At 35.4% G+C, this 72,089-nt stretch overlaps 3 protein-coding genes across 4 annotated transcripts; 2 read left to right on the top strand and 1 right to left on the bottom strand.

The window, feature by feature from the left end:
* The first annotated feature begins 25,143 nt into the window (after positions 1–25,143).
* LOC126732786 (nicotinate phosphoribosyltransferase 1-like) lies at positions 25,144–35,717 on the top strand. 2 transcript variants are annotated; one of them, XM_050435804.1, is made up of 15 exons: positions 25,144–25,607; positions 26,274–26,421; positions 27,223–27,342; positions 27,530–27,664; positions 27,746–27,807; positions 28,428–28,503; positions 28,735–28,836; positions 29,424–29,540; positions 30,775–30,833; positions 31,955–32,129; positions 33,023–33,157; positions 33,232–33,330; positions 34,718–34,826; positions 35,236–35,348; positions 35,453–35,717. In XM_050435804.1, the coding sequence occupies exons 1-15, from the start codon at positions 25,456–25,458 to the stop codon at positions 35,531–35,533; spliced, it is 1,683 nt and encodes a 560-aa protein (XP_050291761.1). In that variant the 5' UTR covers positions 25,144–25,455; the 3' UTR covers positions 35,534–35,717. The 2 variants fall into 2 exon arrangements, with proteins under 2 accessions (XP_050291761.1, XP_050291762.1); XM_050435805.1 differs by having other exon boundaries at positions 25,146–25,607; positions 35,456–35,717.
* A 1,317-nt stretch (positions 35,718–37,034) lies between these two features.
* LOC126732785 (DNA polymerase alpha catalytic subunit) lies at positions 37,035–52,096 on the bottom strand. Its single transcript, XM_050435803.1, has 31 exons — positions 50,653–52,096; positions 49,651–49,821; positions 49,423–49,506; positions 49,218–49,292; positions 48,939–49,003; positions 46,626–46,716; positions 46,293–46,472; positions 45,291–45,454; positions 45,048–45,162; positions 44,371–44,550; positions 44,179–44,292; positions 43,764–43,883; positions 43,363–43,686; positions 43,133–43,225; positions 41,641–41,759; positions 41,456–41,528; positions 41,279–41,335; positions 41,068–41,160; positions 40,618–40,743; positions 40,443–40,540; positions 40,286–40,331; positions 39,657–39,770; positions 39,499–39,582; positions 39,265–39,378; positions 39,079–39,168; positions 38,913–38,989; positions 38,312–38,531; positions 38,004–38,057; positions 37,775–37,894; positions 37,477–37,551; positions 37,035–37,390 (listed from the first exon to the last, which is right to left on the bottom strand). Exons 1-31 carry the CDS (start codon positions 51,859–51,861, stop codon positions 37,244–37,246), a joined length of 4,692 nt encoding a protein of 1,563 aa, XP_050291760.1. The 5' UTR covers positions 51,862–52,096; the 3' UTR covers positions 37,035–37,243.
* A 12,265-nt stretch (positions 52,097–64,361) lies between these two features.
* On the top strand, positions 64,362–67,765 carry LOC126732784 (probable serine/threonine-protein kinase At1g01540). Its single transcript, XM_050435802.1, has 7 exons — positions 64,362–65,202; positions 65,370–65,474; positions 65,669–65,791; positions 65,927–66,097; positions 66,187–66,316; positions 66,449–66,658; positions 67,352–67,765. The coding sequence occupies exons 1-7, from the start codon at positions 64,529–64,531 to the stop codon at positions 67,508–67,510; spliced, it is 1,572 nt and encodes a 523-aa protein (XP_050291759.1). The 5' UTR covers positions 64,362–64,528; the 3' UTR covers positions 67,511–67,765.
* Positions 67,766–72,089: the final 4,324 nt, after the last annotated feature.

Genomic DNA, 72,089 nt, shown 5'->3' with positions numbered 1-72,089 from the left:
TGTAACTGTTTTCCCTTACACTTTCAAGATCAATTGTTTTAGAGGTCATATAACCAGTGTAGGAGCTAGAAATTTAATTTCCTTATAAAGGGCCCAGCTAAAATATAACAAAAATCTTTGAGTGAAAAAAAAAATTATTAAATTGTGTGTAAGTATGCCTTTTAACACAATTCAACGTGTTAATTATGAATAATTTTCTGGTATCTTTATGATTTGTTTTAGAGATAATGACACTTGACAATAATTTATAATTTGTTATAGGGCCTGGAACTTTGGCTTATCTCCAGTATTTTTTTTAACTGAAATCTTATTTTGTTTTAATGAGAAACTATCACATCACCTACTAACTAAATAAAAGGTAGAGATTAAAATTCACAATCACTTGCTAATGTATATTTAAAACAACAGGAGATGTCAAATTAAAAAAGTATTGGAAGTAAATCAAATCCATTGTTATATATGTTAGTAAGTTATGTTACACTGAGCAGTAATCTCATGGTTTTGTTTCATTATTATTTCACGTCAAATTCAATGAGTTTTTGAATTTTCATTTGTTTTTTGTCAGGCAGTACTAGGCTCACGGATATTTTGTTATATTCATTCATAACTTCATGTCACATTAAACAGTAACTCCATGATTCAATCAATCTTTTAATTATATTTTTTTTTTCATGTGGATTTCGCATGTTGCATGAACACGCATTTTTTGTTTTTTTATTTCCATTTATTGTCATTTTGGACAACTAGTAACATGGTTATATATGATTGTAACTTTTTCACATCTGTTGATAACTAATCTATATATATATATATATATATATATAAAACCGAAGCTTTCGGAGCTCCTACAATTTTCTACGTCATCACTATTTTCTTTTCTTTTTCTTTTTATTTTAGATTCTTTTTTTTTTTTGTTTTATATCTTATCAAGTATTATAATAGTTTAGTTTAAATAAAACTCTATTAAATATATGTTTCAAAAGCTTGAAAATTCTATTTCAATTAAAATTCTATAACAAAAATTTTCACAAATATAAACTTCTGCCAAGGTCGAAACCCTTCATACTTACTCAAATTTTCACAAAGAAAACACACAAATCAAATTGAAGCCATAGTAGGAAGCAAGTTGATTCTTCAACGAGAACAAATCATGTAGTACAAAGGCCACCTAATCGCTTTTAGTTTTGAACTGGACTGTCTTATTAACAACAAAGTCTATGAATTGCAGTGATGGACAGCCATCCACAAATAACATCCATGCAAGGGTTTGATGTTCTTCTTAATTATCTTATATAATTCTAGGAATTATTTTATTTAATATTTTTTGGAATTAATATATTTAGATGGTTGGCATAGCAAACAACGTAAAAACAATTTTCTGTCATTTATGTTGCCTTCTGCATAACCCTAAATCAATGTTGAAAGGTTGTGTTTTACAACTATCTGATCTTGGTAACCAAACCCTACACCTTTGATTGTTTATGATTATTTTTGTTCATTGTTTGTAGTTTAAACCCATTAAAACTTATTGCTTGATGGTATTTCATGGTTTTTTTTCCCTTTACTTTTTCTTTCAGGGTTGATAGGAACACAACCTAACATGTGATTTTTTTTCATTGTTTAAAGTTTAGACCCATTAAAATTTAAAACTTATTACTTTATAGGTTCATGTACTTTTTTCTTCTTCTTATTTTTCTCTTTTGAACAGTCATATATTTTTGGCATTTTGGAAGTTTTCACATATGAATTTTTGTGTTAGTTTTTGCAATATTTGAACATGTTTAGCAGGTTTCAACAACTATACCATGTATTATTCTTTTGAAGGTAATCAATTTTTCTTTTATATTTCTCTATTATAAAATCATATATATATATATATATATAGTTTTGTTTCAATAATTTATAGGATGTAAATCTTATGATTCCTTAATATTTTTTGACTTTTTGGAAGTTTTAACATCTGACTTTTTGAGTTATATTTTTGTAATATCTAAAACTATCTGAAAATTTCAATGATTATAACCATGAATCATTATTTTGAGTGTAACAAATTTTTCTCTTATATTTCTCTGTTGTGTAGTCACACACACATATATATTTTTATAATTTTTAAGCTCTTAATCTTTTGATTCTTTTCAATAGTTATAGGTTTATAGTCATGAACTATTCTTTAATATTTTTTGTAAGTCATTGCACGTTCAAACAATGACTTCTTTATCAAATTGTAACACAAATTGAAGTTATACAAGAGCAATTCATGCAATAATGTAGTTTCTTAATCAATTTAAAATTTTATAAAATCATTTTAGTTTACCACACAAATAGGTAGTTTCCCGTGCATAGCACGGGTTAGCGACTAGTGTCATATAAAACAATAATTCCATGTATCATACCCTTAAAAACATTAGAGGCTACCATGAAAGAACCCATGTTAATATTTCATATATATAGTAAAATTTATATCAAAATAATCTTTTTATGACTTTTACGATAGATATAATCGTTTATAAATTAACTTTATAGCACAAGTGTGCCATGTTAGGCAACAAACAAACAAACTAGCACATGTATTATCTCAATATGTCAAGGGTGTTGCTAATTTTGTAACTTGGATAGAGGAAAATCTTAACATGATCCAGCCCTTTGCTCAAGATGTATTGAATTTCCCTTCTTCTTAATGAAAGTTAAATATTAAAAAAAAATTAAAAAAAAAAAAAGAAAAAAAAAAAGAAAGAAGAAGAAGAAGAAAAGAAGAGGAAGTAAGCACACACCTAAAAAGGAAAGTGGCGGCTTTTGCTTTTATAAGAGTTTTTAGAAGGGATAGGCTAATATATTTGTAGGGGCACATGTTTTTTCATGCACCTTCTTGGAGTGATGTGCATATGGCGCAACAGAATATTAAAAATGCAACTAAGGGGCGGTTTGGATCCCATGTTTTTGCATTGCGTTTTTTGCTATGCGTTTTTTTTTTTTTTTTTTCTCTTCAGCCCCACCTTTTGACTAAGTCAGCAGTGAACAGTGCACTCGTGCACTATTTACAGATCCCACAAATTACATTTTTAGTAATTTTTTCATTAAAAATGGGTCCCACAATATTATTCATACATTTAAAAATTATTTTGCTACAGTATTTTCAGTTTTCAGTTTCAGCAAAATAAGTTCTATCCAAACAGACCCTAAGGCCTTTTTTTTTTTTTTTTTTTTTTTTTGAGAAACAACCCTAAGGCCTATTATAAGACCCAAAAATGTATGAGTATACTTTTTTGCGGAATTTGGTAGTCTCATAAACAGTGATGTGGGACAAAAAACGCCAAAAGCAGCACGTAGTTCAGTGCTATCCAAACTTTTGCGGAATATGCTTGTGATTCTTGTCACATTGGATTTATAAATCATTGACTTAGAAGTTGACCCTTGACTGGGTAGCTTTGCCAAATTTAATGTTGAGAATGGCATGGCAAGCAGGTCTTGTAGTGTTTCACTTTTCAATTTCATGGAGTTTAAAAAAGACACAATTATTGGTGCTTGAAAATGAAGTCAGTGAGGCACAAATGGAAGAATCTGTATCAGTTTTTTTTTAGAATCCTTAAAAGATAGCCAAGTACAATTATAATACATAGAAGACAGCATGAGCATTTTATAGTGCATGAGCCACTAAAACAAGAATAAAGCTGAAAAAGAATATGGTTTTTGTCTTAAATGTTAGTGGTTGCTGCTATGCTATGTGGCGAATATATCCATTATTTTCAGCTAAGCACAGCTCTGAGCAAGAGGGTATATACCCTTTGTTCAATGCAAGATCAGTAAATTCCTTGACAATAAATTGAAAGATTGCTTCTGAGATATTGACCATTTTTTGTGTTTCAACTTTCATCCCAAGAGACAACCATTACTTCCAACTCGTCTATCTCTATCAGACCAGAGGATAAATAAAATAATTTAAAAAAAAAAATTGAAAAACAATCAACTTCTCTAAAATTTAGTCTCTTCGTCACGATGAAAGGTTACCGATTCATTGGTTTCGTTTTGTTCAATTTTAGCATAATGATGTAGCGGAATAAATTGTGAAACAAGAGTCAGCGATACAGCTCTATTCTGATCTATGGGTTATCAAGCCACGATCAAGACGAAGAGAATGGAATAAAAGAGTACTACAACAATTCCTAATGAAAACTTACAAGTTTCATTATAATAATCAAAGGGATAATACAAAACTCAATGTCTTCCCAAGGTCCCCTTACACACTTCTATGGTAAAAGCCCATTTACTGTAGACTTGGAGAAAAAGGCTAATAATAATGATGAAAATAAACATGGAAAGTGATGATGTCAAAAATCGTCAATGAGCCGCACGGTCCTTACGTACTCTAGACAAAACCTGCGAAATAAAAACAAAGAAGACCGGTCAAATACCCTCTGAAAGTTAAGTTAGAAAACTTTCACAATTCTAGGGTGCTAGAACTGGGATAAATTATGTGTACCTTGATTTGTGAGGGTTTTGGAGGTTTTTATAGTGATGTAGAGTTGATCTTCATTTCTTGGTAGAGAAGATCTTTCCTTATAGGGAAAATCCTCATTAATGCACGTACTTTGCGGGATCCTTTCCTTGTAGGGATTCCTTCGATTTGGGTTAACTATGGGATACAAGAAATTTCCTTACATAGATATCCGTGGGGGTTAGGTTAAGCTAGGCTGGACCCGTCGACCTCTTTAATCCCGTCAGCCTCTCCACATCTGTCAACCATCTGCTCCGTCCTGGCATTCCCGTCGGCCTATGGAGACACCTGTTGAGTCTCCTTTGTGGGGTCGTCTCGTATGGTGTCGTCGGCCTAACTCTTCCGTTAGTTTTCATGAAGCTGACGAGTATGTGGGTGCCGACGACCTTCTTGCGCGATGTTTTAGGGGTATTAAATTTATGGCTAAAATATCCCTATCAGCTGCCCCTTACTTCGTGGTACTGTCAGCTTTGGCTGACGAGCCACGGAGTATTAGAGTATTTATGACCATTAATTAGGTGTTTTATCTATGAGTGTGTCATTAAATGGTGTAGGCATCCTTAAACTTAAATGCTAGGAGACTCGTGGAACTCGCTGGTTGGCCTTGTTTCCAATCATAAGCTTCGCTTCGTTTGTCGTGCCTCTTTGCTCTATAAATAGTTAATCACCTCTTTTCATTTTCCTTATTTCATCTTTGCAAATCTTGAGAGAGAGAGCTGTCATTTCGTCATTTTTGCTGAAGTCTATTTGCTGATCCCATCACCTCTACAAACTCGTCTATTAACCTTGTAAGTCCTCTTCTCTTTTTCATTCCTTTTTTATTTCCCGTTTTTCTAGTTGGTCGTTATTTCTGTAGAAAGACCCATCAACTAGGTTCTTAGAATACCTCTGTCGCTTGTAGGCAAATAGATATCAGGAGATAATGAAGCGATGAGTGAGTAGTTGTCATCAGTCCGTGAGAGAGCGGGCTACGACGAAGTCTTCCTGTTAGGTCATGGGCCCAAGGAAGGCTTGTTGTGGTCGTCAGAGAGGGAATCGTCTGCCCATTCTCCTGTTAACGAGAAGGAAGACTTTGACGGAGAAGAAGTAGAGGAAAAAGAGGGAGATGAGGATGAGTACGATGAGGGTAAAGGAGAGAATGAAAGGGAGTTCAAGGGAGAAGATGATGAAGATGAGAATGAGAACGACGGGGGAGCTTCTATGGGGGAAAGTTCAGGAAGCCCAAGGGATGGTCATAACCGTCCCTTCATCTTTCCCGCAATATGGACCGTCAATGATTTTAAGCCAACGATGACGATCAAAATTTTTAATAACTTAAGGGATCGTTACCAAATCCCTGATAACATTCCAATCCGTCTGCCTGGGAAGTATGAAAAGTGCTACTCTGGGAAGACCGCGGACGTCGACATGTATGACGCCATGTTTGGGACAGGATTGAGATTGCCTTTGACAGCGCTACATCGTCAGTTGGCCATTTTCCTTGGTCTATCCGTCAGTCAAATTTCCACAAATGCTTGAAGGATATTCATAGGGGCTGAAATCCTCTAGGGTCGTCTTAGTGGGGGGAACCATCAGCTTACTCTGGACAAGTTCTTTTGGTGCTACAAACCCCAACATATCTCTTCGTCTCAGGGGATATATCATTTTGCAACGAAGAAGAAGACACTTAGACTAGTTTCGGACATGCCAAACTCCAATAGAAATTAGAAGGGTAGATACTTTTTTGTTCAATGGATGGACTGGGTATGTTGTCAGGAAAAGTGGGTGATGATGCCTCATGGTTTTGACAATACTTGGGGTATTGTCAAGGATTCAGGTCTAGCATCGTCCATCTTTCACTTTTTCTTTATTTATTTGTCTAAGTTTTTAACGTCGTCTGCCTTTTCTCTTTTCAGTTAGCATTTGTCCACGTATACTCGATGAGCAGGAGGCTTTCTTCCATCAGGTTCTTGAGATACCCTTTGACGAGAGGAAGTACAGGGACCTGATCACCCTGATACACCACACGCCTATTACGATGGTCCTGTGCCGACGCCTGCAGCTCTTAAATTAAACACATACTCGTGACGGCATAAGTTCCTATTCCCTAGCTTCTTTCTTTCCTTTTTTCTTATTTTCGTCTACTAATCTATCGTCCGTCTCTTACCCTTGGTAGAAATGGAGGCAGCGAGGCAAAAAGCCATGGTAAGGGCGTCAGTTGCAGCGCACAAGAAAGAGGGGCCTCCTTGTTAGATCCTAAGGGCGTCGGCAAAGGAACGTCCAAGTGGAAGAGCAACGAGAAGGATGACCGTTCGCTCAAGAAAGGACCGGGCGTTCCTACTGTTGAAAAACAGCCAAAGCAGTGGTCACCCCCCAAGTCTAGCCATGGAGCTGGTAAAGGTCTAATGATTTTGGCTAGTCCCGTCACCTAGGGAAGTGAACGTCATCTTCTCACGCATAAGGAACATGTCGTTGAGATGATTGAGTCAATCATCAAGGAGACGAACTTGGACCTTTGTGTTGAGTAGTTGACGGAGGACTTAGGGGCGTCAGGTCTCTTCAACCTAACCAAGGAATGTTTTTCTCATACTTTGTTCTATTTCGTATTTTCTTCTCTTGCTGACGGTTGTTTTTGCTTCTAGGCGTCGATGCGCATGAAGGCGCTCCAAGACAGGTGTGTCACCGGTGAGGGAATGATCCGTCGGCTCTGAAAGCGTCAAGATATCCAAAATAAGGAAATGGATCAATACAAGGAGGCCATCCACACCCTTAACAAGGAGCTGACGGTCATTACTAAAAAACTGAAGCAAGAATCCATTCTTCGAGAGAAAGCGTAGAAGGCCAAGGCGAATCTAAAGGCGGAGCTGACGGCCATTTACGGGTAGGTCGAGACGGCTAAGGCTGATGCCATAGAAGAGTTCAAGGCTTCCCAACCTTTTATCGATGCATGTGCAGTGTACTATGGTGACAGGTTTGAAGATTGCCTAAAGCAGGTGGGGTCCATCTACCCAAACTTGGACTTATCTAAGGTCACCATGGATGACTCGATGCCGACGACTCCGGCATTTGGCGATGACAATTCCAGTTATACAGAGCAGGACCCGAAAGACGACGGCGTGGTCCTTGCTCAACTTGCCTTTGAGAAGCTCGTCACTCCTTTGGTCTCGTTTGCTAAGGATCCTTCTGCTCATGACACCTTGAATTTCGCTACACAGGACGCCCTGAACTCCTCTGCTCAAGACACCCAGAACCCAACTGCCCAGGATGCCTCAAACATTTAGCTTTAATTCTTAGTTTTTTATGTGTCCACTCTTATTTCCAAACAATAGTAATGCCCTTGTTTTTGGACTTTGTTGTAAACACTTTTTATTTATGGTGTCTATTTAACATTTTACATCCGTCACTTTTAGTATTTTTTACTATGTGTTGATCTTTACTTTGAGATATGCGTATGTCCGTTCATCTTTTACGATGTACTTGTCCCCTAAAGGACTTGGTGAATAATTAGGATGAACCAGTCCACTTTGGCGTACTCGTCCACCTATAGACTTAACGATGAACTCGTCCACTTGTAGACCTAATGATAAACTCATCCACTTGGGCATCTAATGATGGACTTGTCCACTTGGGGACTTGATGATAAATTCATCCTTTAGTGGACTTAATAATAAACACGTCCAATTGTGGACTTAATAATGAATTCATCCTTTGGTGGACTTTATAATAAACTCGTTCACTTGTGGACTTAATAATTTCAAGGCATCCCCATAGGATGAACTGATAACGCCTTAAAATGTATACTTGTTATATATTTATATGGGCGTTATCTCCTTATTACTATGCTTAATTTGTATAATTAAGCCATGATTTGCATTAGTCCCTATTATTTATCTTTACATAATTTCTTGAATAAGATGCTATTCATTGTGTGTAATTTTCTACATTCAGGAAATCATGTGAGAAAGATGAGTTTACAGGAATATGTGAGAGAATGGAGGCCAAACTAGACTTAAAGTGGAGCTAAAGGACCATGCTTAAATGTCTAAGGAGGTGCAGCTGGAGTGCTTAGATCGTCTACCATGATTGGAAGCTTCAAATAAGGAAAGAAATCAAAGAGGCAGAATCTGAAAAGGAAAAATCTGATTTGAGCACTAATCAGTATTTCGGGCATATCTCTCTCCTCAAAAATCCAATTGACACAAGGCCAGATGGGTTGGAACCATAACTTAAATATCTACAACTTTCCAGTTTTGAGTTTTCTGAAATTCTCAATTTTTGACGGCTGAAATTAACTCACAAGTTACCGCTGTAAACCTGGACGGAAATTAAAATAGTAAATGTTTTATTTTCTTTGGACACTTAGACATTAGGTTTTTGAAGGGAGGCTGGTAGAACGAATTTTGGCAGAGCAAACCTTGTATTTTTCTTTCTCTAATGGCAGCCTAAATTCTTTGCTAGAGCTAGGGGTTATGTTTCTTCTATACGGTATGAATATTCAATGTGATTCTTTTTAGAATTTTATCTACAACATATTTGATTGTTCAATTAGATTTCTTTTGATGTATTAGTTCTTCCATGCTTTCAATAAGTTCAATCATGTTTTTCTTATTGTTTAGATGAATTTCTAATAGTTTCAAATAGAAATTAAGATTTAAAGTGAATGGGTTTTTCTAAAAACTTTTTTAACCGCATTATCAATCGAGGTTATCATGCGTTCTTGAATTGTCTCAGTTCAACCGAATCATAAGTTTTTAATTGTATGAGAACAATCAATTATGAAATAGATATTTTCTTAGATCACAAAGAATTTCATATCGATATAGGGAAACTCCCCGATGCCCTAGTATTTACATTATTGATTTAAATCAGTTTTTATTATTATTCTTGTTAACAATCACCAAGCAAAAATATTTTTCTTCTTCATCCAAATTGTTATTTAATTATATTGTCTTTGAATTTACCCTGCTCCTTGTGGTTCGACCTCGGTACTCCGAGAATTATATTGCTACGATCTCCTGCACTTGGGAGTGAGCAAGCATGAACTCGTCCCCTTGTGGACTTAATAATGAACTCGTCCACTTGTGAACTTGATAATTTCAAGGTATCCCTATGGGATGAATTTGTCCACTTGTGGACTTAATAATAAACTCATCCACTTGTAGACTTAATAATTCAAGGTATCCCTATAGGACGAACTCGTCCACTAGTGGACTTAATCATAAACTCGTCCACTTGTGGATTTAATAATTTCAAGGTAACCCTATGGGATGAACTCGTCCACTTGTGGACTTAATAATAAACTTGTCCATTTGTGGACTTACTAATTTCAAGGTATCCCTATGGGATGAACTCGTCCATTTGTGGACTTAATAATAAACTCGTCCACTTGTGGACTTAATAATTTCAAGGCATCCCCATGGGATGAACTCGTCTACTTGTGGACTTAATAATGAATTCGTCCATTTGTGGACTAGATAATTTCAAGGTATCCCTATGGGATGAGCTCGTCCATTTGTGGACTCTAGTCACAGATGTAGTTTCATATACACATACACATAGGTCATATCTGAATAACTCCTCCTATTATGATAGATGTGTGCATAAGTGAAAAATTGTTCTTGAAAAAATAAAAAGTTGCCTTTTGGGCTTAGAAAGTACTATAGATAGTAAAAATTAACTAAAATGAAGTAAACTGGAAATGAGGAGTGTTATTCTTTGTGTCGTTGTCTACTAGTAGTATTTCTTCAAGTGCTCTGTGTTCCACGGATGGTACAACTTTTGTCCGTCTAGGGTTTTCAGGTGGTAGGTTCCCTTCCTTTACCATGAAGCGATTCTGTAAGGTCCTTCCCAATTAGGTCCTACCTTTCCCTAGGAGGGATCTCTTGTAGTGTCTATCACTTTTCTCAAGACAAGATTTCCAACCTGAAAGTCTATGTGCCTGACTCTTGAGTTGTAGTGCTTGGCCATAAGGTTCTGGTACCACGCTAATCTTTATTCAGCCGCTGCTCTAACCTCATCCACCCAGTCAAGTTGCAAATGCATAGCTTCATCATTCTTGCTCTCATCATGGTTTCCCACTCTGTAGCTTGTGAGTTCGACCTCAGTTGGGATGGCAGCCTCGCTTCTGTATGCTAGTCAAAACGGTGTCTCTCCTATAGGCGTCCTCGCCATCATCCTGTACGCCCATAGAACGCTTGGCAATTCTTCCGGCCATATACCCTTTGCCCCCTCAAACTGAGTCTTTATGATTTTGAGTAAGGATCAGTTCTTTACCTCAACCTGTCCGTTGGTTTAAGGGTGGGCGGGTGAAGAATAGTGATTCTTGACCCCCAATTGCGAGCAAAAATCTCTAAACTAGTCGTTGTCAAATTGCTTCCCGTTGTCTGAGATCAGTACTCTAGGTATGCCGTACCTGCAAATAATGTTCCTCCATACAAAGCTTCGTATGTTCTTCTTTGTGATAACGGCCAGGGCTTTAGTTTCCACCCATTTGGTAAAGTAATCTATGCTAACCATTAGGAACTTCAGTTGTCTCATCGCTATTGGGAATGGTCCCATGATGTCCAAATCCCATTAAGCAAAAGGCCACGGGGCCGTCATTGGAGTGAGCTCTTCTAAGGGCTGTCTGATGACGTGGTTGAACCTTTAACATTTATCGCATGCTTTGACATTGGCTTGGGCATCCTTTTGCATGGTAAGCCAATAATATCCAGCCTGAAACAACTTGTGCACTAATGACTGTGACCTGAAATGGTTCTCACAAATCCCCTCATGAACTTCTTTCATGACATAGTCTGCTTCTTCGGGGCCTAAGCACCTTAGGTACAGGTGAGAGAAGTCTCTTTTGTACAAGACATCCTTTATCAGGATGAAACGTGTTGCTTGGACCTTCAACTTTCTTGCGGCCTCCTTACCGTCAGGTAGTGTGCCGTCTTTTAAATAAGAAACTATCAGTGTGGTCCAATTGCTTCTTGAGTCTATTTCCTGCACTCCGACGCCATCTATCAAACGTAAGAGCTAAACAAAAGAAAGTACTTTACTAGGGATGATCATGTGTTCTGCTGATGCGGCTTTCACAAGACGGTCGGCCTGCTCGTTCTATTCCCTGGGGATTTGAACAAATTTGGCTTGAAACTTGCCTATCTGTTTCCTTACTTGCTCCAAGTATTTCTTCATTCTTTTCCCTTTGCATTCATAGTCACCATTCACCTGGCTTGTGACCACCTAAGAATCGCAGTATACAACCACACTCGTGGCCCCTGCTGCTTTGGTGAGATCCAGTCCTGCCACTAGGGCCTCGTATTCCGCTTCATTATTGATCGCAGGGAAGTCGAGACGAACCATACACTCGATCTCGTTGCCTTCTGGAGAACGAAGCACTATACCTACTCCATCAACCTACCTGTTAGACGATCCATCCGTGTGAATACTTCATTGGGATGTTCTCCTGCCCCCTGGCCTTCCATGTTGGTGAATTCCATAATGAAGTCAATGACCACCTGTACCTTTATGGCAATATGCGGGCGGTACTGCACGTCGAATTTGCTCAACTCTATTGCCCATAGTGTCATCCGTCCAGCCACTTCAGGGTTACTCATTGCCCACCATAAAGGCTTGTCTGTCAAAACGACCACAATATGGGCCTGGAATTATGGTTTGAGCTTACAGGCTGCTATAACTAAAGCAAAGGCGAGCTTTTCCATTGAAGGGTACCTCTCCTCTGTGCCACGGAGTGCCCAGCTAGTGTAGTACACGGGCTCCTGCACCTTGTCTTCTTCACTGACTAAGACCGCACTGACAGCAACTGGGGATACAGCCAAGTAGAGGAATAGTTCTTCCCCTAATTTAGAGGGACGTAGCAACGGCGGGGAAGAGAGGTAGGCCTTTAGATCTTTAAATGCTTGTTGACACTCAGCTGTCTATTCAAAAGACCTCTTTAGCGTACGGAAGAAAGGTAGGCACTTGTCTATTGCCCTTGATATGAACCTATTCAGCGCGGCCACCTTGCCGTTGAGGTTTTGTACTTCTTTCATGTTCCTTGGTGGTGCCATCTCCATTATGGCCCGGATCTTGTTTGGGTTGACTTTGATACCTCTCTGAGACACCATGAACCCCAGGAACTTTCCAGCCATCACCCCAAATGCACACTTGTTTAGGTTGAGCTTCATTTTGTAAAAGCAGAGGGTGTCGAAGGTCTCCTTGAAGTCATCCAAATGGTCGTCCTCCCTTCGGCTTTTTACCAGCATATCGTCTACGTAAACTTGGACGTTTCTTTCAATTTGATGCGCAAACATTTTTTTCATGAGCCTCTGATACGTCGTGCCCGCGTTCTTGAGACTGAACGGCATCACCTTATAGCAAAAGAGGCCTTAACTGGTGACGAACGAAGTTTTCTCCTAATTAGCTTCGTCCAATTTAATCTGATTGTAATCGAAAAATGCGTACATGAAGCTCAATAACTGGTGTCTTGCCATCGAGTCTACTAGGATGTCAATCCGCGGGAGGGGGTAGCTATCCTTGGGGCATGCCTTGTTCAAGTCCGTGAAATCTACACACATCCTCCAATTCCTATTGGCTTTCTTAACCATTACTACATTGGCCAGTCTGTCGAGGTAGTACACCTCCCTGATGAACTCTGCATCTTGTAATTTGCAGACTTCTTTCGCTATAGCCTTGTCTTGCTCTTAGGCGAACATTAGTTTCTTTTAACGGATAGGTGGAAAAGAGTGTGACACATTCAACCTATGCATCATGACTGAAGGGTCGATCCCTGGCATGTGTTCATGACTCCAAGCAAAGACATTCTGGTTTTCTCTTAGGAATGCTGTGAGCGCCTGATGGACTAGTGGATTGGCAAAGGTGCTAATCCTAGTTGTTCGCTCGGGCCTAGAGTTATCGAGAAGTATCTCCTCCAATCCTTCAACAGGCTCAGCGACCGCCCTCTGTTCTTCAATGTTCATGGTTTGCAAATGGTCGTCCATCTCCATCATTGCTATATAGCACTTTTGTGCTACCACTTGATCCCCACGTACCTTTCCTACTCCATACTCGATGGGGAATTTGATCATCAAGTGATAGTTTGAAGTCACAGTTTTCCATGAGTTGAGAGTAGGTCAGCCCAGTATGGCATTGTAAACAGACAAGTAGTCGACAACAAGGAATGTAACGTCCTTAGTAATTTGTTGAAGGTAGTCACCAATCGTTACGGGCAATGTGACTGCACCGAGGGGGTATACCCTTGTTCCTCTGAACCCAACGAGTGGTGCGTTGGCTGGTATGAGTCGCTCTCTCTCGATCCTTATCTGCTAGAATGCCGGGTAGTAGAGGATATCAACAGAGCTTCCATTATTAACCAAGACCCGATGAGTGTTGTAGTCCCTTACCCGAATACTAACAACGAGTGCATCATCGTGTGAGTGGTGGAGGCGTCGAGCGTCTTCTTCCGACAATACAATTATAGGGTTGTTGACCCGCACCATTTTCGGGATGAAGCCTATTAGCTGGACGTTCTGAACCATCCTAAGGTAAGTCTTACGAAGTACCCCCTATAATCATCCTTATGTCCCCTATGGGTGGCCTAGGGCGCTCGTTATCCCTTCTAGCAACCTGCTTCTGTAGTGGATCTGTCATTTCTTTGTTGACGAATCACTGTAGTTTTCCTTGTCTAATAAGGGCTTCAATCTGTTGCTTCAAGTCATGACATTCAGATGTGTCGTGACCGTGGTCCCGATAAAAACGACAATATTTGTCCCTAGACCTCTTGCTGGGATATCCCTTTTACTTGCCAGGCCATGTCAAGGCCGTGTCGTCCTTGATTTGCATTAACACCTGATCAATCGGGGCAGTCAACGGGGTGAAGTTAGTGAACCTTCCAGTGGGGGTTAAAGTGTTTGTCCTCCCATCGGTCTTCAGTTCTAGTCATCTTCCGTCCTCTCTCTTGCTAGGTATCTTTTTGCCTTTCCCTCTTCTTAGTTTTCTCCTCTCGGGCTAGTAGCTCGTCCTCTGCGTTCATGTATTTAGTAGCTCGATAAAGCACATCTGTCATAGTTTTTGGGTCGTTCTTGTATAAAGAGAACTGAAACTTCCCCTTCTGTAGACCATTGGTAAATGCAACAACTAGTATCTTGTCATAAGCTTCGTCTATCGAGAGAGCTTTCTTGTTGAAATGGGTTATGTAAGACCTTAGTGTCTCATCCTCTCTTTGCTTGATGCTCATCAAGCATGCAATGGACTTCTTATACCTATGTCCCCCGATAAAGTGCGAGGCAAACTGCGCGCTCAGCTCCTTAAAGGTACCAATGGAGTTGGGCATCAATCTGCTAAACCACATCCTCACAGGACCCTTCAGAAGTTGGGAAGGCTCAGCACATGATCTCATTTGCCACACCTTGTAAATGCATGAGGGTTATAAATGACTCCAGGTGATCCAAGGGATCCTTTAACCCGTCATAGGCTTCTATCTACGGCATATAGAACTTTGCAGGAAGGGGGAACGAAGTGACAGGTGTTGTGAAAGGCGAATCTATTTGATGGACCAACTCGTCAAGGTCATTTGACACTCGCCCCTTGAGGGCATTCATCATGAAGTTCATCATTTCCTTCATCATCTGCATCTCCACAACCATATGTGGTGGTGCCGTATCTGTGACCGACGGATGGCTGGTATCTTGTCGCTCCTGCCTACTTGGGGTATGGCTGCCCTCCAGTCCTTCTTAGTCACTCCTTTCAGCGCTGGTGCCCTCTTGCTCCTCGTGACTGTTGGGCCTAGCATCCCTTTGGTGCAGCTATTCTTCCAGGTTGTGGTTCTGCTTGGTAAAGTGTTCCACCGCCGTGGCTAGGGTTTGTACTTGTCTTTCGAGAGCAACAGTGCGTGGTTCTTCTTCGGTATGGTTATTGGTTGCCATTGAGCGAGTGAGTACCATACAACTCTTTGTTTAAGAAGTGGTAATATGGCTATTACTGTTTTACTCTCTACGTTTCCCACAGACAGCGCCAACTGATGATGTCAAAAATCATCAGTGATCCGCACAGTCCTCACGTGCTCTAGACAGAACTTGCGAAACAGAAACAAAGAAGACCTTGCAGAGAGTACTAGTATGGTACCGTCTAAATACCCTTCGAAGGTTAAGTTAGAAAACTTTCACAACTCTAAAGTGTCAAAACTGGGGTAAATTATGCATACCTTGATTTGTGAGGGATTTGGGGTTTTTATAGTGGTGTAGAGCTGACCTTCGTTTCTTGGTGGAGAAGATCGTTCTTTCTAGGGAAGATCCTCATTAATACACGTACTTTGCGGGATCCTTTCCTTGTAGGGATTCCTTCGATTAAGGTTAACTGTGAGATACAAGAAATTTCCTTACATAGATATCCGTGCGGGTCAAGTTAAGCCAGGTTGGACTCGTCGGCCTCTTTAACCCCATTAACCTCTCCACATCCGTCAGCCATCCGCTCCGTCCTAGCATTCCCGTCGACCTATGGAGACGCATGTCAAGTCTCCTTTGTGGGGTCGTCTTGTATGGTGTCGTCGGCCTGACTCTTTCGTTAGTTTCCGTGAAGCTAACAAGTATGTGGGTGCCAACAACCTTCTTGCGCGATGTTTAGGGGGTATTAAATTTATGGCTAAAATATCCTTATCAGAAAGGAAATCAATCTAAACATCCTAATTTGAATTCAACTTCAACTAAGACTCTTAATCAACACAAATACTAGTGTTTGAAGTGCAAACCAATTTTAAGGATGTTGTTCTTGTTTGGAAATTGCTCAAGAACAATTATAATTTGATCAAAATGGTTGGGTTCAGTAGTTGTTGTCTAATTTAATAGGATTTTGTTAGGACATATGTAAATCATGTTAGAAATATATGTCATTATGGAATTGACTAATCATTTGATAAAACACACTTTACTTGTATTTAGGTAGATCTAGGATGGGTTTAATACTTCAAGGAACAAGAGTTCAAGTTTAGTATTGAAGTCATACAAATCTGTCTAAGAAACAAGTGAAAAAGTGATGATTCAAGAAGTGTTGATTCATTAAAGCTCGATAGCTCGCAAGTGAAGAAATGCTGATTCATTAAAGCTCGATAGCTCGCAATAAATACGAAAATCAGTTTTTCAGATCTAATTTTCGGTCCATGTTTATGTATTTGTGTAGGGTTTCTTTTCTCACAATCCTAGACATATATATATATATATATATATATATATAAGGCTTATTTTAAAGGTTATCACATAAGAGAATACAAGGAAAACACATGAAAAATGTGACCGATGCCTTATTCTCTCTAAAGGAAGCTACTGCGTCTTTTACGCCTTAGGGTTTTGTAACCAAGTGCTTCTTGATCTTCATTGTTGATGAAGTGAAGAACTTTGCAGCCAACATCCTCTTCAAGTTGGTGTGTTAGTCACGTACTGGGAGTCATGCATCTTTGGTTACTCACGTACTAAGATCCGTGTAAGAAAAAGGTAGCGTTTATATATTAAAGAGTTCAAAGGTTCTGAAGCGGTAGAAGGTTTCTACAGTAAGTTCATCTACAAGGATTGTAGAGTCTAAGGACAAAAGTTTTGTACTAGATCTGAAACTTCTCTTTACTATAGTGGATTGCCTTTCAGGAAGGTTTCCCCCCAGGTTTTTTACTGTGAAACTAGTTTGTTTCATTGATTTTCCTAGGTCATCATATCTTGTCTTATTTACTTTTCCGCTGCATGATTTTGACATGATATTGATGTTAGTTTGTTTTAACAAAATTCATTCATAATGAATCTAATTAACAACTTGGGTTTAAAACTTGTTAATTCTATCAACCGGAGTCTAAATTTCTCAATAAGTGGTATTAGAGTGAGTACACTCTGATTGGATTAATTTCTTGAGTGTAATCCTTGACCCCCGTTGTCATGGATCGTGGATAATCTCTTTTGATTATTCCTTTATTTGATAGCACTAATTATGCTTACTGGAAAGTTCGTATGAAAGTTTTTTTGCAGGCGTTAGGTGAACAAGTATGGCAAGTTGTTGAAGTTAGTTGGATTAAGCCAAAGGAAGCGCTAATGGATTGGGATGAAGCAACAATCATAGTGGCAAATTTCAACAGTAGGGCTTTGAGTGCTTTGTTTTGTGGGGTGACCAATGAGGAATTCAAGAAAATATCATCCACGGAAGTTGCCAAGGAAGCATGGACCATTCTTGAGACCACCTATGAAGGTACCAAGGCAGTAAAGACTGTGAAGTTTCAAAGACTCACTAGTAGTTTTGAAGAAATAAGGATGGAGGAGGATGAGACCTTTGATGAGTTCTATGCTAAACTCAAGGATATTGTGAATTCTGCCTTCAATCTTTGAGAATCTATAGCAGAATCCAAAATTGTGAGGAAAATCCTTAGGTCCTTACCTGAAAGATTCCATGCCAAGATCACTGCCATTGAAAAAGTGAAGGACATTGATCAAATTCCTTTAACTGAGCTTGTAGGGAATCTTCAAATCTATGAGATGAAATTAGGTTTAATGGGAAAAGGTGGAAAGAGTAGAAACTTGGCTCTTAAGGGTATAGAGGAAGAGATTGAGGACTCTGAAGATGAAGATGAAAGTGAAGATGAAGATGAAGATGATGATGGGGATGAGGATCTAACCTTCATAACTGATGAGATTATCAAGCTTCTTCAATTTAGGAAAAAGGATAAGGGTAAACCTCCTAGGAAATCTAAATCCTCTAGGAAGGGCAAGAATGAGAAACCCCTCATCCAATGCCATGAGTGCAAAGGTTTTGGTCATATGAGGATAGAGTACCCAAACAACCTTATGAAAGAAAAGGCCAAGAAGTTAAAAGATAAAGGGTTGGTTGCTACTTGGAGTGATACTAAGAATGACTCTTCTGATGAGTATGTGGATGAATATAGTCATTTTATGGATTTTGCTGCCACAACCAATAAGGTGACTGTGGAGAGTGCTAGTGATAGTGAGGATTCTTCTGATGATGAAGTACCCAAGAAGTTTACCCTTCAAGAAGTCTATGATAAGCTATACACTGAATTCATAAAATCTGAAAAGACTTTTCATCACTGTAGAAAAGAGTTTAATGAGGCAAAAATTGAAAAAGCTGATCTATTGGTCAAATTAGATGAGACTACAAGGTTGGTTGAGACTCTTGTTGTGAAGAACATCTTATTAGAAAAGAAGGTCAAGAATCTTCAAGTTGAGCTTAGTCAAGCTAGAACTCAAATAAAGAGGATGTCTAGTGCAAAGCTTGATGAGGTATTGAGTACTCAAAAGCCTAGTTCTGACAAGACTGGCTTAGGATATGCGGTCTCCTTCAACCCCTCCTCTTCCATGGCTTTTGGATCAAGGACTGTCTTTGTGTCCCAATCTGAGAAAAGTGATAAAGGTATGAAATCCAAAACTGATTTGGCTAAATTTAAATCCTTTGTTAGACCCCATGTTTGTCACCATTGTGGTATTTCTGGACACATTCGTCCTAATTGCTTTAAGTTGTATCCTCAAAGCAAATGTCCAAACGGTCACAAGTTTCCTCTCAAGGACCTACACCTTTGTTTGGAGAGTTATTAAAAGTCTTGAGCTTTTTAACTCAATTTCAGGAGAATTATAATTCTTCTATGTCCTTTAGTAGACATACTAGGACACACGCCTTTTCATCTTTACAGCTAACAACTCGTGTTGTGTGGGTGAGAAAGGAGCCTAAGACTTATTTATCTTTTCTGTTTGCCCTCTGCTTTAATTCTTTCTATCTAAAGTAGGACTCTTTTTGCTTGATTTCTTATCTGCTTTTGGAATCATGTTTTCATACATCTACACCTTTCTATCATGCCTTTACGCATTTGCATTTTTCTTTCATGCTGTCATGTTGTTTGTCTGTTTTTGTTTGGTTGTTTAGTTTTTATTTTGTTTTGTTTTCAAAAAAAAAAAAATCAGAAAAATACAAAACAGTGTGTATTTTGTGTACATTGGTACTTGTGTACCTTGGATGGTCATTGAAACAAAGTTTTATAAACTTTGTATCTTTTGTAGTTTAGACGAGCATCTCTATGCACAACAAAGCAAGTGAGCTTTGTATCTCGTGTTTGTGATGAGTAAGATTAAGTAATCTCTTATACTTAACACTCATATCACTCTTTTTAATAGGAAAGACTAGAAAATTCTAAAAGAAATGCATAAATAACCATCTCACCACTGTTGCTCGCCAATCATAAAATGACATTTGTATGCTTTGGCATAACAAAAGTGGAATGTCAAATGCTTAACATCATTGGGTATTTCTTTTCTCTCTCTTATATACCCATGCATGGTTTGCTTAAAAAAAATATGCAAAGAAAAATAAAAAGAAAAAGAATCAAATGTTTTATATATGATTGCAAGCGTGTATTCTAGGAGATGTGAGAGTTATAGGATGTACCTCGAAAGTGATAGTCTCCATCAAATAGTTACGATTGTGTGTGAGTTAAAATGATTTCTCATATCTCAAATCGTCATAACATGAAGACACTTATGCAATCTGGCGATGTTTTTCACACACAACACGCAATATTCTTTACTACTTTTGATACATGTGCAAGTACAATGTGATTTGGCCATCACAAGAAATACATGTGTTACTGTATGCTCACTAAACTGTCTTGACTTGTTTTTGAAATATAAAATTGATTAGACTTGTTTAGTGTATGTGTATGTGTGTGTGTTTTGGATCTAAATGCTTGACATTTTTCTTGTTGAGAGATGTTTTTGAAAGCTTAAAATGTTATTTGGATCTTTGGTTGAATAGCTTGCTTGATTGCAATCTTTTTTTGTGTGTTTTGTTCTCTTTGAAAAACTTTTTTTTTTAATCAAGCTCGACAGCTTCTCGATCCATCGAGAAACTTTCTGTCTGCTCGATAGATGCTCGATAACTGTTCAATCCATCAAAGTTGGCTTCTGCTCGACAGTTTCTCGATCTGTCAAGATCCTTTTGCATGCATTGTTTTTCACATGTTTTGCATCTTTCTGTTGTCTTGTCATCCATAGCATCTTGTTTCATTACATTCATGCATTTATATGGATTCTTTGTACCCCCTTGATCATCTTTATGTTTCTCAGGTGAAACTTTCTAGTTTCTTGTACCCTTTGTCAATCATGACAAAAAGGGGGAGAAATTGTGAAGAATATGTGGTTTCTTTTTAAGATTCTACATGTTAGGGGAAGAAATACATGTCCTTGTAAGGAGGAGATGTGTTTTATCTTGTTAGGGGAAGTGCTTACTTCCTTCTTCTTGTACACCAATCTTGTGACCATGTTTACATACATTGTGCTTATCTTTGATATATCTATATATATATATATATATATATGTGTGATGTATGTCTTCTTCACCTATCTTTACATGTGTTGTTTCTTTTCTTTTTTTATGCACATGTTTCTTATTTACTATATGCAATCTATTATTTCTGTTTCACACTAAGATGCCGTGATGAGTTTTGTTTAAAGTGTTTTAGAAATACAGGTTGTCAAAGTCTTCTTGCCATAAACTCTCTTCTTGTAAAATTTTTCAAGAGTTTGTGTTAGAATAGATTTTATTATATTCAACAAGTGAGTATGAGTTGAGTAATTTATGACTTCTCTCATATATTCATTTGTTTGTTATGGTTTTTTCACGGATTGCCAATGGGGGAGATTGTTAGGACATATGTAAATCATGTTAGGAACATATGTCATTATAGAATTGGCTAATCCTTTAACAAAATGCACTTTACATGTATTTGGGTAATCTAGGGGTGGTTTAGTACTTCAAGGAACAAGACTTCAAGTTTAGTATTGAAGCCATGCAAATCTGTCCAAGAAACAAGTGAAGAAGTGTTGATTTAAGAAGTGCTAATTCATTAAAGCTCGATAGCTCTCGATAGCTCGCAAGTGAAGAAGTGCTGATTCATTAAATCTTAATAGCTCTCGATAGCTCGCAACAGATACAAAAATCAGTTTTTCACATCTGATTTTCGGCCCATGCTTATGTATTTGTGTAAGGTTTATTTTCTTACAACCCTAGACATATATAAAGCTTATTTTAAAGGCCGTCACATAAGAGAATACAAGGAAAACACATGAAAAAGGTGACCGATGCCTTATTCTCTCTGAAGGAAGCTACTGCATCTTTTGCGCCTTAGGGTTTTGTAACCAAGTGCTTCTTGATTTTCATTGTTGTGAAGTAAAGAACTTTGCAACCAACATCCTCTTCAAGTTGGTGTTTTAATCACGTACTGGGATCCGTGTAAGAAAAATGTGGTGTTCATATATTGAAGAGTTCAGAGGTTCTGAAGTGGTAGAAGGTTTCTGCTGTAAGTTCATTTACGGGGATTATAGAGTCGAGGGACAAAGGTTTTATACTAGATCTAAAACCTCTCTTTACTTTAGTAGATTGCCTTTCGGGAAGGTTTCCCCTCAAGTTTTTACTGTGAAACTAGTTTGTTTCATTGGTTTTCCTAGGTCATCATATTTAGTCTTATTTACTTTTCCATTGCATGATTTTGACATGATATTGATGTTGGTTTGTTTTAACAAAATTTATTCATAATAAATCTAATTAACAACTTGCGTTTAAAATTTATTAATTCAATCAACCGGGGTCTAAATTTCCCAACGGATTTAAACATGCACAAAAGCTATCAAAGGGAGTGAGAGAATTAAATGAAAGACCTTAATTGAATGAAAGACCTTAATTGAATAAATTTGAAACTTAGAGAGAACTCAATTAAATGAAAGTAAAGTTAGAGGACTTAAATGAATTTTAGTCAAACATAAAGAATGCAATATGCATTTTAGTCTATTAATACAACTCACTTGATATTATAATAACATAAGTACAATGTCACTTTTTTTTTAGAGAGTTTCAACTTATGGCCTCCGCTCCTGATAGTAGCTCTTTATTATCAGTCCAAGACACCAATCAATTTTTAGTGTAAGCAAAGATTGAACTCCAAATCTCTTATACAACCATCAGAGACTTTACCAGTTGAGCTAACTGGAACCCACAAGTACAATGTCACTTGATTATAATAGAACACAAAACGATATGACACAAGTACAAATTGAATTTGACAAAGATTAGAGTACAAGGCCTACTCCTAATTGATAAGCCTACTAAATTAAGTTACAAGAACCTACTCCTAGATAGTAAGGGTTCCCTATGAACATGGATTGATCTCCCTTAATTAGAGGATTACACTGTTGAAAGATTTGTTGGAAAGAATTTGTTTGTAGACTTTAATCTTTCATTAGTAGACAATAGGTGGTAGTTATTTTCCTTCAATAACTACCCACAAATCAAGGAGGGTGGTTTATGTGTAGGAAATAACTACTACTTAGAAGTATTATCTTAAAATATACCCTCATATGTTTTGTCTTCGGCTGAAGATAGATACGATCTTCTTAATTGTTGTTTTGACTTTTGCTGAAGATAGATATGATCTTCTCTCTTTTTTATTTTGACTTGAGAGGATACGATCTTCTTAATTGTTGTTTTAATTTCAGCTGAAGATGGATACGATATTCTTAATTGTCACTTATCCAAATCTCTTTAAAAAAAGGAATGTTATCTTTTTGATGTGCTGGCTTCCTAATATTTCTCACTAATTTCTATTGTGGATTGCCATAATCTCCTCGATTCTTGCCAATTTCCAAATCTTTAGGATTACTGTCTTAGAACTCGTCTTTCTACCCCAAGGTGGGATAGATACATGACTTTTTGGAAAAGCTTGTTTGATTCGTCTAACCTGTTTTTGTTTATTTGTAATAAAATAAAAAAATAAAAAATAAAAACGAGGTCTTTGCTTTTAAGAGAGAAAAAACTAAAATTATAAAGTCCATTATGGAGTAAAGGTACACCAAAATGTTGTTGAAATTCAATGTTTCGAAATCTTTGAAGTCATAAGCTTAGTCAAATTCAATTGAGTTGTCGACCAAAGAAAGAAGAAAGAAATTCCGAATCAAAAGCAAATTAGTCTGATTCAAAACTGTAGAATCTAAGGTAATTGTCCAGGAAGATGTACCAAGGGAGTCAAAACGTGTCTAACGGGCTTAAATTTTCAAAATGCGTATCAAACGGATACAAAGAACAAAAATGCCAATGGTACCTGGCCAGGATTTGACACACCAAAATATCAAAAATAAAATAAAATAAATGCTGAAACACATTTACCAATTCTTTGCTTCCACTCAAAAAAAAAAAAAAATGATAAGTTAATTCTGTAATCCTGATATGAAAGCCTCTTCCGAAATTTATAGTTGTATTGTGCACATTCAAATATCATCCCAAAAAATAATGATTAGAAATATGATTTGAGAAAATTAGAGACATGACAAAATTTTCACAACAACATTGTTTTTGAGCTGCTGTGGATTTTGGTATAAATTTTCTCTTCTTTTTTAATTATTTTTTTATATATAAAATGTGATAATTATGATAGCTATTATTTATTAATAGTCTTTTATTTATTTTCTAAATATGAAAGTTAATTATCATTGTAGTTATTAATAGGTAATTAAGGTAGTTATTAATAGTTTTTATTTTAATTATGACAAAAATAATATTAGAGACTTTAAATATAAAATAAAAATTTAAGTGGAATTATATTATTAGGGTTTCAAGAAATTTAAAATTCCACACCAACTAAAATTATATTACAACAAATTTCAAGAATTTTAAAAAATTAATTATTTTAATGAGTTTATTTATCAATTTTTTTTTTTAATAGTATAAAACTTCCTATAGTCTTATGTGTTAAGTGTCCCATGTGAGGAGGGAAGAAAATAAACCCGTGCATATTTTAGGTTAATAGGCCAAATGATTAGATAGTAAGGTAGCTTGAGTAAACCCAGTGGGGTTGGCCAAGTGGTTGGGCACTCAGTCTTAAAGTGGTTGTCTTGGGTTTGACTAGGAGTTTCTTAGTTCAAGTCTAGACACCAACATTTTGAAAAAACTCCATGAGCCGGCGATTTACCCTACTATGGGCCCACCCATCGCAAACAGTGATTAGTCTCAGGTTGAAATTTTGAAGAAACAATGTGGGAAACCAAAAAGTAGCTTGAATAGAGGAGGATCCAATTATTATTGAATCAGCATTGATTTGTGGTATATTAAATTTATCTTCATCTTAATAAAGTTATGAGCCTTTCAAAAGAATTTGCAAAAAAAAAAAAAAATTCTTTATATTAAAATCTTTAATTAATTTGTACCTCGCATTGTCTCGCTACTAGTTGGTAAGCTAAGAACATTCAAGAGTGATATTATAAATTATAAATTATCATCATTGGTTAAGGAAGTTGGTTTAAAGGCAAGTTCATGTACATTGAACTTATGGCTAAAAAAATATACTTTTGTACTTTTCAAAAAAAGAAAAAAGAAAACAAGTAAAGGCAATAAATGATTATATAAGATAGGCACATGCGTCTAATGTCTCACTAACATATGTTTCGACCCAAATGTCAGACATGGGGCACATGCGCCCCCTCTCACAAGAGAGTTATTCTATGCAATGTATGGTCCACGAGAGATACATGGCAGGCTGTGCATCACACGCAGAAGATGACGTGAGCGACTAGGATCACTCGGATCACTCTCAGCCACATCAGACCTTGTACTACCTTTTTTTGTTCTTACCAAGCAAAATTTAAGGAAAAAAAAAAAACTTTTTTATTTTTAAATTTATGTTTTTGGTTCTTAACTGTCTCTCCCAACAACTCGCACCGTGAACATCAAGTTACAAACCCATGTTTTTCTTTTCGTCTATTCTATGGTTCGTGTCTCCGTGATTTTCACGTTCGCGTTTCACAGTCTAAGTCGTTCACAAGGTCACATGTATATAAATACATAGATAAATCGCATAAACCTTAAAGCCCACAAAAAAAAAAAACCAAGACCAGGGAGCAAGAAACAACAACAACAACTACTACGAAGAAGGAGAAGAACAAGCCCTAGGAATCGTTGAGAGAGAGAGAGAGAGAGAGAGAGAAATGGAGAGAGCGACAGCGAACGGTCCGAACGGAGCGCACTCGGGTCGGGTTGGACCCACCAACCCGATGGTCACGCCTCTCCTCACAGATCAATACCAGTTCACCATGTTCTACGCTTATTGGAAAGCCGGGAAACACAACGAGCGAGCCGTGTAAGTTCTTTCTTTCCTTATGCTCTGTTTGGTTCCTAGGAAAAAAGAAGAAGACATATTTATTAAGTTTAGGTTCCAAGATTTGAAATTTTGAATTCTCGAACTGCTTAAGCCGCCAAACGGAGAGAAAGTTGTTAATGTGTTTGTTTGAGTGGATTAATTCTATTCAGTATTGTACAAACTCATTTATAAATTTGAAATTCGCCGTTAGTTAATCCATCATTTTTAAACCTTGTTGTTGTTGTTGTTTTTTTTTTTTTTTTTTTAAGATAGAGATTTTATTAATTGATTATTTAAATTTAAGTTGCGGGTTGACTATTTAGAATGAGAGACACTGAGCATTTCCACTGCTATGTTGAAAAGTCTTATAATTTAACTATGTACATAGTAACTTATTTTTTTGGTTTTTGGGTGTGGAAAATTTGTCGATTATTGAATAACACATTTCTAATTTCTTGCTAAAATCAATGGTTTGTATTTACCCCACTTGACTGGATTCCGGATTGATTTTCAAAGAAGGGTTTTTTCAATTGAAAATTTGATTTTTAATCAGTTAGTTATTGGGAGCTTTCAAGAAGCCCCACTTTACTATTAGCATCTCATATTCTTTGTCCCTAAGCCGATAATTCTGTTGTTGCTTCCATCTGGTGTGGCTATTGCCTTCAGGTTTGACTTATATTTTCGGAGAAACCCCTTTGGCGGTGAATATACGATCTTTGCTGGTTTAGAAGAATGCATAAGATTCATTTCTACTTTCAAATTCACAGAGGAGGAGATTGCTTTTGTCCGGGAATCCTTACCTCCTTCATGTGAGGTAAACTACATTATATAACTCCTTGGTGGTAAAATATTCTGATTTTAATTCAGTAGAGGTAACTATATGGGTCTTTCAATAATATACCAATCTATTATTAGTATTATAGACTATACATATAAGACTGGCATTTTTTACCTTTACAGTACATATGAAGTGAGCCGAGTTAATCTTTTCTCTTTTTCATGTTATTGACATACTAAGAACAACAGGTGGGTTTTACATATATTTATGCGTAGATAAAGGAGAAATGCCAAAAGTTATGCATAATTATAATTGTGTAGAACAACATAATTGTTAGTTAATGTTTCTCTCAGAATCATTGCAAGAAAGAACAACAGTGTCTTCCTGGTAGTGCTAAAAGTTTTGAAAGCATGCAAAGCAGTGCATCATTCAACATAAATGTTATTGGATTGTGCTACTAGGCTATCATAGTTTGTGAAGTGCGTTAATTGCATAATACCTAATAGGTGCCACTATCTGGAGATTCTAAGTGCTTTGGATGTGAACAATGGTTGGGAGGAGCTTTACCTTTCATTATCTTAGTTTTCCAATTGTTTTTGTTCTTCACCTTTGCACATCATTTTATTACATTTTTTGTTCCCCTCAGTAGTAATATAAAATCAGGTGAATCTCCAGATTGATAAGAAAGAACTCAAAATGAAGATTTGAAACTCATGATCTCTTTTTGGCGGTAGTCTCAAAATGCAATTTTGAGATATTTTGGTGCTGTGTTTAGTCCATGAATCCTAGCAACAACATAAGTGGCTGACTAATCCATTTCTATTTTATAAACTATAGGATGGATTCTTCGACTATCTTAGAGAAATTGACTGTTCTGATGTTGAAGTATATGCTGTTTCAGAGGGATCAGTTGTTTTCCCAAAAGTACCGTTGCTAAGAGTTGAAGGGCCTGTTGCTGTAAGTACCATGAAACTGGTTTTCTCCACATTTTTACATTTTTCATAAAATTCATGTCATGTTTCAATGCAAATTTCACAAGGATAGAATAGGAATTTAATTACAAGATGTTTTACTAATTAAAAAATGTTCCAATGCTAATTTCTTCTCAAGACAACATATGTCTTACATAATACTGCTTTTTCAGGTGGTTCAATTGCTGGAAACTCCATTTTTAAATCTTATTAATTATGCGTCATTAGTTGCTACCAATGCTGCAAGGCATCGATTTGTCGCTGGAAAATCAAAAATACTTCTTGAGTTTGGGCTTCGACGTGCTCAGGTTGCTGATTTGTTTTTATTTGTTTTGAAGTGCTTATCTGTGTTTATGTTAATCAGAAGGATGTCAAAATTTTGTATGTAGGGACCTGATGGTGGAATAGGGGCATCAAAATATTGCTACCTTGGAGGGTTTGATGCAACAAGGTAGTATCAGATGAAATTATCACTACTTGCATTTTTAACTGCAACATTTTTCATCAATATATGTTTCCTATTGGAGTTCGGCAGAATTTACATACTTTCTATGGTATATGTCAAATGATACACTGTTTTAGTGTTGCTTGTCTATGCTAAGTTTCACACCTCTGTATTCCAAATCAACTCCTAAATTTTTGGATGATAAATTTGGTTAAACAATGCATGTCTCAAACATCATAATTTTTGTGTTTATTTTAACAGTGTTTGCATTTCTTCAAATGATGAAGTGCATTTGTATAATTAAATTTAATTGATCCCAAAATTAATGCATCCATGTAAACTCACAAGTAAAATGTGTTGTTGTAAATTGTTCACTGAAATTCATAGAGTTGAATAAGGGATAACAGTAATCTCTTTTGAATCGTCGTGTTTTTTGACTTAGCTCACTAAATGTTTTTATTTGACCATTAAATCTCATCTGGCTAGATTGACTCGCTCGAGGAAAAGAAAAGATATAAATGTCCCCCTTTTTGCTCCTCATTCTCTTTATTTTCTTCAGTGCTTTTGCTGTTGACCTGAGTTAATGTTTGATACAGCTTCACTGTTTCTGTATTGTTTATTGACAGCAATGTTGCAGCTGGGAAGTTATTTGGAATACCACTTCGTGGAACACATTCCCATGCCTTTGTTAGCTCATTTATGGTTTGTATTTCTTGCAGTGGATTTCATTACATCTTTTTATGCCATTTGCAAAGAGTAAACTTTGATGTGATGTACATAAACTTGATTATACTAAGTTTGTGCTTTGAGAAATATGTTTACTTTGCGGTTGATTTTTTTTCCCCAATTAAAAATGATATTACTTTGCTGTAGATTTATGTCTACCTTCACACATGAAGCCATTCTTTTTCTGATTAATTCAGTGATTTGCAGAGCCCTGATGAGATCATAGATAAATCACTTCATAGCAGTGATGGGTCAAGTATCTGTGAGGATTTTGTAAGTCTAGTCCAGAAATGGTTAAGCAAAATTCAGGTATAGTTTTTGGCCATTAAATTTCATTGTTGTGTATTATATGGTTTATCAATATGTGTCCATGTTATTCTTGCTTAGTTAGGAAGAGCTCAGTTTATATACTACTATTTTGAACTACCACCTAAGCTATTACTTGTAGGAGCATTAAACTTACTTTTCAATACATACCAATTGCGTCTAATAGATTTAGGTTAAGATGCAATTTTGTAGACTAGTTGGGGGGGGCATTGGTTGAGCCCTTGAGGTGATGAGAAAACGCTGATGAATTATGGTTGAGTAAAGGATGTGAACTTGAAAGAGTTGTGTGGCAAAAATAGGATTAGTGCAGCTGGGATGTAATGCTTTGTTGAGTTTAGAGCATATAAACTTTGGTTTTATGATTCTTTTCTTTTTATTTCTCTTTACTTATTAGAAAAGTATATGCTATGGTTTTTCTTTTAGATGATGTCCCATATTTGCACATGCATGCATGTATAGTTTGTAATGCATGAATTTTATACCACCTTATATTGCTAGTAATATTTTTGTTTTGCCCTTATGAATTCATTAAAATCATGATAACACTAAAATCTGTGCTTGCTTTGCAGTGGTCAGGTTCATCACATGGTGCATTTGGTGAGACAAATCAAAGCGAGCTAGCAGCTTTCACATCATATGCCTTGGCATTCCCTAATAACTTTTTAGCTCTTGTAGACACATATGATGTAAGTGAAAATTTTGCCAATTACCTTCAGATGTTTAAATAATGTGGATGAGATCTACCTGTCTTGCCTTGTTTCCTCATCATGTTTTAGCATCTGCTTTCAAAGTTTTATGTGTTGTAGATGATGCTCGACCTAGAATCTTAACCTTCCTCATTCCATCTCTCTCTCTCTCTTTCTCTCATTATCAAATTTGGCTGGACTGGGTGCTCAGGCTGGTCGTTTTTTGTTTAAAGATACGGACTATGTTGCATTTTTCTGTAAGAGCTAAATCAACACCCCCCCCCCCCCCCCCCCCCCACACCTTCTTCTTCTTAAAAAAAAAAAACAAAGGCAGCTCTATAACTTGGTCCCAATCTTTTGAAGGAGATCTTGAACTTTTTGTGTCCCACACACTAGTCTGATGACTATGGTGTGTGAAATCTTAAGGTCATGTTTGTTAGGGAGGATTGGAAACTAGAAGGATCGAAAAGAAGGAAAGTAGAGATTATTGTTTTCCTTCATGAGTGTTGGGTAGAGGGGATAGAAAAGCTGTAGGAGAGAAAATGCATGTAACTTTCCCTTGTTTGGTTGGTTGGGGTGGGGTTGGGAGGGGAATGAATGAAAGAAATAATAATTGAGTTGATTACCATAATACCTCTATTATGTAAGAAACTATTTTTTATATTATTTTCATAGTATTTAAAATTTATTACAATAATATATTGTATTCACATGGGGGGAAAACTGTAATTCTCCCTATTTTCCTTCCTCTTTTCTCTCCATTTTTGGGGGATTAAATTTTTTGGGCCCACATGGAAAATGCCTCCCATCCCTTTTCCAATCTCCAAGTTTTCCTTCATACATAACCTACAAAAGTTTTAATCTCTTTCCCATTTTCCATCCTCTAAAATCCCCCAACTAAATGGACTCTAATGGTTCAGCAAGTTTTGCTTGGACAACTATATATTTGTTAATATTTAAGTTTTTTTTTTTTCTAACTTATTTTTCAAAAAAGTCACTACATTGAATCTTTGAATTTTACAATGGTATAAAGTGCTACTTCTCGGTTCTTGGTTGTACTATTGTTTGTGGATAGTAATACTGGTCAATATGTGCTATATGTTCTTTTGTTTTTCATGTCAAAAGACTACGATTTCCACTCTTTTATCAGCTATACTTCATTTAGTTGCAATCTGTACATACTTGTTTAAAATTCCATTATTTAATATCATGTCATTGACATTCATTGTGCCAGGTTATCAGGAGTGGGATCCCAAACTTTTGTGCAGTTGCTTTAGCACTTAGTGATCTGGGGTATGTCTGAAAGGTTTTAATGCGCATTCACATATTAAATCTCTTGATGTGAGCATGATCAATGACGATATCTTTCATTTTTCAGTTGTTACTCCATCCATCCCCTTTTAGTTGAGGAGTAATGTTTTTGTTGCTTTAAAAATTGAACAAATCAATTGGTGAACTGGAACCATCTGTACAATAACAAATGAGATCAAATAGTAGTAACAGCAATGAGAACAATAACAAAAGATGATGATGACTACAACAATAATTGTTTCAAAGATTATGGTCAGACTTCCATAGTTCAAATGTAAAATTTGGCCAGTGAGATCTAGCACAAATGAAACCTCCTCCTCTTATATGAGTAAGGTGGAGGGTAAGGTTGTGGGTTCAAGACCCTCTGGGTGGGTGGGTAATTACAAAGAAATAAATGTTGAATTTTTTGTGTAATGTTGTTTCAAAGAAAAATGAGAAAGGAAACAAGAAAATGGCTTAATCTTAGAAGACAATGTGGTAGTGCATATCCTTCCAAGGGGTTAAAGACAAATTGTAGTGCTGAAAACATTAAGCATGTAAAAACTGTTCATTCCTTTTATCTCAAGGTGAGTTAACTGTCTAGTTTACAACTTTATTTTCAAACATGCCTTGGGTGTGATTCAGAAGTATCCTGGAGGCCGCCAAACCATGGCACCCTTCCCCTCAAAAAAATCTAGACTCCCCCAGGAAAAGACTACTTTGTTGTGGGTGTACTTTATTGGCAGCACCATTAAACAAATGGTTACTGGTTCACCATTTGTCATTCTTAACCATTGTGAAGGCTTTAATTAACAATTTTTTTGGGATGAAAGTAATGCACTTTTGCTTGTCCATTGCAAATTACAGTTTTCCTTCAAGCAAGCTGCCTATACTTCTGCTTCTGATGAGCCAATTTATTTTCATATCATGTGTTTTTTTTCCATATTGCTATTATCTCTTTCTTTTTCTTTTTTTTTTCTTTTTTTCCAGACATTGTATTGTTTTGCAGTTTTAAAGACTTCATATTCTTAAAATCTTGAAGACTCCTTGCTTCAGTGATTTAATCCTTGTGAATAGTAAAATATTTCTATTTCCAGTATGAATTTGGATGATGTGCTGTGCAGGTACAAAGCAACAGGGATTAGGTTGGACTCTGGTGACCTAGCATATTTGTCTTGCGAGGCCCGGAAGTTTTTTGTTGCCATTGAGAACGACTTTGGAGTGCCTGGTTTTGGAAAGACAGCTATAACAGCTAGTAATGACCTCAATGAGGAAACTTTAGATGCTTTAAACAAACAGGTATTGATTTTAAAACAATTTGGTTTAAGTAATTATATTCACTTATTGTCTCAGATCTGTACCAAATGCATGCAAAACCCTGAGAGAGTTTGTATAATAGAAGTCTTCAACTGTTTAGAATTTTCTGTATTTCATCTTTGCTCCAAGTAGGATGACCAAATTAGATTATGATATGCTACTAAGCAACAGAGATCTCTCCATTGACAAGAATGTTGCAAGGCAGTTATCTCATTCAGCTAGCATGCTGAGTAAATGATACATTTAGCTGTTGTCCTTTGCTGATTTCATTATAATATACTCACCCATAGCTCTGGTTTTTCTGGGTTGTCTTATTATCCCATTATGTTATAAGTATGCAGAAAGCTGTCTTAGATCCTGAAAAGTCCTAGAGAAATGTTACTGTTGTAATCTCTTTTCAAACCAAGATTGTAGTTACCTGACAAATTGATCACTTCTATTCTATACTTTCTCAAAAAGCTCGATTCCCATAGAAAAACATTGCAGGGAGAGTTTTTTTAACTGCTCATAATGCGTGTATACATGATATTCACCTGAGCAGGTAGTTACTTGATACTCCCACATTCCACATGTAAGTTCTTTCAATAGTTCATAGCTTGCTCAAGTGAATGTCATGCAATTCAGCATAGTATGTTGTATATTTCTTTCTCATGTCTCAATCTTTCCCAGGATATCTCTATTTATTTTTATCTCAGATTCTACGCCTTTCTATCTCTTACATTTCTTCTTGTCTATATTTTCTTTTCACCTCCTTTCTCATAAATAAAAAGAATAAAATATTTTCCCAAAATTTTATGCATCCTAAGTGTTTGCTGAATTAGGATGTTATATCTAGATTCAAATTATATCAAAATTGAATTGTGTTCTCTGTGCAGGGTCATGAGGTTGATGCATTTGGAATAGGAACCCATCTGGTTACATGCTTTGCTCAGCCCGCTTTAGGTTGTGTTTTCAAGCTCGTTGAGATAAATGATCAACCACGCATTAAACTTTCTGAAGATGTCTCAAAGGTTTGATCATGCTGTCAAGAAATCTCAAGAGAACATCTACTTCATCTCTTAATGTTTTTCTTATTTGGTTCTAGGTCTCTATTCCATGTAAGAAACGGTGTTTCAGGTTGTATGGGAAAGAAGGTTATCCCCTAGTAGACATAATGACGGGGGAAAATGAGCCATCCCCAAAGGTATCTTGTCAACTTGGTCTTCCCATTAATCATCCTGTGTGTGTGTTTTTATCATATTAATTATATTGTATACATTACAACTCTTCTTGGTAAATAGATGTTGGTTTTGTCATGCATATACATGTACTCTTTTATCATGATTCATATGAGCTGTAATTAGGATTAGGCAGCCCGAGAATATTTTTTAATCACCATGTCAACTTCTGGATTTTGGCTTTATTGGGTCTTATGGAGTAACAGAATGGAATGCAATAAGAAAGGTCTCTTTTTCATTTCCTTTTCAAACAAGTAATTCAATTTTTTATTTTGGTGTGGAAAAAAAATTGGAAGAATTAATCTACCATGCCATGCTCTGGGGTAGTTGGTCTGATGGTGCTTAAATATATGTTTTATCTTGATTCTCCTCCTGATAAGGGTGGCTAAAATACACCCTCATGCATATTTTATGATTTGAATCCTTTTATCAAATATGAATAATTTTGAACTTTTGATGAGGAATACTGCATCCAGCTACACTTTCCTTTATGAAGCATTAGTGTTACCTATAGATGAAGCAGTTCTTTGCTTTTATTCTTTTACTTTTTTTAATTTGTAATTAAAATTTCTCACATTGTATAGTAGTCTCTAGTTTATACAAGTAGAAAAAAAAAAAAAAAACTGTTAAGAAAAGGGAAAGAAAAATCGCAACCTGCTACCTCTGCTTCAGGTGTATTAAGTAGATAATTTGGTAGTGTCTCAGCACTCAGCAGTGTTTGGGGTGGGGAAGACCATAAGTACAATTGAGAGGTTAGCAGTTTGGGAGATATACATGTACCCTGAAACAACACACATGGACTTCCAAATGAAAGAGCTGGTATATAACAGGGGATGGAATAATGACAATGTTCTGTGGCTGCCTCATTTTTAAATCTGTTCTAATAATAAATATTTTCACTGATTTTTTTTTTCCCTTTTTGAACTTCCCTCCTGGTGGCAGTCAAAGTAAAAAAACTCAATTGACTCCACTTGTGTCATGCTTTGTTTCTTAATTTTTACACTGCTAGCCCTAATCTGGGATAGAGAAGGGTTGCAGTAGGTTGATAGAAAATGTAAACATAGTCACATCTTATGATCTTGAATCATTTTGAAGGTGTTCCTGAGTATATGACCTTGTATATAGGATTGACAAATAGCCATGTTCAATTAATTTGGATTTAAGGCTCAACTAATTGAGTTATTTGGTCAGAGTTACCAATGCATTGACTACTATATAGCCTGATTACAACTTGTTTTCTTATGTACCCTCTTTATTGCTTGCCTTTTCAATTCTATATAAGAGCTTACAGCACACCCCATATTGAATCTTGTAAGCAGGAAGGTTTCATGTTGTGTCTTTTCTAACATACAGGTTGGAGAAAGAATCCTTTGTCGTCACCCTTTCAATGAATCTAAGAGAGCATATGTGGTGCCACAGCGTGTTGAGGAGCTTCTGAAGTGTTACTGGCCTGGAACGTCAGGTGGGTGCCTAGGAATATGTGATGATCTTTAATGATAAACAGCATCAAATAAATGATTTTGACTTTTTGAGTCCTTACCCTATTTTTCTTCACAAAGTTGTGTGCGTGCACGCACATGTGCATCTTTTTATTGGGAAAGTTTCCTAGAATTGTATCCACCGATCTTGCTCTGACATCCAACTGGTCCAAAACCATTTTTCTTGTGCAAATAATGTTTTACATCTTCAGGACTTAATCAAAATATTAGGTTTGTAGTCTTGGTATTTAGTGACTTGCAAATTGTCTTTGGAGGACAAGAAAGGGTCATCAGCATTTTATCAGCTACATACTTTGGATGCAGTCTGTGACTGATAATGCATTTTGTTTAGTGTCTAAACAATTTATAAACTCAAAGTTTTGTTTCTTGAAGATAAAGCAAAAGAAGATTTACCACCTCTTAAGGAGATCAGGAAACGGTGCATGGAACAACTCGAGCAAATGCGTCCCGACCACATGAGGAGACTGAACCCAACACCATACAAGGTAGTACATACTTAGATTTTTCGCATATATCAATTTTTATACTATTGCTACTATTAACTGCTTCTTAGAAAAATGGTTTGAAACTTTTGACCTTTGCTGCTTAGCAGGTGAGTGTAAGTGCAAAATTGTATGACTTCATTCACTTCCTATGGCTCAACGAGGCACCTGTTGGGGAGCTACAGTAAGGATATCAAGATGGATTGCATGAAGTAGGGTACAATTGCAGGGAAACTAATTATTTTAATAAGTTTGAAGGAATTTCAAATAGTCAGCCCATACACATGTCCATATTACATATGTACATGAGATTGAGAAACAATTCTCTGTTCTTTTGTTTTATTTAATAAAATAATTGGGTTTTTTTCTTTCTTTCTTGCTTGTAAGAGAAAAGTTACTAAAATAATTGTTTTCTAGCTCCCATCTCTCTCATACAAATCACTTTGTGAGCCTCGTCGTTAACTCAAACCATTGCAAGTGGGAGCTGTAATTCAAAGTGGATGTGGCCCGGAAACTTGGTGGGCTGAAGTGTGAACTTTAGTTTCATTCTTCATGTAGCCGAACTCCGAATCCCAAAAAATGAGAGAAAGAGATTGCCTAAGACATCCAGTGATACCCCCAAAAGAATTATACTACAAAAATCTACTTTATCTATTTTACATTATCACATTAACAATACACCCTACATTACTACATTATCTTACTATTTTATTTAAATATTAGGAGAAAATACACTGTACCCCCTAAATTATACCATTTTTTACGTTTACTTCCTAAACTATGAGAATACACACTTCCTAAACTATTACCCACATAACACTTGTCCCGTTAAACTATGAGAGTGTACACTTCCCCCCTAAATTATTACTCATGTAACACTTTGCACCCCATCCTATGAATAATAATTTAGGGAAGCAAATATGCATTCCCATAGTTTAAGAGAATAAGTACAAAAGAGACATGGTTTAAGGGGTTATATATGCATTCTCATAATTCAGAAGGGATAAGTGTAAAAGAGGGTATAGTTTGAAGGGTAAATTGTAATTTTTACAAAATATTATTATTCTTATTCTGAAAAGAGAAAATTGAGAGATTGCTATAGTGGAGGGAATATGAAAAGTCTAAAGAGAGAATGTTTTATGAGATTAAAATAATTGGGGGTAGAATAAATAATACTAGTATTTATTTAAGATATAGATGTTGCTACCGTGGATAATTATTTTGAGATGTTACTATAGCAAAATGCAAAAGTATTAACAACGTTGCATTACCGGGTGTGGGGATCTTTTTATGCATTTGGTGCTACAATGAAATGCATAATAGATAATTGAATGTAAATGCTTTAAGTTTCTTTTAAAAAAACAAACAAACAAATTTTAAAACAGTTTCAAATAACAAATATAAATAATTTAATCTAGAATATCTAATATATTGTATCAACTATACTTTATTAAAAAATAATCGCATCATTTTAAGAATAGTTTGGAGGTTGGAACTAACATTTACAAGTCTCATCTCATCTACTATTTTTATTTTTCACTTAACTAAAAATAACAAATCATCATATTTTTCCAAAAATCGAGCAGCTCTGCGCCTAATTCAGGTTTATAGCTTGAGCTAATAGTCATAAGATTATATTGCAGCTAAGAACTTCCTTTACTATCAACGATATTTAATAAAAAGTGTCACTACGATTAAAACTATGTGCCATGTGCTTATTAATATCAACGGTATACAAATGATTTTTAATTCACCAAACTTGTTGAGTTTTACAAGCTCTCTTTGATTTTCCAGGCCCTATATTGTATAAATTTATATCCAATATATACAAAGCAGAAGGTAAAAGAAGAATAATCTAAACTAACATTAACGCGCCAAGATCTGCATCATTTAGAAATTCAGACTGTGATGATAAAATCCTGCAGCTGTACCCACCCATAGGCACAACGATCCCGTATCCCTTGAACAGTTGATGCAGCCAACTGGACCATCGGCCGAATTTTGGCCAACTCTCTCTCAAGCGGTAGTCTAGTGCTACCCTCCATCTGCAAGGCCAAATAGCAATAAAAATTACTTGACGCATAAATTAATAATAGTGAAATTATAAAAATGGAGTGCAAAAGGAAATAACCTTTTCTATGCAGCGTACAGTGTCTAACAAATGGCAGAAATACGCCAGCTGCTTGTACAAATCTGCTTCAGTGTACTAGTGAAGGTATATTTTACACCCAAAAATACAGTAGAAATTAGTAATGGTTGTCTAATCATTAGATAGGAAAAAATAAAAATAAATAAAAGAGAGGAGATTATTGCTAGAGCATTTTTTGTTATTGCCCAGAGCAACTTCAGGCATGCAATGTTTTACACTGTCGTGGCCATAACAAAATATGCCCTTAACATTGTTCACTATGTTTGTGATGGATAGATACCTTTCTAATGAGACGTCCATTACAGCGAGGATAGTTTGGACAAACTGTTCCTTTCTCAGAATCACCAACCAGCTGGAGGTTGAGACTGCGTGTGGTGTATTTGCAAGTTTCATCATCACACTAAAAAAGAAAAAAATTAACCTATAATAAGAGCTCATTAGCAATAATAAAAATTATCACTACTTCATAGTCCAATGTTTTCCGTAGTAATCTGCAAGCAGTAGCTTACTGTCATTACGCCCTTGTAGTACTTTGACACAAACCCCTCTGCTTGCCTTTTGACCTGGCAGTTGAGCATATTTTCAGTAAATATTCCACAAGGGTATCCAAATTCCAAAACTCAAGCATGGGCTCTCAAGCAGTGTAAATATTGGACAAAAATAAATTTATACAATCTAATGTGTATAGATAAATGTTTAGACCATACACACTCCAAGGTTAAACTAAAATCAGGCAATCTAGAGTTTCAAAGCAAGTGCACAAGATATGAGGTTCTCATTAATTTTTAGTTCAAGATTCTACAGTTAACGTAAATACCTGGTTGGCAATCAGTGGAGGAGATATTCTACCCACTGTGCCTTCTTCTGGGCATTTGGGACAGCGCAACCTTTGCCAAAAATTGCAGGGGGGGTCCTCTACTTGTGGCTTTGCTGGCTTATCACTGATTGACATACAAATGGAACTGAAGACAGCTGGACAGTCAAAAGTACCAGAGCAACTGGGACATGACAAGATCAAAGGCTCACAACCCCGATATCTGCAAGTCAATTAAATTAAATTCACCATAAGCATACATTCAATAGTTTCATTTTCAGAAGTTCTGCTCGGTTTTGATTCATAACCTAGAAATTAGTAAACATCATGAAAGGTCAGGGAGACAGCAGACAACTTTAAATAATGAAAATGGAAATATTCAAAATTAGGGGGGAAGAGAGAGAGAGGAGGAGAAGAAGAAGAAATAAGGATGAACCAGAATGGGGTAAAACTAATGCATGTTCTCTAATGATGTATTACATCTGCAATATTCAAGAATAATTCCCAACTTAATGTGATGGACATGGTAACAAGCACGATCTTGAACAAAATATAAGCATTAAAATAAGTAGTTCAACAAATTGAGAATAATGACACGACACACCTCTCCTCATCATCTACGGCGAATAAGAGTGAGCTGGAAGGATCATTGTTGACAGCTTCACTTGATTTGTTTTGAAACTAGAAGAAAGCATAGTTCACATGTCAGGAATGCAATGAAGAGAAAATAAAACATATCTGGCCACCAGATGTCAAGCTGAATGGTTTACCTTAGATGAGTCCAGCCCTAAGCAGTCAGCCAAGCGTTCTGGGCTTGTACCTTGAATTGAAGCACAAAGCCGTGATACCACAGGATGAATCTGCAAGGGGAAACCAAGCCTTCAATCAAACCTTAGAATGGAAGTGAAAAATGACCATAATTGTTTGACATGGGAATCTGCCAAAGAAAACAAAACCTGCTGTGATAAGTAGTAATCAATGTCAATCATCCATTTCCCATCTTCTCTTTTCAGTTCATCAGGATGTCTAGCACGCTGAGCAATCCCTGTTGAACTACCTGAACCAGTCCCCTGTCCACACAGAAGGAGAAATTATAGAAAAATGACATCTAAAACGCAAGAGCAGTATTTTCTCAGAGGTCAGCTACTGCTCATTCAACAACAAAAAACACAAATCAATGCATCTCAAACCTGCTCACAGCATATTATATAAGGGACTGTATCACCAACACTGCAGCCTGCAGTGTAACCACTTTGCTTCAACCGTTGTGCCACCTAGATAGGTGGAATGCATTAAATAAAAAGATAAGAAAATTTCAATTAATTGTGGAATGTGGGACTGAACTCACTTGAACATGTGGTTGGTTTTTGGCATCTGGGTAGGCTTCAGGGGGTTTAGTCAATGTCTTTGTGATGATGTATTTCTCAAGTGACACTTGTCCATTTCTCATATCTTCTTGTACCTGTTTAACATAAACTATATGATCAATTTAAGAATGACAATGGTTTTAAAGCATGAAGACACTGGTCAGTTCAACCCAATGATCATCTCAACGTGAAATTAGAGGGTATTTCCATCTTCCAAAGAAGTTGAGTTAATGATAACTTCACTTGTGTAAGATCCCTTAAAAACTTTGGGCACCTCGGCCACAATCAAACCCACATCAGCCAAAATGCCAAAGGAAGAGATAAGTTCAAAAAAAAAATGTCATATCAAAGTTCTTCTATTCCAAATACAATCAATGATTGACATGTCACAATGTTACTGGGATGAGCCTGTCCAATTAAAGAATTTAAATTGGTTCGTCAACAATTTGTGGCAGTCTTAAGATTTGGGTTCAATGGTAGTCAAATGACATAATCTAGGCTTCGGCTCAAGTATCATAGAAGTGCAATCATTGACTCTACATTCCACCTCTCCCAAGAAGTTCACCAGAAAAAAATAGTCATTGCAATGGGAGAATAAAAATGACTATACCTTCATTAGAGAGTTATGTATTGATTCAACAACATCCTCACATGACCTGGGAGCGTAAGATCCAAAACATGTAACAAAACAGATAAGTAAACCAGATATTATCTTGGATTGCTAGCTCAGAACAATTTAAAAAATAATGATCATAATTTCATTTTACCCTCCCGACAAAATTTGACTTAGGCAAAAATCCCCCAATTCCTTTGATAGTAAGCTCCAGTCACGACGAACCATATCAAGACCCTTGCGTTCAATAACCTGCACCAACAATATAAACCCATTGCCGCATTTTCCTAAATGGAACAACTAAAACCCAAAGGGCATTGTTTTATAACCTCGTATGGAGACCCATCCTTAAGCTGCTGCACTTTGACAGCTGCATATTTCTTTTTCTTGAGAAGAAGCATTCTCTTGTACAAACCATCAAGATCAATTTCTAAACACCTATACTTCTTGTTAACCTAGAGAGAAAGAGACAGAGAAAACACACCTTAATAGAACACAAGACAAAAACAGACAGGAAAATAAATGAAAATAATTCTCTTATATTCAGTTTCTAATTCTCTATCCAAGTCATTTGGAGAGCGAACATTTCCCAAAGAAATATTTAAATTGTAGGTCTCCTATCCTGCTCCAACATGTTTATAGCACAGGATAGCAAAAGGGTAATTATATTGAATCTAGTATCATCAAGAATATATCAAGTGGGCCACAAGTATAAGTTTTTAACCATAAGATACTAAGCTAATATCCTACTGGTTCCAGGTTCAAAAATAAAGTTTCACCTCTTGGATGACTTTCTCTGCAATTGCTTTTGCTTTTGGAATATCATCAAGCCCACTGTAAATCATAATGGAATCTGTATCACCATATATTACCTGACAGATACAAAGCAAAACATCTTTTAAGAGCTATGTTTAACATTTAATTGATAAAAAGCAGATCTGAACATTAGAGGACAACAGTCAACTTCTAAATTTCAATACAAGAAATGACCTCCAAGTTCAAATTATTCTGAACAAGATCAACTGTACTCTGCAGAATCTCCCTTCCCTGCACAACAATTATTTGAGTTGCTCAATACTTAATAGAAGCACTAAATATAGAAAATAAAATCTCTGTTTAATTGAGAGAAGTTGCAATTTATGTATTTGCTACAAGTATCTCTCTTACTTGTAGTGTTATAAGCTCCGCCAGTGGCTTCGCATAAAATCGTGAATTGGAAAACCCCAGGCACCCATACATACTGCCGAACATAGTTGACCAAATAAAGTGAAAAAGAATGAATGAAAGAGTCAAGTCTTGAAGGTATTAATGGGAGAATTAGAACATGAAAGGTGCAACAAAAAAATACAAACCTGTTTGCAGTGAGCTTTAATGCTTGTTGCAGAATGTCTAGTTGCTGGACTTTGAGACCAGATTCAGTTCTCATCAATTGCTTCACCCTTTTCCTCCTTCCTACCAGATATTTCAGCAACTACAAAAACGCAAATGAGATAAACAATCTGCACCTACTATTTTAGATGATAAAAGGAAGCAAAGTACAGTACACTTCCACTCCATACTATATCAAAGTCCAATGCCACTACTAACAGTGAGCTTGGTTACAGTGTAACTGTTAATGAACCAGAATAAAGTCCCATTGTTTTATTCAACTGTTTACACACGCAAATTCTTATAAACAAGCATTATGATAATTATTTAAGAATGTATCTTTAGAAAAGGATAAATCCATACTTGAAATCCAGAAAAAATCATATCTATCCACAATATTCAAAAGGATTTTTTTTCCACAATATCAATGACTGCATTTGGTACAGCAGGACATAAGTTCTAAAAAAGGGTCCCAAATACTCTTTACTTACCCTCCTGTTCACAGCATCAGAAGTTCAAAAATCCATTCTAATATTCTAGATACTCCAAATTCATTCTAATATAATACAAACCTCAAATGATGGTAAAACAGGTTCCTTCGCTCCTTAAATCAGGTTGGTCACATACTAATCACATTATATTGTTCCAACAATGCATATTGAGCCTCTCAAAATAAGCCGAATAGCATTTTTTCTAGTCCCATTAAGAGCATTTGCACCAACTCGTGCAAAAATTTCTGTATATTTTAGTATAAGAACTTACTTTTTCTATTTTACATACTCACTTTTCAAAACACCCCATATCAGATTATCTATTTTATATTAAATTTCATTAAAATATCAATTTTTCTTGATTTTTAAAGTTGTTTCTTTTTCTTCACGCATAACAACCACCATCCACTCACTTCCTTCGTCCTCAAGATACGTAAAGAAAAAATAAAAAACTAAATGCAAAATGAATAATATAAATGTAAATTTACACAATTATATACTAACTAATGTGGGTCATTTTTAGGCAAAACTGTTCAAATTTTACACCTTTTTCTATTATACACCTATGGGCTACTTTTTTGTTGTCCCAGGGAAACTATTTGCACTGATGGTACACTACTCCTTCGCAAGTGAGGGGAATTGTCTTCAATGTGGGACTGCAAAAAGTATCCCAGGGAATACGCAAATAGTTTCCCTAGTACAACAAAAAAGTAGCCCACAACACCCATTGATGTGAGTGCTCTAAATCTTAGAGAGTACATGAAGAAATGCGAAAGAACAAATCAAAAGAGAAACAAGTCACTAGATGTGGTTGTAAGTACCATCATATGCAGAAATTGGGAAATTCAGTTTAAAATCATATTGACATCCAAATCATGATAGCACGAAACCACATCTAGTGAGTGAATCATCATATCACAAAGTTCAACTATGCTGAGAAAATAATAAACAGACTGATGATTCATTGTGTCTGATGTGATTGTACCTCAGGTAGCACTCCTGTCGTTTTACTAGATGGTAAGCGGGGAACTAATCCATCCAAAGATCTCTCAACTGTTGTGAAGCAGATATTGTATTCCTATTAAATAAGTGAAAGATAACAAAATAACACAGATCAGAAACAATTTTCATCACTTAGAGAGAGAGAGAGAGAGAGAGAGAGAAGATATTATAGCAGACAAGTGGAAGGCATAAAGTGGGGGAATGGATGCAAACCTGAATGATAGAAGGGTAAAGACTATTGAAATCCAGAAGTAATATATACTTGTCATATAAACCCTTCTTTGGCTCCAAGACCAAGCCACCTGCATAGGCTGGACCTTTTTTGCCTTTTCCATGATCACTATGGGGGACATCATTATCAATATTTGCATCATCCACTTCCAATTCATCAAAATTTCCATCCTCAACACCATGGTTAATTCTTCGTTTTGTTAATTTTGTCTCCTTCATAGGATATGACATCTTGTCCGGGACAATATATTTCTTTGCATGAAATGCATGCAATAAAAGATATTCTACTCTCTGTGCTCTAGCACCCTGAAAAAAGTACAATTGAGATGTAAAGAAAATGTCATTGGTCAGATTGTGCAAGGAAACACATTGTGAGGACTCACCTGAAGAGTTTTTCCCCAGAGATTACCACTGATACTAGTCAGCTGACGTGTGAGGGGCAGAACACTCAAGTGAAACATGAGTTCCATAGACAGCCAAGCATCTGTCTCACCGTATTCAATCTGTATGTATTTAAATAAAATAATTAAAAGTTAAAATAGAGAGACCTAATACTATGAGAACCAGCACAAAGGGATCAAAATTTTCCAGTTAGACAAAGCTACTGTAGAACCATTATCTGGATTCCAAGAACTCATCTCACTTAGCTAGGCTAGATCCTCAATTGAACAAGTGGATTGCACACCCACCAAGAGACAAGGCTCTAACATCACTAACAAACATCATGATCTGTCAAAGTCCTATAGTGGTTAAGATGACAAAAAGAACAAGTATTTAAAGTAAAAATTTAGAACCTACGAGTTCCATGAGAGATTCTGAAGTTTGAAGCATTCTAGGAATATCATGTGGAGTGATCTCCTTCCGATCTTTGTTCAGCTGAGTCTTTGCAAGTTGTGTCAAAGAATAACTGACCTGGAAGAATCAAGGTTGCATATATGAAATAATAACCAGCATTACCACATGTTATGATTTCCAAGACAAGCATCATACCTCTTTTAATAGGTCACGGGAACACAAATATGTATCACATAAGAGCCGACCAGCAATGCAAGACATGATTCCTGGACTTGCCCCAGACCCAAACATGTTGCTTCTTTTTACAAGCCTAGGCATCACAGAACGCTTGAGGCGACCTATTTTGGACCACATACTGCTAGGTACTCTGCAAGTCTGTAATTCAAATATGAGCTTTTTTTTCTTTTTTCCTTTTTTGAAAATGGCAGCTCATTATATATGTATCATATGGACATAGCAGCAGAATTTGCATTCTAAAGAAACGCATAAGGGCATCTTTACATGATGGTAAAATTATGATACATGCAAACCAGTGAGCTCTAGCTCAAATGACACTTCCTTGATAATGTTATGGGATGAAGGGTAAGGTTGTGGATTCAAACCCCTTTGGGTGAATGTGTGAATTACCGATCAAAAAATTATGATATATGAAACTTAATATTTCAATGAAACTGCATCTGGCCAGTGGTTGGTTTCGCTGGGCATTCTTGAAGATGCAATTTGACAGTAAATATCATATTCCTTGTTATAAACTACAAAAATGACACAGTCATCATTTCTCCTATACTTATTTGAACACTAATATAAGACATGTATTATGGATATGATTAAATTCTTTTGATTAAAAAAAAACATTGAAAAAAAGTTCCCACCTGAGCTCTGTGGAGAAGTACATCCAGATCAAACCCCGATATATTATGTCCAACCAGAACATCACTATCCAACTTGTATAATTCAATCATCAGCCTATTTAACAAAGCCCTTTCACTGCACAACAGAAAAATGAAAATACCATAACTACAGGAACTAAAATTTAATTTTAGTAGCAAAACACCATACCTTTTAAGAGGACACAGAGAAATTAATTGAAAACACATCATGCAGGTAAAACCTACCTGCTTTCAGAGCTTATAACATTTGATCCAGCCTTGGAGTTTCTATCAGTAGCCTCTTTAGCAAATCCCATTGGAAATATGTCCCCATCAAGCTTGCGGACAACAGTAAAATGGCTAAGCATACCAGGTCTCTTCCATTCTGAGGCCAACATTGGAGTGTCAATCTGTATGGTCAAACAGCACAAGTAGTGGATTATATTATTACATTGCAACAGCTTATTTAAGATAAATTAGAATCAACATACTCAGTAACTTCACAATACTATTAGCAGTTTGAGTATAAGAATAATTGAAACTGAACCTCAACTTCAGTCAAAATTTTGCTGACAATAGAAGAGGAACATGTCAATGGAACTTTATGAACATCAATTATATAGAAATTTCCTCCAAAATTTTGGTCTTTCTGATAGTAAAATTTATTTTTCAAGCTGTAAGTGTAACACTTCATAAAAATTACTCAATAGCCTTAACCAAAAAACCACCAATACTTTTATCCTTTTTCTTTTTTTGTGGATAAGTAAACTCAGGCATCAACGTGTCAACTTTTTCGTACAAAATTTGCACCACTCAACTAAACATAAAATACTGACTACTCCATCACACATAAGTGATTATTATTTGTTTATATTGTGTAAGACTTTTTTTCTTTTTTGAGAAAGAGTTTTAACCTATGACATCCGTTTCTAATGATAGCTCTTTATCATCAGACCAAGACACTAATCAGTTTTTGGTGTAGGCAGGAATTGAACCCCAGATCTCTTATACAACTATCAGAGACTTTTTTTTTGTTGAGACTTTTTTTTTGTTGATATATCGACAGTTGGGGGTGAGAGGACTTCAATATAGATTGAGCCATGAGGTTCTTGGCCATGTGTAAGACCATATTACCAGAAATACAAGTGCAAGAAGTAATTAATTTCATCATCTTTGTGAGCCCAAATTTTGACTCAATTTAGCACATCAACAATAGTACTGCTTACAAACAAAGGCTCTAGAACAAACCTTGGCCTTGTGACAGCAAACAACAGATGCGGAGACAATTTCATTTATGTTCTGCTTTTCATTGATAATAGTTTTCAAATTTATTGCTGTAACAACCACTGGAGGAATCTCCTTTGATGAAGATGACATCTGTATGTCTTTTGGAGAGTCAACAGTCACCTCAAATTTGCACCAGCTCACCTGTGTAAATTATAACCAAGCTGTTACAGCTGAAAATGAGAGCACACACACACACATATGCATGAGAGAGAGAGAGAGATAGACAGACAGACAGACTTCATAAGCATTAACTAAACAACTTAAACGTCAAGTACCACGACTTAGAAATCTCACCCGTTGAGGAGTTGGACAACTGGAAAATTTTGAAACTGATAACCAGGAAGGCCCCTTAATCTTCCTTTTAATAAGAAAAAGCTCCAAAGCACTGCATATGGGGATATAGTCAGTTCACTATTTCATGGATGCATTAATTCTTTAGACCACAACTATTATAAAAATATAATTACAGAAAAATTTTACCAAAAATAATGAATTTTGATGATAATTAAGATAATTCAACATTAGTAGTGAACTTCAAGTTAACTTGTGAACAATAAACAAAAGAAAGAAGATCTGTAATAGAATGGGTTTGCAACAACAAGAAACAACAGAAAGAAACAGAGAACCCAAGGTTTCACCACCTAAGGTTGCATGGAATCACCACCAAGCTATAGAGGAACATCTGTAATCAAATTTTTTATTAAATGTACTATCCAAAACCATTTTTGAAGCCTATTAAATTTTAAATAGGCTTCAAGGATTACATTAAAGCACAATTACATCTGAAGAAATTCTCAATCAAAGTAAAAGCCAAATTCAAAATTTAAAAAGAAATTTGCTTCAAATTTCTAAAATAAAATATGGTATCTCAAAATAACAAACTCTAAAATAATTTTGGTGGTGCTCTGTGTCATTCTCCCCTTGTTAGAGAAAACTCGACATTGAGTTTTGAAATGCTAAAGGATAAAAACTTTGCACTTGACACTTTCACCAACTCTTGAAACACTTATGACAGCACTAAAAAGAAAGAAACCTTCTACTCCACCAACTCATTAAATTCATCTAGAATAATGAAGTCGATGTGTGGAGTTAGTATTGCAAATGTCAGAACCTTATCTTGATCCTCTATTACAATATGCTTGGTTGGGAGAAAGAGGATAGAAAATATTTGTGTTTTCTACCGTGTGTGTTTAGTAGAGAGGATAAAAAAGTGGAAGCATGGCGAGTTAATTACTATTATACCCATATTATTTTTAAAGAGTGTAGGTAATCTTGACATTTTACCTTCCTCAAGTTTTCTCTCCATTTTGGAGAGAACATTTGTGGGCCAGGAGAGAAAACTCCCCCACCCCCATTATCCATTCACCCTATTTTCTCCCCTTACCAAACAAGAGGAAATAGCATTTTCTCTCCTCTTTTCCCTCCTCCATTTTACATCCTCCCTTAAAAAACTCCAACCAAACGCACTGTTAGTATCAGGCCTTTTCACTTCACACGCCACAGAGGAAAGATGAGAAGCAAATGCACCAAACTCATTATTCACAACCTGTGCACCCTATAATTATTGGCTTTCTTGTTTTATTTTCTCCTCATCAAGTAGTGATTCTTCAACAGGCTGTATTAGGTCTGCCACACTTGGTCTAGGTTTTCTTAAGTCTAATCTGTTGGCATTTATATTTCTTTTTCAGCAATAAGTTTTGGTGGTTCTTAATGTTCCTTTATCACCAGAATTTCATTACCAACACTATTGTATTGTCTCCCATATGTGAGATTGTGGTTTCATTGCTGAAGGTCATACTTTGGAAGGAAGGAGCCACTGACTTGATATTTTCAGTCAAGTCTTGGATGACTGTCAGTATGGCTTGATACCAAAGTGGGCTTAAGACTAGAAACTGTCTTTTTCAAATTGTGTGACATGGCCAATAAAAGGCATGTTCCCCTGACTTTGACTGTTTCATTGATTTGAAAAATCGCCCTAATAGAATCAGGAGATGTATTTCTCTTTATGGGATTAAAAAACATATTTCTCTCTAACTTTTTCTTTCATTTCTACTCAATCAGTTAGGCTTATTTTTTATAAATTTAAAGCTCTCAATGCGATACCAGTAATTGTTAGCTCAACCTATGAGTTTCATTATAGCAAACATAACCTTCTTATCACCCAATAAACCTACTTGCTCAAAGAATCGGTCTATCTAATAACCAATCACTGAAGATCAATGGATCTTGACATCCATCAAAAGTAAAATGCTTCTAACATAACCATCATGCACTAAAATAATAAGCATCAAAATCATCTAAGAAGCATACATGAGACACCAGTGTCTGTTTGGGAACAGCTTATCTAGCTTTTTAATTAAGACTTTTTGCTGAAAGTATGCTAAAGTATATTTGTACTTCAAAAAAGTGAGATTTTAAAAAGCTGTACATAAAAACTAAAAGTTAAAAACTGACCTTATAAGCTAAAGCCAAACGGACAGACATGAGGAATCAAATTGCTGATTTGAAAAAAAAAAAAAAAGGTTTGCTGCCTACATCAAAATCCATCTGAGAAGCATACATGAGACACTAGGAATGAGGAACCAGCTCAGCATACTTATATTATACCTGCAATGAGTTCCTAGCAGAGCAGAGAAAGATTCCCCTTTTAAATCCACTGGAAGTGGCGGGTCCTGGAAGAATAAAAGATAAGCATTACTTTGTAAAATACAGCAGTAATCTCCCAAACTCATGACTAATTAGAAAGAAACACAAAATAAATTAAAAAAACCATCTAAAGAAAGAAAGAAAACAATACATAAACCATTGACATATGAAAAAACCAACATGCATGTCAATGTTCTAAACCATATTGCTGATTTGATTCAAAGGTTTTGAGTAATATACCTTGAATGGATAATTGATCTTAAGTACATAATTCTCCCCCATAGGTATGTCAGATCGCTCAAATGCATATTTCCTCTGTAACATGTATACATGACACAAAACAAGCGACAAAGCAGAATGAAGAAAAGGAAAGAAATTTTTTTTTGTAAGACAATTGTTGTATATAAATTTGACAATGCACGTCAGAATGATTCAATTTGCAGACCTTAACCGGTGCCATGCTAAAAGCTGAGACATTGATATCTAACAACTTCTTTGCAATTTCACTCTTTAATCCTGAAGCCAAATGCTACAAATATGAAGGAAAAAAAAAACTTGAATAAATAACGACATCAATGGTAGCGAACAAGGAAAATAAAAAGAAATCATAAAGGACCAAAGAGGAAAACAAATATATATACAATTCTATATTATTTACAAAAATATATCTTACTTGCAGCCTTGTATGGAAAACTGTGGGAGAAACCCGAGATTCTGCCAAATCTTTCTCAAGCTTTATCATCTCTTCACTGTGAAACAAAGAGCCATTTGGAATTGCATAGACACATCTTTGCATGTTCTTAACAACAACACAGCAACTATGGTATGTACTTCCTGCTTTGACCTAAATGGCAGCAAAAGGTATTTACAGTCTAGTTCATTGTTTCATCTATATTTATAAGAGTCATACATTGAAGCAACAAAGCTCATCTATATATATAACGTCCATGATGAAAGATGCTTGAATGAGAAAAAGGCAAAGTAAACCAACAAGCACTAGAAATCTCAAATGATACATATGACAGGCTAAAGTATCAACTTTTCAAGCTTTATTACTAAATAAATACAAAACTAGGAACCAAATGAAAATGTACGATTACATTCCTTCACGTTCTTCAACAAATGAACAGCAGTCTCCATTGACCTTAGAGCTTAATGAAATAACATATGCCAAAATTCAAGCTTACAGAAGAGATCCCAATCTGCAACAATAGCATGATAGAGCAAACACCAAATGGATAGAACATGCTGAGTCAAAAACTAGGAAGTAAAAAAGATAAATATTCCATAAAAAAGTGCAAACATCACTCCAATTTTGAATTGTGCAATACTCAACTTGCACAATTTTCAAATTCTACAAAATGCCATGGGGCCAAAAAAATCAGCAAACTGAAGTATTTAAATATGCATCACTTGCCTTGGAAAAGAACTCATCAATCCTTAGGGATAGTAATCAAGCAAAGACTTTTAACAAAGCTAAGTAACAATAAATACACCCAAAATAAAATATATAAAAAAAACCCCCAAGTCATTGCCTTTGTTTTGCTCACTTTGTTCAACATCAAAAAAGTCACAATCTTCTATCACCATAATTTCATGCAATGCACAATGATATAATTCACATAGAATGCTTTCAATATTATATGACAAAATACCAATATCACCATTGTGTTACCTTCCCAAACAGATATACGACGCCCATATTAGCACCATAAAACTCCTCGTGCGCATCAAGAATGTAGAAAGGCATTGAACCATCTGAGTCCAGATCGAAATCCGTCTTCTCTTCACAGCTTGAACCATTACTGACCTCCTTTGCAACACCACCATCAATGCTCCCATTTCCTCCACTCCTCACTGCCTGCCATCCTGCAGTTGCGCTCAAGGCCGGATTGTTCTCTTCTTTTTTAATCTTTGCATTCAAAGCATAGCCCTTATTTTCTTCCTTCTTCACCACCGTTTCCGCATTCATTTCAACACCATTCTCCATCTTCTCCTCAATTAAACCTTCTTTACTTGAAAATTTATCCAATTCCACAATTGGGTCCTCACATTTCAATCCTCCCCCACCTTCAGATTCCTCAATCAAACCCACCTTCTCATCCTCCTCACGATTTCGCTCCAAATTCAACACAGAATCACCATTGGCAACAACCCCACTTGCCAATTCACTCCTATCTACAAAATCAGCTCCTCCAACATATAAATTCTCGCTCTTAACACCACTAACCGGAGCAAAACTCTTGGAAACCGAAACCGAACCCGAATGCAATTGCAATTGCGGTTGCGGTTGCGACCTTCTACGCCTCTCTCTATCGTTCTCATCCGGTGCAAACTCTGCAATCACATCATCAACAATACTATCACAACCCGAAAACCCTTTCGCCTTCTCATCCTTGCCCTTTTTGAACACTGACGATGTGAACATCGACGAGAGCCTCTGTTTCCCCATCATAGCTGCGGCGGCCGATAAAGAAGCAGAAGAAGCGGAGGGTTTCTTCGGCTGTGGCTCCCTCTTCTCTGTCTTCTTCCGCCTCGGCCTCTCCGGTTCGCCGTCCGACTCACCGGACGATAAAGGGAGGCTGGACTTAGACCAGTCCTCTTCCTCGCCCTCGTCGCCATAGCCGAGGCCGTCGTCGTCGACAATAAAAGCCCTAGCCTCCTCTCGCCGCTTGGCCACGAGTGCATCGTACTCGTCCTCTTCGACGGTGTCGTAAATCGGTTTCTCCAGCTTGATCTGGAACTCTACGCCGGCGCCGGACTCTGATCGGCGGGATCCGCCCTGACGAAGGGCTTTCAGACGCTCTAGAGCCTCGTGGCGCGCCGTCGCCTCTGGGCCTCGGGCCCGACGCCGGGCGGAAGCTGCGGATTGCTCGTCCGCCATTGTCTACTCTGGTTTTGTGAGTGTGAGTGTGTTTCTCTCTTCGAATCTGAGACTGAGAGGCACTTTCTTTTCCTTTTCTCACTCTCTTTCTTTCTGAAATCGTTGGGGCGAAATGGGAAATGGACTTCAATGGGTGTAAAATGGCGGGAAAATTTTGTGGTTTTGGGCGCGAATGTTTCTAATGGGCAATGGATGACTTTTTTCGTTTTTTCTTTTTTTTCTTTTTTTTTCTTGCTTTTGAGCTAAAACAATGGCTGACATTGGGAATTGGACTCACATAGTACCCTCTCAATTTGAGGTCAACCCTACTTTTTCAACTCAAACTTATGGGATTTTTATATGATTTTGTTAACCCTTTTTTGTTTGGAATCAAAATATTTATTAAAAAAAAAAAATCATTTTATGCATTTATTTGTCAATAAAATAGGGTTAAATGTGTAAAATACTTTCAGTAAACCATACCATCTCTTAAATAAAGTTGTAAAATATTTTACTATTACAAATTTAATAAGAACATTTTACCCAAAAAAAAGTTACTTCTTTCACTCCATCTGGTGATTAGGTTTAATGACCTCATGGACTAGGCAGTCTGGTGGTCGGAGTCGCTGCTCTAGCAATCAGTGCTAAGGGCTCAATCACTAGAGTCATCATTCTGACGACCATTATGGCAGTCTGATCACTTGAAACGTTATTCCAACAACTAGTATCAGAGGTCATAACTTAAGTTGTAGTTCCAATTATCTATGACACTGTTCTGGTGATCGGTGTTGCCGATTTGGTCGTCGAATACACCACTTAGGCAGTAGTCATATGAGCTACTATTCCGACAGTTTGGTCACCAAACCTTCGACACTAGCAACTCTAGTAGCTTACTTGAACAATTTTACTTGTTATACTACACCTGAAATTTGTTTCACTAAAAATGTTTACATGTCAAATTTTTTACCTGTAAAATATTTTACTTCAACACAAACGAAGCGTTAATAACAGTAGTGGTTAAGGTGCATTTAATACTTTATCAAATAATTTTTGTTTTTAAATAAAGTCAAACTATACACAAAAAATAAGAAAAAAACACACGCACGCACGCACAATGAAATGTTTGCATATAAGCCAATAAATTATTAATAACAAATGTAATTTTTTTCTAAAAAATGTATTATAACTCATAATTGAACATCTATTAATTCTTAACATGTGCCCTTAGAAACACTAGTTAATAGGACCTGTAAGGACCTGATATACGGCCCAAGCCCAAGATGTATAAGATTTTGGTCAAATGAGCCAAGTACAATAAATTTGTAGAGAGTGGGTCAAAGAACTAGACCCTAATAAGTTGAACAACAGCTAGTATTGAATTGAATGACAATCAAACACAAATAAAAAATTTTGATATCAATGGAGGTTACACTTATATAAATTGATCACAATTTGATACAAAGACAATTTAGGTTGTTACAGTGTTCTCTCTCTCTTCTTCCGATCCCTTTCTCATGGAGGGTCTCTCATATTATATAGCTCCCTTTAGATCATCTTGATCCTACACTTGTTGATCATCTTAGCCCTTACTTGAGTACCCGTTCCATCAGACACCCTCTTTGGCTTTCTGTGAGTTGTGGTAGCCAAGGCAGTACTGTTCTAAGGTCTTCTCCACATAAATGCGGTCAGAAAAGTAGTTGTAGTGCATTTAATGCGGTGGTAACATCTTTTCCTTAGATATTTTTTGGTCTCCTTCCTTCCTGTATGTTCATGAAACACGTCCCTATCATTAGAGTTTTCTGGAGGGTCATTCTAATTACTGGAATAGATATTTTAGCTGCATTCATCATATCCGATGAGGAGTTCCTACTCGAACCACCTTCTATTCATTCCTTATTTATGAGACTTCAAATTGAAACCCCTAATGACTACTTGTTCCTCCTCGGACCATTTAACGTCCTCGGACCAAGCTCAATGCCCAATATATAATCTTGGGCCCTCATCCCTACAGGACCCTTTTGATATATGTAATAGGAAAATGATTATCACACGTAGTATACTAGCATGTACATACAAACTATGCCATACAAGTTGAAATTGTGTTTTGAAAAAAATTATAAATTTGTTTTTTTCAAAACACAATTTCACCATTCACAATTTTATTTGAAATTGTGTTTTCAAAACATGATTATAACATATTAAGCGAGTGTATACTAGCATTGTGTGATAAGTTGTGTGTAACAATATTTTTTTGTATGTAATAACTTCACACACAATTACCAAAAATATTTGGAGTCTATAATCCCTCCCTCCCCGCCCAATGTGAAAAGATCCTCAAGTAGGACCGGTTACAAACTAACCATAGGGCTATCAATTTTTTATGGGCAAATTACAACTTACCCACCTGTGATTTGACTTAAATTTAAGTTGCTTACTTGTGATTTGAAATTTAACACTTTACCCATCTGAGGTTAGCTCAGTTAGAGTTCTGTAATCCACTTTTGTTAAAAATAGAGTTAAATATGTAATTTTGCCCCAATTTTATGCCTCTCTCTTCCCAAAACAAAAAACACATACAAAAACAAGACAAAACAATCTAAAAAATGGAGGGTTTTGTAAAAATTAATATAACAAAAAAAAAAAAAAAAAAAAAACCAACAATAAATCTGAGCACTTAGCAATAAAAATGTGGTGTTGGTCTCTCTCTTAACTCACATAGATGTTGAACAAGAAGAACATATACCCAAAAAAATAAAACCCAATTAAACTCTACAAATCTCATATTACCCTTCTCTCTCTTGCTTGGAGTGATTGACGTGGATGGTTGAAGTGGATTTGAAGACAAAGAAGGCTTACTGACCTCTAGAGACTCTGGAATTGAATCCATGAATTACCTCCTTTTGCAATGGATTAAGGTGTTTTTAATAAAGCGTAGTGTAGCAAATGGTGGTGACCAGTATTCAGTAAGTTATAGGAATTTTATAACAAAAACTTTACTCTTATTATTTTTTAATGCTAAGACATCTGCTTTTTCACCTAATTGATCCCTTGCATCCTGTTGAAATTGCTTGCTCCTTAAATTAGTACTGTTGCCTTAGCTATTTTTCATAATTTATTTTCGTTAGGAATATTAACTTAAATTGTTGTCTTCCATAAGTAAGATGCCCTTTATCCAAGAGATTTGAATGTTGACCTTTTTCTTTGTTATTGAACCCTTCTTTCTCATTTTGCTTCGTGGGTTTCTTTCCTTTTTTCTTTGTTTGAGGTTCCCAGTTGTGGGTTTATTTGATTTGAAGTTCTTTGTTTAAGGTTCATTAGCAACTTTTGACTAAAGCTTGACTTTATCTCCCCTTTGTTTTGGTGGGTTTTGTGTGCATTTATTTGTTTGTTTTTTAATTTGGAGTGAAAGGCTTGGCAATGGAGAATAGTGCTTGTAGAAAGATTCATCTCCAACATAAAGAAAAAATTTCTTTTGGCCGGAGCTTTAATGAAAGGGATGTGGGGGAGAATAGATTATGATGGTTCTTAATTTTTGCAAAACCCTCCCTTTTTATCTTGTTTTTGTGTGTGTTTTTTGTTTTGGGAAGAGAGAGACATAAAAGTGGAGCAAAATTACATATTTAACCCTATTTTTAACAGAGGTGGGTTACATAACTCTAGTTGAGTAAACTTCAGGTGGGTAAAATGTCAAATTTTAAACCACAAGTAGGCAATTTAAATTTTGGTCAAATCACAGGTGGGTAAATTGTAATTTGCCAATTTTTTTATTTATTGACTCCTAAGATTTTAGAATTATACAAATCAACTTGCCCATCTCAATTCGGTTAACTACTTCCATTCATAGTTTCATTTAATAATTTTGTGAAAAAACTCTATCATCATGCAAAGAACCATAAAACTCAAACAAGCATAGCACAATATGGAGATTTACTAGTTTTTCTCCATTAGTTTGTGTAAGGTATGTCAAGAACTTTGTAACTCAATTAATTGACATCTCTTAATATTTTCAAATAAGACATTCACGGTTCAAATTTATCATTCCCATTTTAACTATCAAATTACTATAAAAAAATAAAAAAAAATTGTACAGGGCTTATGTGTTGTGGCCATTAATGTATGTTGGTATTGAAGCTTGTGACAACAAGTACCTAGAAATGTAGTGTTTGAGCTTCAACATTGAGTTGATGTGCATTAATGTGGTGATTTGTAATGGATTGATATGTTGATGCCTTGAAAATTAGGTTTTGACCATGAATTTTCATGTTTTAGCTAGCTTAATTTAGAGAATGAATGAATGTTTTGCAAGGTGGCTATAATTGGGGGAAAGATAAAAAGACTCACGTGGGTGTGGGTTTCTTTATTTATAGAGAAAATTTTCTTAGAGTTCGTAGACTTTAAGTTACGGAACTTCATTTTTTTTAAATGATAAAAAATATATTTATCTTATAAAAAATCGAATTAGTGATATATGTTTCTTTTAATAATAAGTTCGAAAGTTATACATGTTTTGAAAACAACTAATTAATTTTAGCCGTAAATACCATTTTGTAAAAAATCATAATTATATTGTAAAGCTTATCAAATGTATGCATGTTCACCATCATTTTGAACCGAATCATTGAAAATCATGACATTAATTGATTATAGTTATTATTTTTAATGGCCAATCAAAATCAATTAACATTGATCATATTCATTAATGTCCACTTTTAATGTCACTACTTACTTGATGACAACTTTCAAATTTTATCCAAATAATAACAACTTTACCTTTAGATTCCAAGGTGATCTATTTTCATGTAAATTTTGTCATATGTCAAATTTTAAAATTTTAAAAACATGTAGGATATGTTTTTTTTTTTACCTTTGGTATGTTAAGTGATCATTTTACGTACCCTCTTTAAGTTTTAATGAAAATGATTTTTCAAAAGTTGTAAAATGTAGTATTTACACTTGAAAATCAATGTCATCTGACCCAAAAAGTGACAGGATCCATTAGATATCAAAGGAAGCAAATGCAATAAATTTGAATAATTATTTTGGACACGATTTATTAAAAATAAAATGGCTAAAGAAATTTTTTTTAAAAATTCCCAATTTTTGTTCATTTGTTGGGATAGGCCAGATCTGATATCTGGAGAAAAAAAAGAGAATAGACTAAATTGATTACGCTAAGAACTCATACTCACCATAATCAACTAATTGAAGAGAAAGATATTCAGAACCAAGTTCTCCCAAACAAGCTGCCAAATGTGTTTTAGTTGGATGATCTCATCGTTTGTTTCTAATGTTTTATTATAAGGGAATTGATTTACATGTCATTTCTTGAGAGCCTCATGAGATGAGAAATTTGCAATAGATTAAGAGCAAAAATTGCTTAATCTGTTTGGTTTTGTTTACTGTAGACTTTTACAGATAAAGAGCAGTTTATAACAAGTGGACAAGTAGTAATCGCTAAATATGTATAAGATATTGGTTTCTACATTTTTGTATTTATAGTTAAATCCTCTTAATTCCATGCAAGCCTTTAGCTTAAGCATCCAGTTCAAACAGTCAAATAGACCAGTTACGTGCTAATTAAATTATGATCAACCTTGGTGGTTTGGTGTTTAATTAATCTTGCATAGATCGTATTGGAATTAATTTGCTTGTACCAATATATTCTCTACATGCAAATTCCAATACGTATTTCCAATATCTTATCTGCATGCAAATTCCATTAATACGTATTAGCATTTAGCAACACCCAAAAAAAAAAAAAAACAAACAAACAAACTTCTGGCCTGGTAATCAATACGACAGTTCACTTGAACAATTGGATTAGATTCCAATCCTTTCAATGCCTGCTGTATCCATAATTGAACAAGAATACACGTCCCATGTTCATACAATTAAACAACTGTGAATTTTGGAATACTTTATGCTTATTTTGAACCTTTTTTCCCTATAATTTCTTCCAAGCCATTTCGCAAAGAAGATTAGTAAAAAAGCAGTACCAATCTCACTAAGAAAGCATCTAATAAAGGTTGATAAAGCAGCTATAATTGGTCTAGCAACAAAGTAAAGGGCTAATTAATATCTTACATACTCTAATCTTTAAAATCCCACTAAGGGATACTCCATCATAAAATATGGGTGTTGATTTAGGCACACTCCTGGCTGCTGAGATTGAGAAAGATATATTAATATGATATTTAGTTTTAGTTTTAAGTATTAATCCTGCGGTGAATAGTTGTTAAATGATCAATTATAAGCTACCCTTGCCCTGAAGAAAAGGGATGGGGGTGGGGAAGAGGGTACTCCATCTCCATGAAAATTAAACTAGTCTTGTTATTCAATGAAAAAACAAATGATGGGAATGCACGTGTGAATGAAGTTCCACACTAAGTCTTCCCCCTCACGGTTGAGTCATTGCCTCTCTGTGGGCCTTAAACAAATCTTATCAGATTCTACTTGCCGATGAGATTTTTCCTTCACCAATGCATCATCCATGACCTATGGTATGCCATCTATGAGAACGCACAACATTTAAACCTTGCACGCTCATCCATAGGAACCTCATGCCATACCCTATTGAGTAATTAATATAACATGTAGAGATACAATATTGAATCTTTTTCCTAGATCATCTCCATGCAGGCTTTATGGGCTTGTCTTGTTCTCACTCCAATTGCAAAAGAGACCCTCGTAAACTTTGCCACCATGTTGTGACACCACTTGATCAAAAAGCTTAAACTTATGACTTTTGACCTTATTATGTTATTTAATCAGCCACTCTTGTTATTATTATTTAATAGAAGACTTCACCTACACATGCATACTTAACATCAAAGTCCTTGACTTAATCTTTTGGGTTGATACAATATACACTTTTTCATAAGGAAATAAAAGGGATATGATAATTGATATGGACTAATCATGATATAGCCTATTGAAATGGGAAATCATGATGATACTAATACAAAAGGTAGCATTCGACATTATTTATTACAAACACATTCACTTCAAATAAACAAAGAAAAAAAATACAAAAGGTAGCAGTTTGACCCCACTATGAATTTATATTATAGCATGAACATAGAAACACCCTTTGCTGGATTCATTTACCGCCTAACGTATAGAACAAAAGCACGGTTCCAAGATCCATCGACAAACAAGACACAATGGACAATGCTATTTATTTTTGGACGTACAACAACAAACAAGTTGAAGTAATCCATTACTCCAAAATCTAACCACCACCATACTGCAAGTTATGCTATACGGTACCAAGGCGCGCAGTATGAAATATCAAAATGCTATGACATTCAACAAATGCCTTGGCCATTAAAAATAAATCAGATATTATTTAGAAATTGTGAAAAGCAAATTATAATAAATGATATATATATATATATATATATAGTATGAAATATCAAAATGCTATGACATTCAACAAATGCCTTGGCCATTAAAAATAAATCAGATATTATTTAGAAATTGTGAAAAGCAAATTATAATAAATGATATATATATATATATATATATACACATACATAATAGAATATCTTGCTGTATGAATTATGATAATTTTTCTTTATCATCAAACTCAAGACATTAACTGGTTTTTTATATAGGCAATGTTTAAACTCTAGATCTTTTTATATATAAGATATTTTACTAGTTGAGCTGACTAAAACTCACGTAAATTACCTATATTAATGACCATGAATTTCATAAAACGCAGCTAATTAAAACTGCCTATTTGTTTGATAGCTGTTGCACACCAACTGGTTACCACTGTTGATATGGCTTGTACACCCCACCTCGCATGGCTTACACTATTTTTTTCATGCCTCTTATAGTTTGTTCTTAATTATTAGGTTGCATGATTTGCATTTTAATGAGTACCTTCATTGAAAGCACACGATAAACAAATTAAGACATCTATGATCATTAACAAATGTAAAATGTCAATGCTACTTTCTTCTTAAATAGCAGCTACTAGCTTTTCATCCCCCACTCATTTATCTTCTTATAGAGCTAACTCTTCATGCCCTGCCCATCATAATTACAAATGGACAAAAATCAAGGTTAGGTTTAATGATTAATTGTAGTGGCATAGTCACATGACTTACTTATGTATGGATGGATTATTAGATTTAGTCTCATATTGTGGTATAATGGATGTGCAAATTGATGAACCTTTTGATGTGTATCCCTTCATGGATATATTATCTAACACCAATGCATTTTGAACACAACATATTAATAATTCTGTTTTTTTTTTTCCCTAGTGGGTTTGAACCAAAATTCAGCTAATAGGGAAGATATAATAATACCATCGAGTTTAACAACTCGTTGCAGTTACCAGATGACCATTCAATAAACTCGCTATTGATTCGTTGTCTAATAATAAAGCCTTATACAGCTTATAACACTTGTTCTTGTTGTTGTTATTTTTATTGCTATCTTATACAGCTTATTATTGCTAATATTATTGCTATCTGAAAGAGCATTTCATTCAAACCAAAATTAAGTACAAAGGTCTTTATCCAGAGCAATTAACACAATCTCTGGTCAAGAGTATTGTAGGGTTTAATTTCCCTTCTCTCAACTATTTGAAAAAATCATTTATAAAATTTAAAAAAAAAAAAAAAAAAACTATTTGAAAAAATCCCTCTTAAGAGACAATGGGAAAACAAATTAACAAAGTACTATAACAAATTCATATTGGCTGCGCATTTACCCAATGCGCGCTACACTATTATTAGATCTGCACACCCACACAAATTTGCAATCTACAAAATGACTTTTTAATAATTTTGCTTTCAGTGGTAATAATAATAATAATAATTTTGCAATCTACATATTAATAATATTTTAATTATTATGAAATATTTCTAAGAAGAAAAAAATGATGTTAAAACATAATCTTTTTTGTCAATAATATTAAAATTATAAAAGGAGTTGACATTTGCTTTAATTGCTTAATATATATATATATATTTTTTAAATTCTTAACCCAACCCAACTTACATTGGTCAGGTTGGATTGGGTTGGGTCAGTGGGTTGTGCAAAAAATATTTATGCTTTGTAAAAAAATGGACATTCATCAATTATTTAAAAACTTTTTTCAATAAATTATTTCAATTTATATAATATGCTTAAATTATATTCAAAATTTCTAAATTCTTCATCAAAATACCAAAATCAATTAAACTATAATTTTAAAATAAGAATAATAAAATAAATTTATATTCATGATGGGTCAAGTTGAGTAAGATAGGTTGAAAAAATTATCAACCCATTCGACCAAAGACTTAGGCTGTGTTCAATTTTGTAGTAATTGATATTTGGAAAATGTTTTATACCATTGATGGTGTTTACCTTTAAAGCATTTCCAATCCTCACATGAATCATCTCCTCACTCACACTCTCATCACTCACACCAAGCCCAAGCTGAAGGAAGGAGAGAGGTAACGCCGGTGAAGCCCAAAACTAGCCCTCGACCTATGGCCCTGTTGTTGTGTCTGCAAGCCCCACCTCCGGTGAAGGTAGTTTTGGCATTTCTCTATCCCTCCTCTCTCTTTTCACTCTCCTTATCCATCCCTCTTCCTCCCTTGACCCACTTCCACCTTTCTTTTCCCTCGAGACACACATCCTCTAATTGAGGTCTAGGCTTTTATGGGGTTGTTCCCATTTATAAAGTAGTTTTATTTTATTTATTTATTATTTTTTTTTTTTTGCTTTCATGATTTGGTTGAGGTAATAACAATGATTTGTTCTTGGGTTGCGATTGATTTATTTTAGTATGTCAGAAATTGAAAATTACAACTGGTCCATTGATTTGATCAATCAATATGTAAATGAATTTCTATGAATATATAAGAATATCCATGAATATTTGTAACATCTTGTTTTATTTACTTGGGTTGAAATTTATATAGTTGTTCGTTTCAAAAATTGTGGATTTGGGTATTTTTTGTTCAAATGAGATATATTTGTTCTATATATTTGCTTGGGTTGTATGATTATTGTAAAGTTGTGATGTTCAACTGTTCTATACTGTATTTATGTTGTGCTGGGATTGCTGAACTTTTCCACACTGTCTTGTGTTGCAGGCACGTTTCTTGTATATCATCTTGTTGCTTACACATTTAATTGAATGGTATGTCAAATAATTTCCTATGCTAAATATGTATGTCATAAGGCCGATTTTGGTTTTTAAATTGTTTATCCTATTGACCACCTAAAGGGTAAGACATGTGGTATTCATTGGCTGTGTGCCTGGTGTGTACGACACATGGGAAGAAGCCCGTGTCCAAGTTCATCAATTTTCTAGAGCCGATCACAGGGCATTCAAGAACAAAAGGGATGGGGAAGTTGCTTTTATGAAATTTTGGTAGATTGATGGTGGGAATGTACAAGAAGGATATTCATCCTATAAATATACTACTCATTCTTGCTCAAGTTCTAGTACTCCTTCAACTGAAGAGATCCCCTATTGCCTAGAAGATGTTAAATATGAATTATTGAAATATCAATTAGATATTGCAATTGAGCAATAGAACCATGCAATGAAGATTGCAAAGATTAATGCCAAAATGCTAAACGCAGTGGCATCCCAAGTCCAGAAGAACAATGAACTCAATCAAATGACACATCTAAATTTGGGTGAATGACCATGAAGGCTGTGGTAGTTGATTTTATTTTGTGTTGTGTTGGGATTTTTGTATGCGGATACCTGTGTAATTGTTATGTACACAAAACTTGGAGATATATATATATATATATATATATATGTTAATATTTTGAGATTGGAATTAATGGATGTGCATGTGTGATGTGTATAGGTAGTTTGAGAAATCTAATTGTATTATAGGTATTTTTTGACCCCCCCCTTCTTTTTTTTTTTGGAAAATGTTTTACATTGGAGAACCAAACACCAAAAATACTTTCAACTGAAAATATTTTACACTCGGAAAATCATTTTACAAGTTGCCAAACATAGCCTTAAAATAAAATTTCAACCTAACTCATGAAAATCGACTCGAGATGTCAAATTGAGTTGGGTTGGTGGTTTGATACATGGTCCTCATGCGTCTATCTTGCGGCCTTTAGGCTTTGTTTGATTTGATGGAAAAGGAATAAAAAGAAAAGAAAGGAATGACTTTCGTTTGTTTGGTTAGAAAGGAAAATAAAAAGAAGGAAGAATGGAAGGAAAACGGCTTTTATGGAATTCATTATTTTTTCCTCTTAAAATTGCTCTTATATCCTTAAAAGGTTTTGTCTATTTTTGTGAAATGACATTTATATCCTTATTAATTTATAATTTAAAAAGATAAAAATATAAAATACCTTACATCTTTTATTCCTCTTCCTCTCCGTATCCAAGCACACTTGGGGAAATACTTTCTTTCCCTACTCTTTTTTCTTTTTCTTTCTCTTCTCTTGCCTTCCCTTCCACTAAACCAAACATAACCTTAATTTTTTATATAATCGCACGCCGGCCTTACCCAATGCATAGCTGAAGGTTTTACTAGGTCAGTGGTCTTTTTCAATCTCAGTCCAAAAAACAAACATTACAAAGCATCTATGAGGGTCTGTTTCTGCTGACAACGATGCCAAAGAAGATGCTCTATAAGACAAACTTCTCGAATTATAGCATGCGTAAAATATACTTTATTATTATTTTATTTATTTATTTTTTGTGAGAAAATTATTTTATTATAAATTTTTTTTAAGTAAGAAAAGAGAAGGAGAAGGATGGATAAAGTATAGGTATTTTAGTCCCCAGGCCCACCTTGAAAAAAATACTCTACAATTTATAATCGTTTCTACTTTATAGTGAAATTTTACATCTAGATATTGTAAATTGTTTATACTTTCTAGTGAAATTTTACATTTAAATTCAAGATATTGTTTTAGAGCGCTCACATTAAATTGCAAAAGTATCACATTTTAGCTAATCAAATAATAAAAATCACCTACATTAGTTTATATAAAATTGTGTAAAAATATATAGGGCCCGTTTGGTACATTTATTTAAAAATTGAAAATTATTGTTTAAAAATTTTTGTGAAAATACATGTGGGTAAAAAAGTGTGTAAAAATACGTGAAATATTGTTTAAAAACTACAAATTGTTGTTTGGAAGCACTCACCAAACATCCCATAGTTACTACAATAATTTTTACTTGAACTATTCATTTTACATTTAATTTTTTATTTACTTTTTGCAAGAATAAAAGAAGAAAATGGAAAGTAATCATTGATGGTGAAGAAAAATAAACAATTAAAAAATTTTAAAAAGAGTTGATATTTTAATTAAATATAATAGATAATATAACTAAATGTTTTGAATAGTAATAAACAAAATTTTTTGGACGAATCTTATAGAATACTTTACATAAGCTATTTTCTTTTCTTCAAAAAAGGGTCCCACGTATTCCCAAACGATCCCTTAAGAAGTCCCATCATCGCCAGCTGCCATGCCCTCCATTGCTCTCTCTTTCTCTTTCACTCTCTATCTATCTCTCTCTCTCTCACTCTTTCTTGCCCTTTTTTTAATGTTAACTGTATATGCACCAACTGATCCCACTCTCAGTGCAGAGCATTGTGCAGTGCAGTGCAGTGCATTTATAAGTTAAAGCTACCTTCTTTAACTTAGCTTCCATTGAAACACAAACAAAAAGATAACATTTTTAATGTCTGATCACAAAGCAAACGACCAGCTCTCCAAACCGACATCAATCTTCGGGCTTAAACTGTGGGTGATTCTTGGTGTTTGTGTTGGAGCTGGGTTTGTGCTCCTTCTCTTCCTCATTTCTCTATGGCTGGTCTCAAAGCGCTCCAAATCCAAGAACTCTCGAAGACCCACAATCCCACTTGTCTCCAAAGAGATCCAGGAGATCAGAGTCGACCATGGTCGAAACCACCACACCCACCACCAAGAGCCGAAGCCAACAACAAGGTCTCAACTTGAACCCGACCCATCTCCCGAATCCGACCCAGTTTCCGCAATAGTTGAAAGACAAGCACTGCTTCCACCTCCAGAGGAAGAGAGCCCAATGGGGTACCACCAAAGGATTCACATTGAGATTGGGAAGGATCATAGGATTTCTTACCCTGAGCGTTTCTGCAGGTCTTCTTCTTCGCATGGCAGTGGGGAAGCTCGTGGCGGTGTTGATCAGGTAGCTATAGTGGTTCCTGAAGTTTCACACTTGGGGTGGGGGCATTGGTATACTCTGAGAGAGCTTGAGGCTGCCACAAATGGTTTTGCTGACGATAATGTAATTGGTGAAGGTGGGTATGGGATTGTATATCATGGTGTTTTGCAGGACAATAGTCAGATTGCTGTCAAGAATTTGCTCAATAATAGGTGCTTTCTTGCTAGCTTTTTGTTTATTTATTTTTTGCCGTTAGAATTTACTCTGTTCTTGAGATATTAATTGTGGTGCAATTTGCTGTTTAATTCGTGTTAGATTATTATTAAACCAATTGGTTAGTGTTAAAGAATTGATGAATTAGATATTTGGTATTTGGTAGGGGACAAGCTGAGAAGGAGTTTAAGGTTGAAGTTGAGGCAATTGGTCGGGTTCGGCATAAGAATTTGGTGAGATTGCTTGGTTACTGTGCTGAAGGAGCTCATAGGTACTTACTTTGTTCTTGCCTAATTACCCCAACTTCCTTTTTTGGACTTTGTTCTATGTTATTGCATTTGCTGGCTAGAGTTTATTAATGCCCAATTGAAAACGATTTTAAGTTGATTATGTACTTTTGTAAAGGGTGTTAAATATATCATCTTTGAGTCCTTAGAGATAATTGACTGTTCCCTTAAATGATAGGATGCTTGTATATGAGTATGTAAACAATGGGAATTTGGAACAATGGCTTCATGGGGATGTAGGGCCTTGCAGCCCTCTTACTTGGGAGATTCGGATGAATATCATCCTTGGAACAGCAAAAGGGTATGATCCAAATCACTCACATTTGAGCTTTATTTTATGATATTCATTCCTTTCACTGCATCTCATCCATGGCATTGATTTATTGGTCGCTTGAATAAAGCATGCTTATTTACCATAACTGGACTAATAATGTAGGCTAACTTACCTTCATGAGGGGCTGGAACCCAAAGTTGTTCACCGAGATATAAAATCAAGCAACATTTTACTTGACAAGCAGTGGAATTCAAAGGTTTCAGATTTTGGCCTTGCTAAGCTCCTAGGTGCAGAGAGTAGCTACATTACAACTCGTGTCATGGGAACATTTGGGTATGTAGGGCTGTGTATGTGTATTTGTACGTGTTTGTGTTTCTGTGTGTGCAAAAGAGGTAATGACAATCTTGTTTCTGTTTTTGTAGCTATGTAGCTCCCGAATATGCAAGCACGGGAATGCTTAATGAAAGAAGTGACGTGTACAGCTTTGGGATTCTTGTAATGGAAATAATTACTGGGAGGAACCCGGTTGATTATAGCCGACCTCCAGAAGAGGTTTGCACAATATTACTGATATCAATTTTGCTTCAAAGATATTTGAATTAGTCAAATCATTTTTCTTCTAGATTTCTTTTATGTCTTTCCTCTTCTATGTTTGCTTTGAACTAAAAAGCCTAGAATTTTCAGGTCAACTTAGTTGAGTGGCTTAAGAAGATGGTCGCAAACAGGAATGCAGAAGGAGTATTGGATCCAAAGCTGCCTGAGAAGCCTACTTCAAGGGCATTGAAGAGGGCTCTTCTTGTTGGTTTACGTTGTGTGGATCCCAATGCACAGAAGCGGCCAAAAATGGGACATGTTATACATATGCTGGAAGCTGAAGACTCCCCCTTCAAAGAAGTATGTATGCAATCCTGCTCAAAATTCAAGTTCAATGTACTCTCATTTGTTCAAAAACAATTTATCAGATCATATTATATGTCATCAATTAGTCCTCTCAACAAATAATCTATATCTCAACAGAGTAATTAGGAAATGATGCTTAAGGCATTTGGACCACTATAAATTATACAATTAGTAAGCAATTATCAAGTTTGAAAAACAAGTATTAAATGCTGGTTAACTCTTCTTACGTCTCAAACAGAAACAATAACTCCTAATGCATGTGATCAAACAGCAACAATAATTTAATAAAATTCAGCTAATGCATAACTTCTGAGGCAGTATATTTTTTATACCTTTTTATTTTTTTGGTCTTTTGACCAGAAATTGTAATCCATTACTGTTACAACAACTTCCATTTCTTTGGTTTGGTCTTTATGATACTCCAATTAATTTACCATTTCCCTTTCATGGCATTTCATTTCTCTCTACCCCCTCTCCATCCCTCACGGTCTGGTTAGCATCACTCCCTTTCATCTCCTCCACCCTTTATAGTTAGGTCAGTTTGAAACGAGTAAATTTTAGAATGAGATATCAAAGAATACAACAACTTCTTTGTTTTTCTAGTCAATAGAGTAGACATATCAATTTGATGTTACCACTTCTTTCATGTAGATATTTGCTAATCATGTTCTGGTTGTCTTGTCTCAGGATCGTAGAGCTGGAAGGGATGCAGGACGTGCAAATGGTGACAGTGCAAAGGATATGTTGAAAGAGAAGCAGGTGATGGAACCAGGAGACAGTAGTGAACGCGAAAGCGTAGTGAATCAAAATGAGGCAAGATGGAAGCATCAAGAAGACAAACTGTAAAGATATGCCGATCTTGTTTATAATTGATTGCACATGTTGTCTATAGTTGAATTAAACCTCAAATTCTTATTACACCAAAAATTATACCACAAATGCCAAGAGCCTTGTGACTCAATGGCATTCCTGGTTGGGTTCGAAACCTGCCTTGTTGTAAGCCAAAAAAAGAAAGGTACCACAAAATATCTAAACAAAAACAGTGAATTTTAATAGCAATAAATAGATGAAAGTAGCAAGAAGCGCCTATTATTGAACAAATTCTTGTCAGTAAACTGGGTATTGTCCCCCAAAAGTGTGGAACAACAGGTACCATCAAAGCCACAACCCTGCTCAATTCCATGTGAAGAAGAATCATTCAGGCTACGAATCCTATGGTTACACCCATGACCCATATGCTCTTGTCCTCCGTGGGTGGAACCGTGGAAGCAGTTCCTGTCTTTTGATTCTGGGTGTTGGACTCGCATCCCATTCCGGAAATGGGTCAGTTTGGGTTTGTGTCTTGGGCTTGTAGGTGGTTGGGGCCCTTAGGGGTCCAGGAATGGTCGACTATGAGTCTTTGGGTACATTTGCTACAGGCCCGCAGTGGGTCAATGTAAGGACACGGTTTTCTTTTTTTTGCTTTTTTACGTTCACAATATTTTTATTATTGTGAACACCTTCACAAGGTGAACATTTTTATAACACCTTCAAAACAAATTATAAATGGTAAATTATTATTAGTTATAATTTGAATTCACAATTTAAATTATTTTTTGTCAACCCATAATAGTCAATAATAATTCGTCACTTAAGATTTGTTGTGAAAATGTTATGAATATAATATTTCTATTTTGTTCGCCCGCCCGGGGGGTTGGGAGTAACTAATTTGGATTTATTTTACTAATGTGTTGATGAGGGACTATCTCGATGAAGCTACAAAATCAATGGCTTGATTTGAATATTTATTTGATAGTAATTACAACAAGTGAGGGAGGAAAATTGTGGGTTGTAAAACTCTTTTTTTTTTTTTTTTTTTTTGGGTTGAGAAACATCTTCGAAGACATCTAATTGTATTCATAAGACTGTCAATAACCAATTCTGGGTCTTATTTTACTAATAGAATGGCTTTTTGACACGTCATCCCTTTTATGGGATTTGTACCAAGGATTTGATCCCTTCTATTTATGCTTAAGCAAAAAGGGAACAAAAATCTCATTTTAAATAATTATTACAAATAAAATAGTCTAATTAATAATGATCTCACATTTATCTTATTTATTTATAAAGTGTTTGACTTACCTGTAGTATTTTTTTAACTAGAGGTTTCTTTTTGTTTTAAATACACAATGATAAGTGGTAGTGAGTTTTAATCTCCATTTTTTATTTAGTTTGTGAGTGATGTGACAATTTCTCATTAAAAAAAAAAAAGATTTTAGTTAAAAAAATACTGGAGGTAAGCCAAATCCATTTATAAATGGATGTGCCTATGCACCCTTCCATAGAGTCACAATTCTAATTCTAACATCACCAAACAAAACAACCATATCTTGGAACTAATAATTCTTTATGGGTGGAATAAAGTACATATGAGGGTGCACCAAGTTATGTATGGTTTAGTCACCCTCGTATACTTACACAATGCACAAGATTTTGTTTATTCCTCGAGGCTTAGGGCTCATTGGGTTGCTATAGGAAGTAAAACTTTAATTTGTAGAGATTTTGTAATAAAGAGTTATAATTAAAAGGCTCTTCAACATTTTAGATGTTTGGCAAATTGTAGTGGTAAAGTGTTTCAAAAGATTTACAGTCATTTGGTAATTAAATTGAGTAATTTTTTTTTAAAAAAATTGTTTGTATTTTCATAATTAAATCCAATTATTTTAAGTAAATGACAATGTTTATTTAATTATTATTAGCACTTATTGGACACTCTCTCCATCTCTTTCAATGTGTGGGCATCAGGACTCATTTTGAAAAATAAACATGGACAATTTTGTAATTTACTAATTCTATTAAAAATTGTAGTAATACGCTAAAGAACTTTAATGCTATCACTGTACATCTTTGGTGCGATGGTCACTCCACAAATATAAGTGCTTGTGGAGTGTAGGGAAGTAAGGATTGGGATTAAAGTCTCCATGAGGGAGCTTCACACACATATACACTTAGATTAAATTAGAGTAGAATTTTTATCTTGTATAAAAAGAAAAAGAAAAAAAAGAAGAGCTTTAATGCTAAAGCATATATAGATTTAGATTAGAATTATTTTATAGATTAAAAAATTTCAAGGAGTCTTAAAGCTCTTTTAACACCCCAAACATAGAGCTAGATGGGCCCTTTGGAAATTTTCCACGGTTTGAATATCATAAATGTGATAATAGTATAATGCTTGCCCTCAATTTCTATAGGTCTATGTAATGATCATGACTGCAAAGAAGAATTGATATTGATGTGTATGTTCCTTTTCTTTATTGTTGAGATTTTTTCCCACTCAAATATAAATATAATTGATATTTCATCTCTACGTTATTAAAGGAAGCGCGTCTTCCACTCTTGAGAGAAATGCTTACTCATGAATAAAGTGGAATGGACATTCTCTCATAGTCATTTCATTCATTCCTATCATACCCACAAACGAGAATAAATGAAATATCCCAATCAGTAGTATTCTTGTCAAGAGCTACAAGGTGAAGCTACTTGCGATGAATCATTTGATTGAATGGTTGACTAATCGAGTGAATACTTGCAAACACAAAAAAGAGCTTGCAGGGGCACTGATGTGGCACTGTCCTAATTGCTCTGATACTGAAATCAATAGGGTTTTCTTGTGAATCAATCTAGTAAGTGATATATCAATGATGATGACATTTTTTTTGTGAAATCTCATGGGACCTAAAGAATGGAAAAAAAAAAAAAGTTATTGAGAAAAGAGGTTATTCGCTGGACAGCGCTCATGCTAAGAAAGAAACTAGGATTTCCTCTCTCACTGGGTCTGGGCCACCGGTCACATGCACATGTTCATTGATGCAATTTTGATCTATATACTGACCCACGTTTCCCGAAACATAATAGTAGATATTGTTAGGACATATGTGGATATTGTCAGAGATATATGTTATGTAAATTGGCTAATTTTTTGACAAAACGTACTTTACTTGTAATTTGGTAGATTTAGGATGAGTTTATTACTTCAAGGAACAAGAGTTCAAGTTTAGTATGAAGCCATGCACATTTGTCCAAGAAACAAGTGATGAAGTGCTGTTCATTAAAGATTGATAGATAGCTCGACAGATTCATATCTATCGAGGTTTAATGCTAATGCTTGACAACAGCTCGACAGAAGTTGTATCTATCGAGAATTACGAAATTCAGATTTTTAGATCTGATTTCAGGCATATTCATGTGTATTTGTGTAGGGTTTCTTTTTTCACAACTCTAGACATATATAAAGATTATTTTAAGGGCCGTCAAAGAGATGCAAAGTGATGCAACTCAATGCAAATTGATTATGCATGCAAATTGTGACTAGAGACAGAATTTGCCCTAGTTTATCATATTCCTTGTAGAAGCTGCTGCGTCTTTGTGCCAATGGTTTTGTAACCAAGGAGTTTCTTGATTTTCATTGTTTGATGAACTGGAGAACTTTGTAACCAACATCTTCCTTAAGTTGGTGTGTTAGTCACGTACTTGGATTCGTGCATCAATTGGTTAGTTATGTACTGGGAGCCGTGCATTGAAAAGAAAAATTGTCACTACATTATAAGTCTAATTGGGTATTGGGGTAAGGGTTCAATTGTAGATTGATATTAGGTACTGAGATTCCTTTTACTTGTAACTGCATATTTTGATAATAGTGAATTTTTTGGAGTGGTGACCTAAATTCACCGGATAAAGTTTTGCCTCGATGGTTTTCTCTATTCGTAAACAAATCACCTGTGTCAAATTTATTTTCTACCGCATTTAACTTAGTTGGTGATTTGTTTGTGCTACCACGCTTATTTCATATAATTGAATCTAATTAATCTCACTTGGCTAAATTAATTGATTAAGTTACGAAATGTGTCAATATATTTTTGGCCCATCAGATATGCTAATTCTCACTTGGAATGGAAGTATCCCTAATATAATTAATCTATGCAAGTGCTTGAATCATAGAATAGGATTATTTCAAATTCATGCTGGACTAAAAAATCTGGCTCTAAAACACTTGCCAAGCAATTTGGGCTCAAATAATCACTACGTTTATGTCAAATAAACTAAAATCATATATACATATATATATATATATATATATATATATATTGAGAGAGTTTCAACATATGGCGTCCGTTCCTGATGATAACTTTTTTAATTTTTTGGTTTTAAGACACCAATCAGTTTTGGGTTTAGGCAAAGATTAAACCCCAAATCTCTTATTCACCCATCAGAAACTTTACCAGTTGATTTAATTGGAACCCATAACTAAAATCATAAATAATAAGAGCATTCTCATAAAAAATGCCCAAAAAAAAAAAAAAAAAAGCGACTTTGTCTATATTACATGATCACCTTTACTACACACCTTACATCATATTCTTTATTTTGCATTCCCTCACATTAGATT

Source organism: Quercus robur, chromosome 6 (genome assembly GCF_932294415.1).
Source record: "Quercus robur chromosome 6, dhQueRobu3.1, whole genome shotgun sequence".
In the NCBI taxonomy this organism is placed as follows: domain Eukaryota; kingdom Viridiplantae; phylum Streptophyta; class Magnoliopsida; order Fagales; family Fagaceae; genus Quercus; species Quercus robur.
This window is presented reverse-complemented; position numbering and strand designations above follow the sequence as displayed.

What these genes read in the sequence shown, in the direction of transcription:
- LOC126732784 (XM_050435802.1), top strand. Translation starts at nt 64,529, where the DNA reads ATGTCTGATCACAAAGCAAACGACCAGCTCTCCAAACCGACATCAATC. An exon ending in AAGAATTTGCTCAATAATAG is followed by an intron (nt 65,203 to 65,369) that starts GTGCTTTCTTGC and finishes GGTATTTGGTAG; the next exon opens with GGGACAAGCTGAGAAGGAGT. An exon ending in AAGACTCCCCCTTCAAAGAA is followed by an intron (nt 66,659 to 67,351) that starts GTATGTATGCAA and finishes GTCTTGTCTCAG; the next exon opens with GATCGTAGAGCTGGAAGGGA.
- LOC126732786 (XM_050435804.1), top strand. Translation starts at nt 25,456, where the DNA reads ATGGAGAGAGCGACAGCGAACGGTCCGAACGGAGCGCACTCGGGTCGG. An exon ending in CTCTTGTAGACACATATGAT is followed by an intron (nt 29,541 to 30,774) that starts GTAAGTGAAAAT and finishes TCATTGTGCCAG; the next exon opens with GTTATCAGGAGTGGGATCCC. An exon ending in TTTCTGAAGATGTCTCAAAG is followed by an intron (nt 33,158 to 33,231) that starts GTTTGATCATGC and finishes ATTTGGTTCTAG; the next exon opens with GTCTCTATTCCATGTAAGAA.
- LOC126732785 (XM_050435803.1), bottom strand. Translation starts at nt 51,861, where the DNA reads ATGGCGGACGAGCAATCCGCAGCTTCCGCCCGGCGTCGGGCCCGAGGC. An exon ending in TACATAACTCTCTAATGAAG is followed by an intron (nt 39,771 to 40,285) that starts GTATAGTCATTT and finishes TATGTTAAACAG; the next exon opens with GTACAAGAAGATATGAGAAA. An exon ending in ATGGACGTCTCATTAGAAAG is followed by an intron (nt 37,552 to 37,774) that starts GTATCTATCCAT and finishes TACCTTCACTAG; the next exon opens with TACACTGAAGCAGATTTGTA.